This window comes from Scyliorhinus torazame, chromosome 14, assembly GCF_047496885.1.
Source record: "Scyliorhinus torazame isolate Kashiwa2021f chromosome 14, sScyTor2.1, whole genome shotgun sequence".
Classification (NCBI taxonomy): domain Eukaryota; kingdom Metazoa; phylum Chordata; class Chondrichthyes; order Carcharhiniformes; family Scyliorhinidae; genus Scyliorhinus; species Scyliorhinus torazame.
In genome coordinates this window covers 101,826-173,351 of record NC_092720.1, presented here as the reverse complement: position 1 = coordinate 173,351, position 71,526 = coordinate 101,826, and the positions used below count along the sequence as shown (strand labels likewise).

General features: G+C 49.3%; 1 protein-coding gene across 1 annotated transcript; it reads right to left on the bottom strand.

Annotated features, from left to right (window-relative positions):
- Positions 1-22,316: 22,316 nt before the first annotated feature.
- LOC140389481 (uncharacterized) lies at positions 22,317-67,686 on the bottom strand. Its single transcript, XM_072473612.1, has 5 exons — positions 66,447-67,686; positions 52,193-52,366; positions 34,896-35,034; positions 24,047-24,243; positions 22,317-22,766 (listed from the first exon to the last, which is right to left on the bottom strand). The coding sequence occupies exons 1-5, from the start codon at positions 67,608-67,610 to the stop codon at positions 22,626-22,628; spliced, it is 1,815 nt and encodes a 604-aa protein (XP_072329713.1). The 5' UTR covers positions 67,611-67,686; the 3' UTR covers positions 22,317-22,625.
- Between the last annotated feature and the right edge of the window lie 3,840 nt (positions 67,687-71,526).

Here is a 71,526-nt window from a genome sequence, read left to right as displayed (position 1 = left end):
TCTGGGGTAGATCCCATCAGGCCCTGGGGACTTATCTACCTTAATATTTTTCAAGACGCCCAACACCTAGTCTTTTTGGATCTCAATGTGAACCAGGCTATCTACACCCCCTTCTCCAGACTCAACATCTACCAATTCCTTCTCTTTGGTGAACACTGATACAAACTATTCATTTAGTACCTCGCCCATTTCCTCTGGCTCCGCACATAGATTCCCTTGCCTATCCTTCAGTGGGCCAACCCTTTCCCTGGCTACCCTCTTGCTTTTTATGAACGTGTAAACAGACTTGGGATTTTCCTCAACCCTATTTGCCAATTACTTTTCGTGACCCCTTCTAGCCCTCCTTCGAGGCCTACAATATCTCTCGTTATCCAAGGTTCCCGAAAATTGCCGTATTTATCCTTCTTCCTCACAGGAACATGCCGGTCCTGAATTCCTTTCAACTGACACTTGAAAGCCTCCCACATGTCAGATGTTGATTTACCCTCAAATATCCGCCCCCAATCTAGGTACTTCAGTTCCGCCTAGTACTGTTATAATTAGCCTTCCCCCAATTTAGCACATTCACCCTAGGACCACTCTTATACTTGTCCACCAGCACTTTAAAACTTCTACCACCTGGCCGGGCTCATTCCCCAATACCAGGTCCAGTACCGCCCCTTCCCTAGTTGGACTGTCTACATATTGTTTTAAGAAGCCCTCCTGGATGCTCCTTACAAACTCTGCCCTGTCTAAGCCCCTGGCACTAAGTGAGTCCCAGTCAATATTGGGGAAGTTGAAGTCTCCCATCACCACAACCCTGTTGTTTTTACTCTTTTGCAAAATCTGTCTCCCTATCTGCTCCTCTATCTCCCACTGGCTGTTGGGAGGCCTGAAGTAAACCCCCAACATTGTGACTGCACCCTTCTTATTCCTGATCTCTACCCATATAGCCTCACTGCCCTCTGAGGTGTCCTCCCGCAGTACAGCTGTGATATCCTCCCTAACCAGTAGCGCAACTCCACCTCCCCTTTTACATCCCCCTCTATCCCGCCTGAAACATCTAAATCCTGGAACGTTTAGCTGCCAATCCTGCCCTTCCCTCAACCAGGTCTCTGTAATGGCAACAACATCATAGTTCCAAGTACTAATCCAAGCTCTAAGTTCATCTGCCTTACCCGTAATACTTCTTGCATTAAAACATATGCACTTCAGGCCACCAGACCCGCTGTGTTCAACAACTTCTCCCTGTCTGCTCTGCCTCAGAGCCACACTGTCCCTATTCCCTAGTTCTCCCTCAATGCTCTCACCTTCTGACCTATTGCTCCCGTGCCCACCCCCCTGCCATACTAGTTTAAACCCTCCCATGTGACACTAGCAAACCTCGCGGCCAGGATATTTATGCCTCTCCAGTTTAGATGCAACCCGTCCTTATACAGGTCACAACTGCCCCGGAAGAGCTCCCAGTTGTCCAGATAACAGAAACCCTCCCTCCTACACCAACTGTTTAGCCACGTGTTTAGCTGCTCTATCTTCCTATTTCTAGCCTCACTGGCACGTGACACAGGGAGTAATACAGTTACACAATAACCCTTAATTGCTATCTTAGTCGCAATCAACTTTTAAACACAGTTTCCTCTCAAGAGATGTCTTGAACACTCCATCTTCAAACAAAGAACAAAGAAAAGTACAGCACAGGAACAGGCCCTTCAGCCCTCCAAGCCCGTGCCGACCATGCTGCCCGTCTAAACTAAAATCTTCTACACTTCCTGGGTCCGTATCCCTCTATTCCTATCCTATTCATGTATTTGTCAAGATGCCCTTAAATGTCACTATTGTCCCTGCTTCCACCACCTCCTCCGGCAGCGGGTTCCAGGCACCCACTACCCTCTGTGTAAAAAAACTTGCCTCGTACATCTCCTCTAAACCTTGCCCCTCGCACTTTAAACGTATGCCCCCTAGTAATTGACCCCTCTACCCTGGGAAAAGGTCCCTGACTGTCCACTCTGTCTATGCCCCTCATAATTTTGTAGACCTCTATCAGGTCGCCCCTCAACCTCCTTCGTTCCAGTGAGAAGAAACCGAGTTTATTCAACCGCTCCTCATAGCTAATGCCCTCCATACCAGGCAACATTCTGGTAAATCTCTTCTGCACCCTCTCTAAAGCCTCCACATCCTTCTGGTAGTGTGGCGACCAGAATTGAACACTATACTCCAGATGTGGCCTAACTAAGGTTCTATACAGCTATAACATCGCTTGCCAATTTCTATCCTCAATGCCCCGGCCAATGAAGGCAAGCATGCCGTATCCCTTCTTGACTACCTTCTCCACCTATCTTGCCCCTTTCAGTGACCTGTGGACCTGTACACCTAGATCTCTCTCACTGTCAATACTCTTGAGGGTTCTACCATTCACTGTATTTTCCCTACCTGGATTAGACCTTCCAAAATGCATTACCTCACATTTGTCCGGATTAAACTCCATCTGCCATCTCTCCGCCCAAGTCTCCAAACAATCTAAATCCTGCTGTATCCTCTGACAGTCCTCATCGCTATCCGTAATTCCACCAACCTTTGTGTCGTCTGCAAACTTACTAATCAGTACGAAGTCTTACAACACCAGGTTAAAGTCCAACAGGTTTGTTTCGATGTCACTAGCTTTCGGAGCGCTGCTCCTTCCTCAGGTGAATGAAGAGGTCTTCATTCACCTGAGGAAGGAGCAGTGCTCCGAAAGCTAGTGACATCGAAACAAACCTGTTGGACTTTAACCTGGTGTTGTAAGACTTCGTACTGTGCTCACCCCAGTCCAACGCCAGCATCTCCACATCATTACTAATCAGACCAGTTACATTTTCCTCCAAATCATTTATATATACTATGAACAGCAAAGGTCCCAGCACTGATCCCTGCGGAACACCACTAGTCACAGCCCTCCAATCAGAAAAGCATCCTTCCATTGCTACTCTCTGCCTTCTATGACCTTCAGAAAGAGAGACCTTTGAGACTTCTTAAAGAAAGAGACCTGACCCCGTCAGAACAATGCAGAAATCCAGCTCACCTTCTGGAGCCAAAAAACTAACTGTGAAAACCTCCACCTGACTGCCTCAGCTCTGGTTCCTGCCATTAACTACATCAACTCACTGAGTTCAACACAATGGGGTGGATTCTCTGTGACATCGCACCGAAATCACGAAACTCGATTGACCGAAGAATCGGCTCCGACGGCCAAATTAGGTTTGACGCTGGCTTTGGATTCTCCGGACAACCCAACACAACAAAATCGCGGCACCCCTGCGCGGCCCGGAGAATCGCATTATCTGCCCCGACGACGGATTCTCCGGGGGCTCAGTGATTCTGCGGCCCGGATAGGCCAATTACCGAAGGCGTGGTTCTAACCACCGATCTAAAATCGTGATACCGGCATGTTGGCTGAGGCGGCTGCGAGAGGAGGTAGGAGTTGGCGTGGGGGGGACTGCGGAACAGACACCAGCCGTGCTTTCTGCGGGGGGGGGGGGGTGGCTGCCCTGTCAGGGCTGGGGTGGGAACAGGCCGAGTAGTCGGGGAGCCCCGGCCCACGCACCAATCGCCATTACGGCGGCCATTTTGTTGGGCACCCACACCGGCCCCTGGGTGGACGCAGAGAAAACGGCCTTATGGTGGGGTGCTCGCCCCCCCCCTCCGGCCACCCCACTCAAACGGCGACACCCACCTGGCGCAACATCTAGGGCCACATCGAAGGCACCCCCCAGTGAGGGCAGTGCCATGTCACAGTGACCCTGGCAGCAGGGACCAGAGCGGGGGTGGGGGGCATGCGTGGCTGGGGCGTGCGGTGCCAACAGGGGTGACCATGTATCCCATGGTACCTGGGGTGTATGCGCCATGGTCACGTATCCCCCTCACCCCCTGCAGAGTGTCATGTTTGGTCACCCACCAGCAGTAATAACAGCAAATTACTGCGGATGCTGGAATCTGAAACAAAAGAGAAAATGCTGGAAAATCTCAGCAGGTCTGGCAGCATCTGTAGGGAGAGAAAAGAGCGAACGTTTCGAGTCCGGTGACAAAGCTTTGACAAAGAGTCATCGGACTCGAAACGTTCGCTCTTTTCTCTCCCTACAGATGATGCCAGACCTGCTGAGATTTTCCAGCAATTTCTCTTTTGTTTCACCCACCAGCGATGCTGGGCACCATGACGGGAGCCGCTGCCCTGCGTGAGCGTGGGCCGCTCAGAGAGGAGGCGGAGGCTGCAGCAGAGGAGCGGGCTGCAGAGGGGCAGGTGGCAGCCGCTCAGGCTGGAGGGCCGCCCGCCCGACAGGCCGAGAAGGAGGAGGAGGTGGTGCCAAGGAGGTTCCGGATAAGGCCCCGTGTGTACCGGCGCCGCATATCCTTTGAGGAGCTCCGGACCGGGCCTGCAGGAGGAGACTGCGGATGAGGTGCGAGACTGTCGGACACATCTGCCACATGATGGCACCGCAGGGGAATGGGGGGTGGGGGTGGGGGGGGTACCGGTGGCCGTCAAGGTGACGGTCGGCTTGAACTTCTATGCAATGGGGCCATTCCAGTCACCGAGTGGGGACCTGTCCGGCATCTCACAGGGATCGGTGCACAGGTGCATCCGTGCAGTCACACGCCCTGTATGACATCGCGGAGCTGTACATACAGTTCCCTGTGGACCACGCCCCGGGCAGTGTGCTTCGCTGCTGTCTCCAGGATGCCTCGGGTCCAGGGGGTAATTGATGGGGTGCACTTTGTCCTGCAGCCACCGGTTGATAACATGCCGGTGTGCACCAACCGTTACAGGCACCATTCCATGAACGTTCAGGTGGTCTGTGACCAGCAGATGAGGATCCGCCGATTCCCGGGCAGTGTGCATGATTCATTCATACTGGCGCAATCTCTGATCCCTGGTATGTTCGAGGGACCACCCCCCATCTGCGGGGCTGGTTGCTGGGTGACAGGGGTTACCCGTTGCAGTCGTGGCTGATGACGCCTAAATGGAGGCCATGGACTGACGCGGGGAACCACTACAATGATGCCCATTGTGCGACCAGGCGTGTGCTGAAGATGCGTTTCAGGTGCCTGGACCGCTCTGGAGGGGCCGTCCAGTACGAGGCAAGGAAGGTCGGCCGCATCATGGTGGGCTGCTGCGTCCTCCATAATACAGCCCAGCAGAGGGGCGATGTGCTGGAGGAGGATGAGGAGCAAGGGCAGGCCTCGGCAGACGAGGAGGATAAGGGGGGCGGGACATGGGGACTTGCCAGGCACGGGGGGCTGTGTTCAACTTTCAAGCTATTAAAATAATAAATTACAACCAGCAGGAACAAACTAATACTGTACAATACACAATTGGAGCAATTAATGCTTTTCATTTTCTATCACAGAGGACTAATATAAAACAACCACTGATTGAACTCTGCCTATCAAGACCTACGCCATCAGCAGGGCCAGCGAGCACGGGGCGCTTTAGTCGCCGCATATATCACCAACTAGAGGGGGGGGTTGCTGGGCAGGGGCACGGACACCACAATACCGCACCCCCTCACCACCAAACACCCTCACCTGCCACAACACCAAGGAAACTCACCTTCCTCACCACCTGACACCCTCGCCTCTCCCACCACCAAACCGCCCGCATGCACACTTGTCCATTATAAATCGGATGGGCAGGACTGGAACCAATATCCTAGGGGGTGCTTTTGCTAACACTGTTGGGGAGGCTTTAAACTATTGTGGCAGGGGGGTGGGAACCAGATTAGGAAGTTAGAGGTCAGTAAAGAGGCAGCAACTAAAGCCAGTAAGGTACTAGATAATAAACTCAATGTGACTAAGGGGAAGAGTAGACAGGGAAGAGATGATGAACGCAAAGGGACGGGTGGTCTGAGGTGCATTTGTTTCAATGCGAGAAGTGTAGCAGGTAAGGCAGATGGATTTAGGGCTTGGATTAGTACCTGGGAATATGATGTTATTGGTATTACTGAGGGAAGGGCAAGATTGGCAACTAAATATCCCAGGGTATAGATGCTTCAGGAGGGATAGAGAGGGAGGTAAAAGGGGTGGAGGAGTTGCATTACTGGTCAGAGATGATATCTCAGCTGTGATTAAGGAGGGCACTATGGAGGATTCGAGCACTGAGGCAATATGGGTAGAGCTAAGAAATAGGAAGGGTGCAGTAACATTGTTGGGACTTTACTACAGGCCACCTAAAAGCGGGCGTGAAGTAGAGGTACAAATATGTAGACAGATTATAGAAAAATGTAGGAGCAATCAGGTGGTTGTGACGGGAGATTTTAACTTCCCCAACATTGAATGGGACTCATGGAGTGTTGGAGGCGTAGATGGAGCAGAATTTGTAAGGAGCATCCAGGAGAATTTTTAAGAGCAGTATGTAAATAGTCCAACTCGGGAAGGGGCCATACTGGACCTGGTATTGGGAATGATCCCGGCCAGGTGGTTGAAGTTTCAGTCGTTGATTACTTTGGGAATAGCGATCACAATTCCGTAAGTTTTAGAATATTCATGGACAAAGACGAGAGTGGTCCTGAAGGAAGAATGCTAAATTGGGGAAAGGCCAAGTATAACAAAATTCGGCAGGAGCTAGGGGATGTGGATTGGGAGCAGCTATTTATGGGTAAATCCACATTTGAAATGTGGGAGTCTTTTAAGGAAAGGTTGATTAGAGTGCAGGACAGACATGTCCCTGTGAAAATGAGGGATAGAAATGGCAAGATTAGGGAACCATGGATGACGGGTGGAATTGTGAGACTAGTTAAGATGAAAAAGGAAGCATACATAAGATCTAGGCGACTTAAAATGGATGAAGCTTTGGAGGAATATCGGGAAAGTAGGACAAATCTCAAACGCGCAATAAAGAGGGCTAAAAGGGGTTATGAAATATCTTTGGCTAACAGGGTTAAGGAAAATCCCAAAGCCTTTTATTCTTATATAAGGAGCAAGAGGGTAACTAGAGAAAGGATTGGCCCACTCAAAGACAAAAGAGGGAATTTATGCGTGGAGTCAGAGGAAATGGGTGAGATTCCTAATGAGCACTTTGCATCGGTATTCATCAAGGAGAGGGACATGACGGATGTTGAGGCTCGGGATGGATGTTTAAATACTCTAGGTCAAGTCGGCATAAGGAAGGGGAAGTTTTGGGTATTCTAAAAGGCATTGAGGTGGACAAGTCCCCAGGTCCGGATGGGATCTATCCCAGGTTACTGAGGGAAGTGAGGGACGAAATAGCTGGGGCCTTAATAGATATCTTTGCAGCATCCTTGAGCACGGGTGAGGTCCCGGAGGACTGGATAATTGCTAATGTTGTCCCTTTGTTTAAGAAGGGTAGCAGGGCTAATCCAGGGAATTATAGACCTGTGAGCTTGACGTCAGTGGTAGGCAAACTGTTGGAGAAGATACTGAGGGATAGGATCTATTCACATTTGGAAGAAAATAAACTGATCAGTGATAGGCAGCATGGTTTTGTGCAGAGAAGGTCATGTCTTACCAACTTAATAGAATTCTTTGAGGAAGTGACAAAGTTAATTGATGAGGGAAGGGCTGTAGATGTCATATACATGGACTTCAGTAAGGCGTTTGATAAAGTTTCCCATGGCAGGTTGATGGAAAAAGTGAAGTCGTATGGGCTTCAGGGTGTACTAGCTAGATGGATAAAGAACTGGCTGGGCAACAGGAGACAGAGAGTAGTGGAGGAAGGGAGTGTCTCAAAATGGGGAAAGATGACCAGTGGTGTTCCACAGGGATCCGTGCTCGGACCACTGTTGTTTGTGATATACATAAATGATCTGGACGAAGGTATAGGTGGTCTGATTAGCAAGTTTGCAGATGATACTAAGATTGGTGGAGTTGCAGATAGCGAGGAGGACTGTCAGAGAATACAGCAAAATATAGATTGGAGAGTTGGGCAGAGAAATGGCAGATGGAGTTCAATCCAGGCAAATGCGAGGTGATGCATTTTGGAAGATCTAATTCAAGAGCGGACTATACGGTCAATGGAAGAGTCCTGGGGAAAATTGATGTACAGAGAGATCTGTGAGTTCAGCTCCATTGTACCCTGAAGGTGGCAACGCAGGTCGATAGAGTGGTCAAGAAGGCATACAGCATGCTTGCCTTCATCGGACGGGGTATTGAGTACAAGAGTCGGCAGGTCATGTTACAGTTGTATAGGACTTTGGTTAGGCCACATTTGGAATACTGCGTGCAGTTCTGGTCACCACATTACCAGAAGGATGTGGATGCTTTAGAGAGGGTGCAGAGGAGGTTCTCCAGGATGTTGCCTGGTATGGAGGGTGCTAGCTATGAAGAAAGGTTGAGTAGATTAGGATTGTTTTTGTTGGAAAGACGGAGGTTGAGGGGGGACCTGATTGAGGTCTACAAAATTTATGAGTGGTATGGACAGGGTGGATAGCAACAAGCTTTTTCCAAGGGTGGGGGTGTCAATTATAAGGGGTCACGATTTCAAGGTGAGAGGGGGAAAGTTTAAGGGAGATGTGCGTGGAAAGTTTTTTACGCAGAGGGTGGTGGGTGCCTGGAACGCTTTGCCAGAGGAGGTGGTAGAGGCGGGCACGATAGTGTCATTTAAGATGCATCTAGACAGGTATATGAACGGGCGGGGAACAGAGGGAAGTAGATCCTTGGAAAATAGAAGACAGGTTTAGATAAAGGATCTGGATCGGCGCAGGCTGGGAGAGCCTGTTGCTCTTATTAGCCTTAGTTTTATTAGCTCTAATTCTGTCACCTTTGCTCACGAGTCTCCAGGTATCTTTCTGATACCGCCACGTGGTTCAAGCTCAATTAGTGATTGATAATGCAGCACACCGCTTAGTAAAAGTTAAATCAACGATCATTTATTATATACAGCAATAAATACTTAGACAATAATCCTACTTCTAGACTATTACCTACCACTAAAGGCCAATGCTTAACTTTGGAAATGGCCCACCAGGTCAGGGAAATGAATGGTCTATCAAATTGGTTCTGGCCTGCAGGATTCAAAAGTCTGGTATGAGTCGATAGTCAGGAGCGCCTATCAGGTAGCGATCGCTGGAGTAACACTTACAGTTGTCTTTGTCGAAGGGTCTCGAAGGTTGCGAGCAGGAGAAGAAGGGTCGATCTGAACTTGGCCCCTATTTTTATAGTCCCCAGGGGCTTCCCGCCTCTCGGGGCGGACCTTGTACCTGGTTCCAAGTGATTGGACTTGGTCCCAATCACTTGGTTCGCTATGCTCCAATGCTGGGGTGATTCCTTGACCGGTGGGTGGTCATCTACCTTCCTTTGTCACAGCCACTGCTGGCGCCGAAAGGTCTAGATCGGCTTTATGTTGCTAATGTGTAGCAATTGTTCCCGGGGATGGCTGCTTAATATGCAGATGGCTGGATTGTTGTGATGTTGATGGCTGCAGGTATCGGTCTGGACTGACTTCCCCAGGGCCGAATACACTGTTTCACCTGCAGCTGTCCGTTTGAGTCCTGTTGGCTGATTTTCCCATCAGCCTCTTTCGTTCGCCATTTTAGATCGGGGTTTGACCATTCTAATCGGGAACTAGCCATTTTAGGTGACTACAAGCCGAAGGGCCTGTTACTGTGCTGTAATTTTCTTTGTTCTTTGTTCTAGTCTTCAGAGAAGGTCTCGGGATCCATGGCCGAGTATCCAGCGAGCAGTCTCGGGGATTCGCAGCCTAGTCTCCATTGAGCAGTCTTGGGGATTCGCAGACTGGTCTCCAGGGAGCAGTCTCGAGGATTCGCGGCCTAGTCTCCAGGGAGCAGTCTCGGGGATTCGCAGCCTAGTCTCCATTGAGCAGTCTCGGGGATTCGCAGACTGGTCTCCAGGGAGCAGTCTCGGGGATTCGCAGCCTAGTCTCCATTGAGCAGTCTTGGGGATTCGCAGACTGGTCTCCAGGGAGCAGTCTCGGGGATTCACGGCCTCGTCTCCAGCGGGCAGTCTCGGGGATCGATGGCCTAGTCTCCAGCGAGCAGTCTTGGGGATTCGCAGCCTAGTCTCCATTGAGCAGTCTCGGGGATTCGCGGCCTAGTCTCCAGGGGGCAGTCTCGGGGATCGATGGCCTAGTCTCCAGCGGGCAGTCTCGGGGATCGATGGCCTAGTCTCTAGGGAGCAGTCTCGGGGATCCACGGCCTAGTCTCAATGAAGCAGTCAAGGAGATTCGCGGCCGAGTCACCAGGGGGCAGTCACGGGGATTTGCGGAACGGTTTCCAGGGAGCAGAGACGGGGTTTTGAGGCCTAGTCTTCAGGGAGAAGTCACGGGGATTTGCAGCCTAGTTTCCAGGGAGCAGACTCGGTGTTTTGCGGCCCAGTAACCAGAAAGCAGTTTCGGGATCTACGGTCAAATCTCCAGGGAGCAGTCTCGGGGTTTCACGGCCTAGTCCCAATGGAGCATCTCGGGGATTCGTGGCCTAGTCCCAATGGAGCAGTCTAGGGGATTCGTACCCTAGACTCCATGGAGCAGTCTTGGGGATTGACGGCCTAGTCTCCAGGGAGCAACCTTGGGGATTCAGGGCCTGGTTTCCAGGAAGCAATCTCGGGGAATCGGGTCCTAGTTTCTCGGGAGCAGACTCGGGGATTTGCGGCCAAGTCTCCGGGGAGCCGTTTCGAGGACGGCTCCCTGTTGACTAGGCCATGACTTTCCAAGACTGCTCCCTGGACACTAGACCGTGAATCCTTGAGACTGCTCCATGGAGTCTAAGCTGTGAATCCTCAAGACTGCTGGCTGGAGACCAGGCCGCAAATCCCTGAGGCTGCTACATGGGTACTAGGCCGCAGATTCAGGGAGCAGTTTAGGATCTGCGGCCTAGTCCCCAGCGAACAGTCTCAGGGATTCAAGGCCTAGTCTCCAGGGAGCAGTCTTAGAGAGTGACGGCTTAGTCTCCAGGGAGCAATCTCGGGGAATCGTTGCCTAGTTTCTAGAGCACAGTCTCGGGGATCCGCGGCATAGTCACCAGGGAGCTGTCTTGGTGAATCGTGGCATTGTCTCCAGGGAGTAGTCTTGGGGAATCGTGGCCTAGATTCTGGGGAGCAGTCTCGGGGATCCACTGGTGAACTCCCTGGTCTCCAGGGAGCAGTCTCATGGATCCACAGCCTAGTCTCCAGGGATCAGTCTCGGGAATTCGTGGCCTAGTCTCGAGGGAGCAGCCTCGGGGATCTGCGGCCCAGTCACCAGGGAGCAGTCTCAGGGAATCGTGGCCTAGTCTCCAGGGAACAGTCTCGGGGATTCGTGGCCTAGTCGCTATGGAGCAGTTTCAGGGATTCACGGACTAGTCTTCAGGGACCAGTCTCGGGATCTGCGGCGTAGCCTCCAGGGAGCAGTCTTTGGATTCACGGCCTAGTTTTCAGGGAGCAGTGTCGGGATCTGTGGCATCATATTTGTAATCAGTTAAGGTAAAGTGAAAAAATGGCAGGAGATCCCAGACCCGTGTTATGCTCCTCGTGCTCAATGTGGGAGTTCAGCGATGCGGCTGATGCCCGACTCCTTCATGTGCGGGAAGTGTGTCCAGCTGCAGCTCCTGTTAGACCGCATGATGGCTCTGGAGCTGCGGATGGACTCACTTTGGAGCATCCGCGATGCTGAGGAGGCCGTGGATAGCACGTTCAGTGAGTTGGTCACACCGCAGATTAGGATTGGTGCGGGAGACAGGGAATGGGTGACCAAAAGGCAGAGAAAGAGCAGGAAGGCAGTGCAGGAGTCCCTGTGGTCATCTCCCTCCAAAACAGGTATATCATTTTGGATACTGTTGGGGGAGATGACTCACCAGGGGAAGGCAGTAGTAGCCAGGCTCATGGCACCGTGGCTGGCTCTGCTGCACAGAAGGGCAGGAAAAAGACTGGCAGTGCTATAGTCATAGGGGATTCAATCGTAAAGGGAGTAGACAGGCATTTCTGTGGTCGGAAATGAGACTCCCGAATGGTATGTTGCCTCCAGGGTGCACGGGTCAGGAATGTCTCAGATCGGCTGCAGGACATACTGAAGGGGGAGGGTGAACACCAGTTGTCGTGGTGCATATAGGCACCAATGATATAGGTAAAAAACTGGATGAGGTCCTACAATGAGAATTTTGGGAGTTAGGAGATAAGTTAAAAAGTAGGACCTCAAAGGTAGTAATCTCAGGATTGCTACCAGTGCCACGAGACAGTCAGAGTAGAAATTCAAGAATAGTCAGAATGAATACGTGGCTTGAGAGATGGTGCAGGAGGGAGGGGTTCAGATTTTTTGGACATTGGAACCGGTTCTGGGGGCGGTGGGACCATTATAAATTGGATGGTCTACACCTGGGCAGGACTGGAACCAATGTCCTAGGGAGTGCTTTTGCTAACACAGTTGGGGAGGTTTTAAACTAATGTGGCAGGGGGATGGGAACCAGATTAGTAAGTTAGGGGTCAGTAAAGAGGCAGCAACTAAAGCCAGTAAGGTAATAGATAATAAACTCAATGTGACTAAGGGGAAGAGTAGACAGGGAAGAGATGATGAACGCAAAGGGACAGGTGGTCTGAGGTGCATTTGCTTTAATGCGAGAAGTGTAGCAGGTAAGGCAGATGAACTTGGGGCTTGGATTAGTACCTGGGAATATGATGTTATTGGTATTACTGAGACTTGGTAGAGGGAAGGGCAAGACTGGCAACTAAATATCCCTGGGTATAGATGCTTCAGGAGGGATAGAGAGGGAGGTAAAAGGGGTGGAGGAGTTGCATTACTGGTCAGAGATGATATCACAGCTGTGATTAAGGAGGGCACGATGGAGGGTTCGAGCACTGAGGCAATATGGGTAGAGCTAAGAAATAGGAAGGGTGTAGTAACATTGTTGGGACTTTACTACAGGCCTCCCAAAAGCGAGCGTGAAGTAGAGGTACAAATATGTAGACAGATTACAGAAAAATGTAGGGTGGTCGTGATGGGAGATTTTAACTTCCCCAACATTGAATGGGACTCATGTAGTGTTGGAGGCGTAGATGGAGCAGAATTTGTAAGGCGCATCCAGGAGAGTTTTTTAGAGCAGTATGTAAATAGTCCAACTCGGGAAGGGGCCATACTGGACCTGGTATTGGGGAATGATCCCGGCCAGGTGGTTGAAGTTTCAGTCGGTGATTACTTTGGGAATAGCGATCACAATTCCGCAAGTTTTAGAATACTCATGGACAAAGATGAGTGGTCCTAAAGGAAGAGTGCTAAATTGGGGAAAGGCCAAGTATAACAAAATTCGGCAGGAGCTAGGGAATGTGGATTGGGAGCAGCTGTTTAAGGGTAAATCCACATTTGAAATGTGGGAGTCCTTAAAGGAAAGGTTGATTAGAGTGCAGGACAGACATGTTCCTCTGAAAATGAATAGAAATGGTAAGATTAGGGAACCATGGATGACGGGTGGAAATGTGAGACTAGCTAAGATGAAAAAGGAAGTCTACATAAGATCTAGGCGACTTAAAATGGATGAAGCTTTGGAGGAATATCGGGAAAGTAGGGCAAATCTCAAACACGCAATAAAGAGGGCTAAAAGGGGTTATGAAATATCTTTGGCTAACAGGGTTAAGGAAAATCCCAAAGCCTTTTATTCTTATATAAGGAGCAAGAGGGTAACTAGAGAAAGGAGGGAAAAAAGAGGGAATTTATGCGTGGAGTCAGAGGAAATGGGTGAGATTCTTAATGAGCACTTGGCATCGGTATTCATCAAGGAGAGGGACATGACGGATGAAGAGGCTAGGGATGGATGTTTAAATACTCTAGGTCAAGTCGGCTTTAGGAAGGGGGAAGTTTTGGGTATTCTAAAAGGCATTAAGGTGGACAAGTCCCCAGGTCCGGTTGGGATCTATCCCAAGTAACTGAGGGAAGTGAGGGACGAAATAGCTGGGGCCTTAACAGATATCTTTGCAGCATCCTTGAGCACGGGTGAGGTCCCGGAGGACTGGATAATTGCTAATGTTGTCCCTTTGTTTAAGAAGGGTAGCAGGGATAATCCAGGGAATTATAGACCTGTGAGCTTGACGTCAGTGGTAGGCAAACTGTTGGAGAAGATACTGAGGGATAGGATCTATTCACATTTGGAAGAAAATAGACTTATCAGTGATAGGCAGCATGATTTTGTGCAGAGAAGGTAATGTCTTACAAACCTAATAGAATTCTTTGAGGAAGTGACAAAGTTAATTGATGAGGGAAGGGCTGTAGATGTCATAAACATGGACTTCAGTAAGACGTTTGATAAAGTTTCCCATGGCAGGTTGATGGAAAAAGTGAAGTCGTATGGGCTTCAGGGTGTACTAGCTAGATGGATAAAGAACTGGCTGGGCAACAGGAGACGGAGAGTAGTGGAGGAAGGGAGTGTCTCAAAATGGAGAAGGGTGACTAGTGGTGTTCCACAGGGATCCATGCGCGGACCACTGTTGTTTGTGATATACATAAATGATCTGGAGGAAGGTATAGGTGGTCTGATTAGCAAGTTTGCAGATGATACTAAGATTGGTGGAGTTGCAGATAGCGAGGAGGACTGTCAGAGAATACAGCAAAATATAGATAGATTGGAGAATTGGGCAGAGAAATGGCAGATGGAGTTCAATCCAGGCAAATGCGAGGTGATGCATTTTGGAAGGTCTAATTCAAGAGCGGACTATACGGTCAATGGAAGAGTCCTGGGGAAAATTGATGTACAGAGAGATCTGGGAGTTCAGGTCCATTGTACCCTAAAGGTGGCAACGCAGGTCGATAGAGTGGTCAAGAAGGCATACAGCATGCTTGCCTTCATCGGACGTGGTATTGAGTACAAGAGTCGGCAGGTCATGTTACAGTTGTATGGGACTTTGGTTAGGCCACATTAGGAATACTGCGTGCAGTTCTGGTCGCCACGTTACCAGAAGGATGTGGATGCTTTAGAGAGGGTGCAGAGGAGGTTAACCAGGATGTTGCCTGGTATGGAGGGTGCTAGCTATGAAGAAAGGTTGAGTAGATTAGGATAGTTTTTGTTGGAAAGACGGAGGTTGAGGGGGGACCTGATTGAGGTCTACAAAATTATGAGCGGTATGGACAGGGTGGATAGCAACAAGCTTTTTCCAAGAGTGGGGGTGTCAATTACAAGGGGTCACTATTTCATGGTGAGGGGGAAAGTTTAAGGGAGATGTGCGTGGAAAGTTTTTTACGCAGAGGGTGGTGGGTGCCTAGAACGCTTTGCCAGAGGAGGTGGTAGAGGCGGGCATGATAGTGTCATTTAAGATGCATCTCGACAGGGCAGGGAACAGAGGGAAGTAGATCCTTGGAAAATAGAAGACAGGTTTAGATAACAGATCTGGATCGGTGGAGGATGGGAGGGCCGAAGGGCCTGTTCCTGTGTTGTAATTTTCTTTGTTCTTTGTTATCATTTCCAGGGAGCAGTCTCAGGGGCGGCCTAGTCTTCAGGGAGCAGTCTCGGGGATTTGTGGCCTAGTCTCCAGGGGTCAGTCTCGGGGATTCACGGCCAAGTCTCCCGGAGGCAATCCCGGGGATTTGCGGCCTAGTCTACAGGGAGCAGTCTCAGGGACGGCCTGGTCTTCAGGGAGCTGTCTAGGGATCTGTGGCCTAGTTTCCAGGGAGCAATCCCGGGGAATCGTGGCCTCGTTTCTAGGGACAGAGGGACCTTGGTGTGCATGTACACCGGTCCCTTTAGGTAGCAGAGGAGGTGGATACAGTGGTTAAGACATATTGTATATTTGCCTTTATTAGCCGAGGCATAGAGTTTCAGAGCAGGGAGGTTATGCTGGAACTGTATAAAACGTTGGTTAGGCCACAGCGAGAGTATTGTGTTCGGTTCTGGAATCCACATTACAGGAGGGATGTGATAGCCACTGGAAAGGGAGCAGAGGAGATTTACCAGGATGTTGCCTGGGCTGGAGAGTGTTAGTTATGAAGAGAGACTGGATAAACTGGGGTTGTTTTCCTTGGAGCAGAGAGACTGAGGGGGACAGGATTGAGATGTATAAAATTATGAGGTGCATAGATAGAGGAGACAGGAAGAAATTTTTCCCCTTGGTGGAGGTATCAATGACCAGGGGGCAGAGATTTAAGGTGAGGGGCAGGAGGTTTAGAGGGGATGTGAGGAAAAACCTTTCACCCAGAGGGGGGTGGGAGTCTGATGGAGGTGGGAACCCTCACAAAATTTAGGAAGTATTCAGATGTGCACGTGATCCCGGAGCAGACACGGCGATGGGCCAAGTGCTGGCAAATGGGAATAGATTTCGGCGGCGTGAGAGCAGCTGGTTAGTCAGTTTCAGCGGGAGCATTGCGGAAGGAGGGTGCTGGGAGGTAAGTCAACCTTTAAAAGCACTTCTCTTTGCAGGGGCAGGCCAGTCGATTTCGGCGGCGTGAGAGCAGCTGGTTAGTCAGTTTCAGCGGGAGTATTGCGGAAGGAGGTTGCTGGGAGGTAAGTCAACCTTTAAAAGCACTTCTCTTTGCAGGGGCAGGCCAGTCGATTTCGGCGGCGTGAGAGCAGCTGGTTAGTCAGTTTCAGCGGGAGCATTGCGGAAAGAGGTTTCTGGGAGGTAAGTCAACCTTTAAAAGCACTTCTCTTTGCAGGGGCAGGCCAGTCGATTTCGGCGGCGTGAGAGCAGCTGGTTAGTCAGTTTCAGCGGGAGCATTGCGGAAGGAGGTTGCTGGGAGGTAAGTCAACCTTTAAAAGCACTTCTCTTTGCAGGGGCAGGCCAGTCGATTTCGGCGGCGTGAGAGCAGCTGGTTAGTCAGTTTCAGCGGGAGCATTGCGGAAGGAGGTTGCTGGGAGGTAAGTCAACCTTTAAAAGCACTTCTCTTTGCAGGGGCAGGCCAGTCGATTTCGGCGGGAGTGGAGCTCGCTGGTTAGTCAATTTCAGCAGGAGCTGAGAATTTTTCTTTTTTTTAAAATTAGTTTTTTAGGCGGGAACAGGAAGTCGACCCGCGGACGTCTGGGAAGACCCTCACCAATAAATTCTGGTGGAGAGGAAACCCGAGACACTACACGTGTAGTGTCTCCCACCCACCCTCCTCCTCTAACCTAATAATAAAACCCGAGACACTACACGTGTAGTGTCTCCCACCCACCCTCCTCCTCTAACCTAATAATAAAACCCATTGGTCTGAGGTAAGTACCATATTTTTATTATATTATTATTATTTTTTATAAAAATTTAATTTAGTTGTTAGCCAGATCTTGGTAGAAAGTTAGAGGAATGGCAGGGAAGGGAGTGCAATGTTCCTCCTGCAGGATGTTTGAGGTGAGGGATGCAGTTAGTGTCCCTGCTGATTTTACCTGCAGGAAGTGCTGCCATCTCCAGCTCCTCCAAGACCGAGTTAGGGAACTGGAGCTGGAGTTGGAAGAACTTCGGATCATTCGGGAGGCAGAAGGGGTCATAGATAGCAGCTTCAGGGAATTAGTTACACCAAAGATTGGAGATAGGTGGGTAACTGTAAGAGGGACTGGGAAAAAACAGTCAGTGCAGGGATCCCCTGCGGTCGTTCCCCTGAGAAACAAGTATACCGCTTTGGATACTTGTGGGGGGGACGACTTACCAGGGGTAAGCCATGGGGTACGGGCCTCTGGCACGGAGTCTGTCCCTGTTGCTCAGAAGGGAAGGGGGGAGAGGAGCAGAGCATTAGTAATTGGGGACTCTATAGTCAGGGGCACAGATAGAAGATTTTGTGGGAGCGTGAGAGACTCACGTTTGGTATGTTGCCTCCCAGGTGCAAGGGTACGTGATGTCTCGGATCGTGTTTTCCGGGTCCTTAGGGGGGAGGGGGAGCAGCCCCAAGTCGTGGTCCACATTGGCACCAACGACATAGGTAGGAAAGGGGACAAGGATGTCAGGCAGGCTTTCAGGGAGCTAGGATGGAAGCTCAGAACTAGAACAAACAGAGTTGTTATCTCTGGGTTGTTGCCCGTGCCACGTGATAGTGAGATGAGGAATAGGGAGAGAGAGCATTTAAACACGTGGCTACAGGGATGGTGCAGGCGGGAGGGTTTCAGATTTTTGGATAACTGGGGCTCTTTCTGGGGAAGGTGGGACCTCTACAGACAGGATGGTCTACATCTGAACCTGAGGGGCACAAATATCCTGGGGGGGAGATTTGTTAGTGCTCTTTGGGGGGGTTTAAACTAATGCAGCAGGGGCATGGGAACCTGGATTGTAGTTTTAGGGTAAGGGAGAATGAGAGTATAGAGGTCAGGAGCACAGATTTGACGTTGCAGGAGGGGGCCAGCGTTCAGGTAGGTGGTTTGAAGTGTGTCTACTTCAATGCCAGGAGTATACGAAACAAGGTAGGGGAACTGGCAGCGTGGGTTGGTACCTGGGACTTCGATGTTGTGGCCATTTCGGAGACATGGATAGAGCAGGGACAGGAATGGATGTTGCAGGTTCCGGGGTTTAGGTGTTTTAGTAAGCTCAGAGAAGGAGGCAAAAGAGGGGGAGGTGTGGCGCTGCTAGTCAAGAGCAGTATTACGGTGGCGGAGAGGATGCTAGATGGGGACTCTTCTTCCGAGGTAGTGTTGGCTGAAGTTAGAAACAGGAAAGGAGAGGTCACCCTGTTGGGAGTTTTTTATAGGCCTCCTAATAGTTCTAGGGATGTAGAGGAAAGGATGGCGAAGATGATTCTGGATATGAGCGAAAGTAACAGGGTAGTTATTATGGGAGACTTTAACTTTCCAAATATTGACTGGAAAATATATAGTTCGAGTACAATAGATGGGTCGTTTTTTGTACAATGTGTGCAGGAGGGTTTCCTGAAACAATATGTTGACAGGCCAACAAGAGGCGAGGCCACGTTGGATTTGGTTTTGGGTAATGAACCAGGCCAGGTGTTGGATTTGGAGGTAGGAGAGTACTTTGGGGACAGTGACCACAATTCGGTGACGTTTACGTTAATGATGGAAAGGGATAAGTATACACCGCAGGGCAAGAGTTATAGCTGGGGGAAGGGCAATTATGATGCCATTAGACGTGACTTGGGGGGGATAAGGTGGAGAAGTAGGCTGCAAGTGTTGGGCACACTGGATAAGTGGGGCTTGTTCAAGGATCAGCTACTGCGTGTTCTTGATAAGTATGTACCGGTCAGACAGGGAGGAAGGCGTCGAGCGAGGGAACCGTGGTTTACCAAGGAAGTGGAATCTCTTGTTAAGAGGAAGAAGAAGGCCTATGTGAAGATGAAGTGTGAAGTTTCGGTTGGGGCGATGGATAGTTACAAGGTAGCGAGGAAGGATCTAAAGAGAGAGCTAAGACGAGCAAGGAGGGGACATGAGAAGTATTTGGCAGGAAGGATCAAGGAAAACCCAAAAGCTTTCTATAGGTATGTCAGGAATAAGCGAATGACTAGGGAAAGAGTAGGACCAGTCAAGGACAGGGATGGGAAATTGTGTGTGGAGTCTGAAGAGATAGGCGAGATACTAAATGAATATTTTTCGTCAGTATTCACTCAGGAAAAAGATAATGTTGTGGAGGAGAATGCTGAGCCCCAGGCTAATAGAATAGATGGCATTGAGGTACGGAGGGAAGAGGTGTTGGCAATTCTGGACAGGCTGAAAATAGATAAGTCCCCGGGACCTGATGGGATTTATCCTAGGATTCTATGGGAGGCCAGGGAAGAGATTGCTGGACCTTTGGCTTTGATTTTTATGTCATCATTGGCTACAGGAATAGTGCCAGAGGACTGGAGGACAGCAAATGTGGTCCCTTTGTTCAAAAAGGGGAGCAGAGACAACCCCGGCAACTATAGACCGGTGAGCCTCACGTCTGTAGTGGGTAAAGTCTTGGAGGGGATTATAAGGGACAAGATTTATAATCATCTAGATAGGAATAATATGATCAGGGATAGTCAGCATGGCTTTGTGAACGGTAGGTCATGCCTCACAAACCTTATTGAGTTCTTTGAGAAGGTGACTGAACAGGTAGACAAGGGTAGAGCAGTTGATGTGGTGTATATGGATTTCAGCAAAGCGTTTGATAAGGTTCCCCACGGTAGGCTATTGCAAAAAATACGGAGGCTGGGGATTGAGGGTGATTTAGAGATGTGGATCAGAAATTGGCTAGCTGAAAGAAGACAGAGGGTGGTGGTTGATGGGAAATGTTCAGAATGGAGTACAGTCACAAGTGGAGTACCACAAGGATCTGTTCTGGGGCCGTTGCTGTTTGTCATTTTTATCAATGACCTAGAGGAAGGCGCAGAAGGGTGGGTGAGTAAATTTGCAGACGATACTAAAGTCGGTGGTGTTGTCGATAGTGTGGAAGGATGTAGCAGGTTACAGAGGGATATAGATCAGCTGCAGAGCTGGGCTGAGAGGTGGCAAATGGAGTTTAATGTAGAGAAGTGTGAGGTGATTCACTTTGGAAGGAATAACAGGAATGCGGAATATTTGGCTAATGGTAAAGTTCTTGAAAGTGTGGATGAGCAGAGGGATCTAGGTGTCCATGTACATAGATCCCTGAAAGTTGCCACCCAGGTTGATAGGGTTGTGAAGAAGGCCTATGGAGTGTTGGCCTTTATTGGTAGAGGGATTGAGTTCCGGAGTCGGGAGGTCATGTTGCAGCTGTACAGAACTCTGGTCCGGCCGCATTTGGAGTATTGCGTACAGTTCTGGTCACCGCATTATAGGAAGGACGTGGAGGCTTTGGAGCGGGTGCAGAGGAGATTTACCAGGATGTTGCCTGGTATGGAGGGAAAATCTTATGAGGAAAGGCTGACGGACTTGAGGTTGTTTTCGTTGGAGAGAAGAAGGTTAAGAGGAGACTTAATAGAGGCATACAAAATGATCAGGGGGTTGGATAGGGTGGACAGTGAGAGCCTTCTCCCGCGGATGGATATGGCTGGCACGAGGGGACATAACTTTAAACTGAGGGGTAATAGATATAGGACAGAGGTCAGAGGTAGGTTCTTTACGCAGAGTAGTGAGGCCGTGGAATGCCCTACCTGCTACAGTAGTGAACTCGCCAACATTGAGGGCATTTAAAAGTTTATTGGATAAACATATGGATGATAATGGCATAGTGTAGGTTAGATGGCTTTTGTTTCGGTGCAACATCGTGGGCCGAAGGGCCTGTACTGCGCTGTATTGTTCTATGTTCTATGTTCTAATAGTTAGATGGTTATTTTTGACCAGTGCAGACTTGATGGGCCGAAGGGTCCTTTCTGTGCAGTAGACTCTCTGGGCTTTGATTCTCCAATTCCAAGGCAATATTGCAGGATCCGGCTGGTCTTACGACCAAAAAGTCGGCGCCGTCCCTGCACCGATCCTCCGCCCGGTGGTGGAGTCTAGCAGCTGCACCGCGTAAAGCATCCGACTTCACCTGCCGATACGGACGCAGAATGGGCAGGTCTGTGGCTGCGCATACGCACGCCGGCGACCTGCAGTGGCCGTGCCGTGCAACATGGCGCCGGCCGGGCGCGTACCCAGCCAGCCAAAAACTGCCTCCCTGTAACTCCCCTCGCCACTTCCGGACCAGTCCCCCCAGCTCCCGCCAAAACGCCCCCTGCCAGCAGAACGGCTCCTCCCTGACTGTGGTGGCGCTGGACACAGTCCGCAGCCGCCACGCGAGGTCCGCGAAAAGTGAGGGGACACGCGAGCAACGCGGCTTGGGATTCGGCCTATTGGGGGGCGGAGCATCGGGGAGGGCCTTCAGGCGACATCCTGAGGCTGTCACAACGGTGTGCATATACTCCCGGAGCACGCCATTTTTGAGGGGTGGAGCATCGGAAAAACAGCGCCACCCCCCGATTTCGGCATAAAAATGGATTCTCCGGCCGATCGCCGAATGCGATTTCAGCATCGGCAATTGGAGAATCTCACCCATTGACTCTGTGACATTATTCAGCAGCATTGGCCTTTTGGAAGTCTTTTATACAACATGCACTTGCTACCTGTGTGTATTCTTTGCTACTTTGAAGAATTTAAGAAGTTTGGTTGAATATACAATTGCTGTTGTGTTTGCTTGTGCTGGAGCTGAAAATAATATCTAAAACAACAACTTACTAATGCTTTCCTTTTAGAAATGTTTTGTGTGAGCTCTGGTTTTAATTATTTTGATTCTATTTCTGACAATACAAGTTAAACATTCACAGTACATTTTTGTCATAATTTTTTGCTGTCTCGCTGATGTCAGTTACCATGAGTTCAATGTTAAGTGTCTGTTGGGCAGCCTTGTTGTAATTCACAAGGCAATGAGCATGTGACAAGGAAATTTGTCTGATATTAGGATCTCTAAACATCCAGAATGTTCCTTGAGTGATTCTATCTGTGATCATAACCTTTAAAACATCAGCATTAACTATTCAACAACCAAGCAAATAGGAGACTAGCCCTGGGAGGATGAAATTGGTGTTCAGTGAAAGCATGAAATGGGATGATGAATAATCAGAAACTTGTTTAATCAGGGTGATGGTAATTGGCTATTGCCTGTTTGCATTATTCCTGTGGTATCCAGAATTTTAATCAGTTTTCAAGATTGTAGAATTCCATTGTGAACAGCCTCCAGGTGAATGTCCAAGAACAGGAAGAGCTTCTGTGGAAATCAGTCTCCGTTTTCTCCACTGTGTCATTTGTTTCCTTTGAGGTCAAGAGATTAGATGCCTGTTTTCTGAAGTTTGAATATAATCAGTTCCTTTGACTTTTGTGCACTTTTCACTTGTACCATCTGATTTCACAACTTTAAGAGTTTTATTACTTCTTCTGCCCTTTCTGCTGCCCCCCTTTTTCATTCTTTCCTTTGTCTTTCTTCCCCTTCTTGTCTTTCTTTGGGAATAGGTTTTTGAATTGTCCAAGTTCTTTTCGAACCATTATTCCACGCCACCAAGCCTGGATCTGTCAGATAGAGGAATGAAGTGAGTTAATGAGAGAACTTCCTGCTTATAACTGACCAAATACAAACTGGTTTGGTGGGGCAATAAAGGGGGAACAGGAATAGAAAGAGGGAGATGAAGTGGAGGGAGATTGGTGATGGGTTAGAAGTGGATGAACAGAGACCAGAACGAAGTGGACTGGGTCAACGGGCGACTCGGGCCCAGAAATACCTTCAGAGTCAGGCACAGCACTGAGAGAGAAGCAGGGAGGCAAGGAGAGTTTACTGTGGTTAACAGTGAAATGTTGTTTTCACTGGTGGGCCCATAGGGAACTCAGGAAGGGAAACCAAGGGAAAGAGCTATTCGAGAATCCAGGTTTCATTGCAAATGGGATAGACTTAAATATCATTTGAAAAGGACTGGCCTGAATATTGTAAAGGAAAATATAAACGGGATCTTGGGGTTATAGGAGAGCGCAGCATTGAGAGATGCATGGCCTCCTTTCTATAAATCCAATTCTGTGGAAACTCCACTATTGAGTTAAACTCAGGACTCTGATGCTGAGCTGAGGTTAGGGCGATGTACCCTGTGGGAAGTGCTCCAGATCAGAGACTGCTACCCTGTGGGAGATGCCGCATGTCCGGTGTCAACATGTGAAGTTCAAGCATAGACCCCACTGACTGAAACTCCAGGTTCAGATTTAACACCTTCCAAAACCAGAGTCTGGGAAACTGGCTGGATTGCAGAGAGCTAGGAAAGGATTTGGGCTATAGTTTCAGGGGGGAAATCAGTGAGTTAGCGCCTTACTATTAGACAGGGGATATCAAGTTGTTACACCCACTGCTAACTGTTACTACGGTTGAGATGTTGTTAGTTACTTTTGATTATGAGGGAAAGATTAGTATTGCCAGTATAAGTATGATTGCTGTAACTGCTGATGGACTCAACCCTCCCCCCACACATTTCCTTTCACAAATCTAAATTTTCCCTCCTTCCCACTTTCTGCTTTTCATCTTCCTTTGCCTCTACTATCGGCGAGGAGTTTCCCCTCTACTCACTGCCCTGTCTATTAGCCAACTGCTCATTATCAGCGTGTGAGAGTTAATGGCAATTCACTTTGTCAGATATAGCAGCCAGAGTGATTCTGCTGCTCCCTAACACACAGCAGCAATTAACAGGAGCCAGGAACCCTGGCTGATTTAATTAGGGCGAGGGGACTATTCTGCCAAAGTAATTGTAATTTCAGAAACCTAAGGTTCTTTTTACATATCTTTAAAATTGTAACAGTGGAAATGTTAGTACCTTGGTTGCCTTGAAGTGCTGGATCTTCTTTGTCTGTAAGTATTGGAAAACAGCAGATATGCCCTGACCACAAATTTCATCTAAAGGCTTTTCCAATGGATTCCTCTCCAGAGACAGGATTTCCAGTGTCTTCAGTTGGTCAAACTTTTCTGGGAGATGAGTTATTCGATTACAACTTGCTAGAAGCTTCTTCAAGCCTGTAGGATCACACCATGTTTCATAAAAGTTCAGGGTGCAGAGCTGACCATGGGCAGAGCAGTAAGATTTGGAAGAACAGCGGGGCAGAAAACAAAGATTCTCAGAGTTTGCAATGTGAGTTAAAGCTGTTACAACTTTATTTAACTTTGCTGTTAATTTAAGGGAAGTTGCGAGAGCATTCCGATACTGTTAAAAATGGCCGAACATTTTGGCATGTTGGGCTCATTTGATGTAGACTTCAGAACTAGAAATCATATTCAGAAAAATTCCATTATTATATCCTAGCCAATAAGATTTCAGAAGTGCATTTCTAAGTACAATTGGAAACAAAACTTTCAATTTCTTAAGAAGCTTGTTTCAGCTGGAAAAATACGGGGATAAGATGCATCAAGAATTGGTTAAAATATTAAAGTACCCTTCATTATCCAGTACTTCCCAGGAGTGGAGAAACTATAACATCTTCTTCGGAGCATTCAACATGTGATCGATGAAGACGAACATCTTGCCAAGGTCATCTCCACTACTTGCCTTCAAACAGTCGCACACCCTCAAACAGACCATTGTTTGCTGCAAACCACCCAGCCTTCAGAACAGCGACCACGACATCACAACCCTGCAATGGCAATCTCTGCAAGATGTGCCAGATCATCGAAATGGGTACCACCATTACACCACCCACCAGGTACGCGGTACATACTCGTGCGACTCGGCCAATGTTGTCTACCTCATACACTGCAGGGAATGATGTCCCGAGAGGTGGTACATTAGCGAGACCATGCAGACACTGCGACAACGGATGAACGGACATCGTGCGACAATCACCAGGAAGGAATGTTGCCTTCCAGTCGGGGAACACTTCAGCAGTCAAGGGCATTCATCCTCTGATCTTCGGGTAAGCGTTCTCCAAGGCAGCCTTCAGGAACATTAGAACAGTACAGCACAGTACAGGCCCTTCGGGCCCTCGATGTTGCGCCGACCTGTAAAACCACTCTAAAGCCCATCTACACTATTCCCTTATCATCCATCTGTGTATCCAATGATCATTTGAATGCCCTTAGTGTCCACTACTGTTGCAGGCAGGGCATTTCACGCCCTTACTACTCTCTGAGTAAAGAACCTACCTCTGACATCTGTTCAATATCTATCTCCCCTCAATTTAAACTATGTCCCTTCGTGCTAGCCATCACCATCCGAGGTAAAAGGCTCTCACTGTCCACCCTATCTAATCCTCTGATCATCTTGTATGCGTCAATTAAGGCACCTCTTAATCTTCTCTCGAACGAAAACAGCCACAAGTCCTTCAGCCTTTCCTCATAAGATCTTCCCTCCATACCAGGCAACATCCTGCTAAATCTCCTCTGCACCCTTTCCAATGCTTCCACATCCTTCCTATAATGCGGCGACCAGAACTGCACGCAATACTCCAAATGCGGCCGCACCAGAGTTTTGTACAGCTGCAACATGGCCTCATGGCTCCGAAACTCAATCCCTCTACCAATAAAAGCTAACACACCGTACGCCTTCTTAACAACCCTTTCAACCTGGGTGGCAACTTTCAGGGATCTATGTACATGGACACCGAGATCTCTCTGCTCATCCACACTACCAAGAATCTTACCATTAGCCCAGTATTCTGTATTCCTGTTACTCCTTCAAAAATGAATCACCTCACACTTTTCTTCATTAAACTCCATTTGCCACTTCTCAGCCCAGCGCTGCAGCTTATCTATGTCCCTCTCTAACCTGCAACATCCTTCCACACTGTCCACAACTCCATCGACTTTAGTGGCATCCACAAATTTACTCACCCATCCTTCTACGCCCTCCTCCAGGTCATTTATAAAAATAACAAACAGCAGTGGCCCCTAAACAGATCCTTGTGGTACACCACTAGTAACTGAACTCCAGGCTGAACATTTCCCATAAACCACCACCCTCTGCCAATTTCTGATCCAAACTGCTAAATCACCCTCAATCCCATGCCTCTGTATTTTCTGCAATAGCCTACCATGGGGAACCTTATCAAATGCTTTACTGAAATCCATATACACCACATCAACTGCTTTACCCTCGTCCACCTGTTTGGTCACCTTCTCAAAGAACTCAATAAGGTTTGTGAGGCATGACCTACCCTTCACAAAACCGTGTTGACTATCCCTAATCAAGTTATTCCTTTCAAGAAGATTATAAATCCTATCTCTTATAATCCTTTCCAAAACTTTGCCCACAACAGAAGTAAGGCTCACTGATCTATAGTTACTGGGGTTGTCTCTACTCCAAGGGGACAACATTTGCTATCCTCCAGTCTTCTGGCACTATTCCTGTAGACAATGACGACATAAAGTTCAAAGCCAAAGGCTCTGCAATCTCCTCCTTGCTTCCCAGAGAATCCTAGGACAAATCCCATCCAGCCCAGGGGACTTATCTATTTTCACTTTCCAGAATTGCTAACACCTCCTCCTTATGAATCTCAAGCCCTTCTAGTCTATTAACCTGAATCTCAGTATTCTCCTCGACAGCATTGTCTTTTTCCTGTGTGAATACTGACAAAAAATACTCATTTAGCCCCTCTCCTATCTCCTCAGACTCCAAGCACAACTTCCCACTACTGTCCTTGACTGGCCCTACTCTTACCCAGTCATTCTTTTATTCCTGACATATCTATAGAAAGCTTTAGGGTTATCCTTGAGCCTACCTGCCATGTCCACTCCTAGCTCTTCTTAGCTCTCTCTTTAGGTCCTTCCTAGCTAACTTGTAACTCTCGAGCGCCCTAACTGAACCTTCATGTCTCATCTTTACATAAGCCTCCTTCTTCCTCTTGACAAGTGTTTCGACTGTTTAGTAAACCACGGTTCCCTTGCTCGACCACTTCCTCCCTGCCTGACAGGTACATACTTATCAAGGACACGCAGTCGCTGTTCCTTGAACAAGCTCCACATTTCCATTGTGCCCATCCCCTGCAGTTTTCCTCTCCACCCGATGCATCCTAAGTCTTGCCTCATCGCATCATAATTGCCTTTCCCCCAGATATAACTCTTGCCCTGCGGTATATACCTATCCCTTTCCATCACTAAAGTAAACATAATCGAATTGTGGTCACTATCACCAAAGTGCTCACCTATCTCCAAATCCAACACCTGTCCTGGTTCATTACTCAGTACCAAATCCAATACAGCCTCGCCTCTCGTTGGCCTATCTACATACTGTGTCAGGAAACCCTCCTGCACACATTGGACAAAAACGGACCCATCTAAAGTACTCGAACTATAGCGTTTCCAGTCAATATTTGTTAAGTTAAAGTCCCCCATAACAACTACCCTGTTGCTTTCGCTCCTATCCGGAATCATCTTTGCAATCCGTTCCTCTACATCTCTGGAACTTTTCGGAGGCCTATAGAAAACCCCTAACAGGGTGACCTCTCCGTTCCTGTTTCGAACCTCAGCCCATACTACCTCAGTAGACGAGTCCTCATCAAACGTCCTTTCTGCCACCGTAATACTGTCCTTGACTAACAATGCCACCCCTCCCCCTCTTTTACCACCTTGCCTGAGCTTACTGAAATATCTAAACACCGGCACCTGCCACAACCATTCCTGTCCCTGCTCTATCCATGTCTCCGAAATGGCCACAACATCGAAGTCCCAGGTACCAACCCATGCCGCAAGTTCACCCACCTTATTCCGGATGCTCCTGGCATTGAAGAAGACACACTTTAAACCACCTTCCTGCCTGCCGGTACACTCCTGCAACTTTAAAACCTTACTCATGACCTCACTACTCTCAACCTCCTGTATACTGGAGCTACAATTCAGGTTCTCAAGCCCCTGCTGAACTTGTTTAAACCTTCCCGAAGAGCATTAGCAAATTTCCCCCCCCCCCAGGATATTGGTACCCCTCTGGTCCAGGTGTAGACCATCCCATTTGTAGAGGTCCCACCGACCCCAGAATGAGCCCCAATTATCCAGAAATCTGAAACCCTCCCTCCTGCACCATCCCTGCAGCCACGTGTTCAACTCCTCTCTCTCCCTATTCCTCGTCTCGCTATCACGTGGCACGGGTAACAACACAGAGATAATAACTCTGTTTGTCCTAGATCTAAGTTTCCACCCTAGCTCCCTGAATTCCTGCCTTACATCCCTATCCCTTTTCCTACCTACGTCGTTGGTACCTATGTGGACCACAACTTGGGGCTGCTCCCCCTCCCCCTTAAGGATCCCGAAAACACGATCCGAGACATCACGCACCCTGGCACCTGGAAGGCAACACACCAACCGCGAGTTTCTCTCGTTCCCACAGAATCTCCTATCTATCCCCCTAACTATGGATTCCCCAATGACTAATGCTCTACTCCTCTCCCCCCTTCCCTTCTAAGCAACAGAGACAGACTCTGTGCCAGAGACCTGTACCCCATGGCTTACCCCTGGTAAATCCCCCCCCCCCAACAGTATCCAAAGCGGGTATACTTGTTACTAAGGGGAACGACCACAGGGGATCCCTGCACTGACTGCTTCCTCCTAGCCCCTCTCACCGTCACCCATCTATCTTTATTCTTCAGAGTCACTACATCCCTGAAGCTTCTATCTATGACCACCTCTGCCTCGCGAATGATCCGAAGTTCATCCAGCTCCAGCTCTAGTTCCGTAATGCGGTTTCTGAGGAGCTGGAGATGGGTGCAATTCCCACAGATTAAAACGGCAGGGACACTGATGGCGTCCCTCACCTCAAACATTCTGCAGGAGGAACATTGCACTACCTTCCCTGCCATCCCCTCTAGATGAAAAAAGAAAAAGAAAGAAAGAGCTCACCTGTTATTCACTCTCCTTCTCAGCAAAGGGGTGGCTGGTTTAGCACAGTGGGCTAAACAGCTGATTTGTAATGCAGAGCAATGCCAGCAGCACGGGTTCAATTCCCGTATCAGCCTCCCTGAACAGGCGCCGGAATGTGGCGACTAGGGGCTTTTCACAGTAACATCATTGAAGCCTACTTGTGACAATAATCGATTATTATTATAGGGGCTGTTTCGCACAGGGCTAAATCGCTGGCTTTGAAAGCAGACCAAGGCAGGCCAACAGCACGGTTCAATTCCCGTAACAGCCTCCCCGAACAGGCGCCGGAATGTGGAGACTAGGGGCTTTTCACAGTAACTTCATTTGAGGCCTACTTGTGACAATAAGCGATTTTCATTTTTCAAGCACTCACTCAGCAACTTCTGCGCCCCGCACGATAACACCTGAGGGAAAAGAAAAGAAAAACTACTTACCAGTCACCAGCCAATCCCTTACCTGCAGGCTGTGATGTCACGGTTCAACTCCTTTCTACTTCTACCTGCCCTCGAATCTTCCTCTTGATCTTTACAGCGGTTGGTTTTTTTTTGGTTAGAGGAGGGGTTAGGGAGGGAAACACTGAAGAAGTGTTTCGGGTTTAAGTGTCACTTGACAACAGCTCCTCCACAAACCACCTTCAAGTTAGGGTGAGCACATGGACATATGCAAATTTTCCCCGCAACAGCCAATCAGCAGCTCTGCTCCACTGCCCTCTGCTGGATGCTTGTCTTCATTTGAACAGCTAGGGTCTCTTGCTCAGGTACACCTTCAAGTTAGGGTGAGCACACGATGTATGCAAATTTCCCCCGCAACAACCAGCACTCCAGTGCCCACAAGTCAGCACTCCAGTGCCCACAAGTCTGCACTGCAGTGCCCACAAGTCAGCACTCCAGTGCCCACAAGTCTGCACTCCAGTGCCCACAAGTCTGCACTGCAGTGCCCACAAGTCAGCACTCCAGTGCCCACAAGTCTGCACTCCAGTGACCACAAGTCAGCACTCCAGTGCCCACAAGTCTGCACTCCAGTGCCCACAAGTCAGCACTCCAGTGTCCACAAGTCAGCACTCCAGTGCCCACAAGTCTGCACTGCAGTGCCCACAAGTCAGCACTCCAGTGCCCACAAGTCTGCACTGCAGTGCCCACAAGTCAGCACTGCAGTGCCCACAAGTCAGCACTCCAGTGCCCACAAGTCTGCACTCCAGTGCCCACAAGTCAGCACTCCAGTGCCCACAAGTCTGCACTGCAGTGCCCACAAGTCAGCACTCCAGTGCCCACAAGTCAGCACTCCAGTGCCCACAAGTCTGCACTGCAGTGCCCACAAGTCAGCACTGCAGTGCCCACAAGTCAGCACTCCAGTGCCCACAAGTCTGCACTCCAGTGCCCACAAGTCAGCACTCCAGTGCCCACAAGTCTGCACTGCAGTGCCCACAAGTCAGCACTCCAGTGCCCACAAGTCTGCACTCCAGTGCCCACAAGTCTGCACTCCAGTGCCCACAAGTCAGCACTCCAGTGCCCACAAGTCTGCACTCCAGTGCCCACAAGTCAGCACTCCAGTGCCCACAAGTCAGCACTCCAGTGCCCACAAGTCTGCACTGCAGTGCCCACAAGTCTGCACTCCAGTGCCCACAAGTCTGCACTCCAGTGCCCACAAGTCTGCACTCCAGTGCCCACAAGTCTGCACTCCAGTGCCCACAAGTCTGCACTGCAGTGCCCACAAGTCTGCACTCCAGTGCCCACAAGTCTGCACTCCAGTGCCCACAAGTCTGCACTCCAGTGCCCACAAGTCTGCACTCCAGTGCCCACAAGTCTGCACTCCAGTGCCCACAAGTCTGCACTCCAGTGCCCACAAGTCTGCACTGCAGTGCCCACAAGTCTGCACTCCAGTGCCCACAAGTCAGCACTCCAGTGCCCACAAGTCAGCACTGCAGTGCCCACAAGTCTGCACTCCAGTGCCCACAAGTCTGCACTGCAGTGCCCACAAGTCAGCACTGCAGTGCCCACAAGTCAGCACTCCAGTGCCCACAAGTCTGCACTCCAGTGCCCACAAGTCTGCACTCCAGTGCCCACAAGTCTGCACTGCAGTGCCCACAAGTCTGCACTCCAGTGCCCACAAGTCTGCACTCCAGTGCCCACAAGTCTGCACTCCAGTGCCCACAAGTCTGCACTCCAGTGCCCACAAGTCAGCACTCCAGTGCCCACAAGTCTGCACTGCAGTGCCCACAAGTCTGCACTCCAGTGCCCACAAGTCTGCACTCCAGTGCCCACAAGTCTGCACTCCAGTGCCCACAAGTCAGCACTCCAGTGCCCACAAGTCTGCACTGCAGTGCCCACAAGTCAGCACTCCAGTGCCCACAAGTCAGCACTCCAGTGCCCACAAGTCAGCACTCCAGTGCCCACAAGTCTGCACTCCAGTGCCCACAAGTCTGCACTGCAGTGCCCACAAGTCTGCACTCCAGTGCCCACAAGTCTGCACTGCAGTGCCCACAAGTCTGCACTCCAGTGCCCACAAGTCAGCACTCCAGTGCCCACAAGTCTGCACTCCAGTGCCCACAAGTCTGCACTCCAGTGCCCACAAGTCTGCACTCCAGTGCCCACAAGTCAGCACTGCAGTGCCCACAAGTCTGCACTCCAGTGCCCACAAGTCTGCACTCCAGTGCCCACAAGTCAGCACTCCAGTGCCCACAAGTCTGCACTCCACTGCCCACAAGTCAGCACTGCAGTGCCCACAAGTCAGCACTCCAGTGCCCACAAGTCTGCACTCCAGTGCGCACAAGTCTGCACTCCAGTGCCCACAAGTCAGCACTCCAGTGCCCACAAGTCTGCACTCCAGTGCCCACAAGTCAGCACTCCAGTGCCCACAAGTCAGCACTCCAGTGCCCACAAGTCTGCACTCCAGTGCCCACAAGTCAGCACTCCAGTGCCCACAAGTCTGCACTGCAGTGCCCACAAGTCTGCACTGCAGTGCCCACAAGTCTGCACTCCAGTGCCCACAAGTCTGCACTCCAGTGCCCACAAGTCTGCACTCCAGTGCCCACAAGTCAGCACTCCAGTGCCCACAAGTCTGCACTCCAGTGCCCACAAGTCTGCACTCCAGTGCCCACAAGTCTGCACTCCAGTGCCCACAAGTCTGCACTCCAGTGCCCACAAGTCAGCACTCCAGTGCCCACAAGTCAGCACTCCAGTGCCCACAAGTCAGCACTCCAGTGCCCACAAGTCTGCACTCCAGTGCCCACAAGTCTGCACTGCAGTGCCCACAAGTCTGCACTCCAGTGCGCACAAGTCTGCACTGCAGTGCCCACAAGTCTGCACTCCAGTGCCCACAAGTCTGCACTGCAGTGCCCACAAGTCTGCACTCCAGTGCCCACAAGTCTGCACTGCAGTGCCCACAAGTCAGCACTCCAGTGCGCACAAGTCTGCACTCCAGTGCCCACAAGTCTGCACTGCAGTGCCCACAAGTCAGCACTCCAGTGCCCACAAGTCTGCACTCCAGTGCCCACAAGTCAGCACTCCAGTGCCCACAAGTCTGCACTCCAGTGCCCACAAGTCAGCACTCCAGTGCCCACAAGTCAGCACTCCAGTGCGCACAAGTCAGCACTCCAGTGCCCACAAGTCTGCACTCCAGTGCCCACAAGTCTGCACTCCAGTGCCCACAAGTCAGCACTCCAGTGCCCACAAGTCAGCACTCCAGTGCCCACAAGTCTGCACTCCAGTGCCCACAAGTCAGCACTCCAGTGCCCACAAGTCAGCACTCCAGTGCGCACAAGTCAGCACTCCAGTGCCCACAAGTCTGCACTCCAGTGCCCACAAGTCTGCACTCCAGTGCCCACAAGTCTGCACTGCAGTGCCCACAAGTCTGCACTCCAGTGCCCACAAGTCTGCACTCCAGTGCCCACAAGTCTGCACTCCAGTGCCCACAAGTCAGCACTCCAGTGCCCACAAGTCAGCACTCCAGTGCCCACAAGTCTGCACTGCAGTGCCCACAAGTCAGCACTCCAGTGCCCACAAGTCAGCACTCCAGTGCCCACAAGTCTGCACTCCAGTGCCCACAAGTCTGCACTGCAGTGCCCACAAGTCTGCACTCCAGTGCCCACAAGTCTGCACTGCAGTGCCCACAAGTCAGCACTCCAGTGCCCACAAGTCTGCACTGCAGTGCCCACAAGTCTGCACTGCAGTGCCCACAAGTCTGCACTCCAGTGCCCACAAGTCTGCACTGCAGTGCCCACAAGTCTGCACTGCAGTGCCCACAAGTCAGCACTCCAGTGCCCACAAGTCTGCACTGCAGTGCCCACAAGTCTGCACTCCAGTGCCCACAAGTCTGCACTGCAGTGCCCACAAGTCTGCACTGCAGTGCCCACAAGTCTGCACTGCAGTGCCCACAAGTCAGCACTCCAGTGCCCACAAGTCTGCACTGCAGTGCCCACAAGTCTGCACTGCAGTGCCCACAAGTCTGCACTCCAGTGCCCACAAGTCTGCACTGCAGTGCCCACAAGTCTGCACTGCAGTGCCCACAAGTCTGCACTCCAGTGCCCACAAGTCTGCACTGCAGTGCCCACAAGTCAGCACTGCAGTGCCCACAAGTCTGCACTCCAGTGCCCACAAGTCTGCACTCCAGTGCCCACAAGTCTGCACTCCAGTGCCCACAAGTCAGCACTCCAGTGCCCACAAGTCTGCACTCCAGTGCCCACAAGTCTGCACTCCAGTGCCCACAAGTCAGCACTCCAGTGCCCACAAGTCAGCACTCCAGTGCCCACAAGTCAGCACTCCAGTGCCCACAAGTCTGCACTCCAGTGCCCACAAGTCTGCACTCCAGTGCCCACAAGTCAGCACTGCAGTGCCCACAAGTCTGCACTCCAGTGCCCACAAGTCTGCACTGCAGTGCCCACAAGTCTGCACTGTAAAATGCCGTCTTTTATGCTGTCTGAATCTCACCTCTGAAAACTGGTTTAAGCCAATTATCTAATTAAATAGTTGCAGCTACAGAGAACCCTGTTTTAAATCTGGTCTAAAACTCACCTCCTTCCAACCCAAACAGCAACTTTTTGTTAATTACTAAATTAAATAAACACTAGACTTTAGATGGAAATTAATCCTTAATTTCTCTCTGTCACAAAACCCCAACATAAGCAGTCTACTGCAGCCCAAAGTCAGCACTCCAGTAGAATGGTCTACTGCTCGCTGTTTGTATGTACATAACCTTTCCAATCTATCCTCAGAACTACAGTTCTTTATCCCTAGAATAATTCCTGTGAATCTTTCTCTGTACTCTCTCCAATGCCTTCTTATCCTTCCTCAGGTATGGCAGCCAGAACTGGACACAGTCTCCAGTTGAAGCCTAACTATTATCATATACAAGTTCAACATGACCTCCTTACTCATGACATGGAAGAACATGAGAGATATCTCTGAGCAAATATCTCTGCTGACTCTACTCTTCATTCTTCCCACTTGAGGTTTTGGGGTTTGCTGAACTCAGAGACTGAAGACTAGAGACTGAAGGTGGTACCTGTTATAACCTGCCTGAATACTACTGGCTGGGGACTATTGCCTATCCCACAATCCTTAGTGAGTATGAGCTGCCCCAATGAGGGCGGATAAATAATTAGCAGAGTCACCTGCATAAATAGCGCTGGCCAGTGTGGAACCAGCTAGAGGAGAGCACAGTGGTGGAGTACTGCTGCTGTTGTATATATATGTAATTGTAAATAAAGTTATTTCTTTTGATTCTACAAACTCGTGCTGGATTCTTCGTGGCCCCCACAAAAGCACCATTTTTAGTTTGTAAGTTTTGGGACCACAGGTTGATTCAGACTGACAGATTGCTCTCCATACCGTGGATGTCTGTGATTGATTCGGGAAACTCCAGCAAACGATTTTCATGGCAATCGAGCACAGTCAAGTTTTGGAGCAAGCCGATTGTTGACGGTAAAAACTGAATTTCGTTGTTTTCAAGGTACAGTTCTTTCAGGCTCTGAAAATAAAGATTGAAGTTAGACTAATTGCCGCATTGAAACATTGAAGCATTGACCATTGAAAGAAAATAGTTTTTCCCATCAATCCAATAAGTTCCCTTTAAATCTTAAAAACTTCAATCAAATCACCCATTAACCCTCTAAATTCAAGTAAATATGACCCTAGCTTGTGTAATGCCTCCTTGTAATTTAAACCTTGGGTCTGGGTATCATAGATACAAAGAAGATAGGAGCAGGAGGAGGCCTTAACATAACTGAAGCATGACATCTACTTCCTTCTGACCATCTATGGGACTTTACACCACTGAATTATTTGGGGTGAAGACAGAGAAGTGAAGCGGCAGGATCCTACCTGCCATGTTCTCGTCTAATTAAACAACCCCCGCCCCGTCACTAAACACTGTGGGCACCTCGGGCGTCCGTCTAACATCTGTTCTGAAAGTCACTACATCTGAGGATATGACAGGGGAATGCACGCAATTGGATTGCTGACATAGACTTTATGGGCCAAATGGCCCTTTTCTGTGTCGTAATAATTCTGAAAGTACAGAACCCCCTCAGGACGACACTAGCTCAGGACGACACAGCCTCTAGCTCAGAGGTGAGAGTCACACCCACTGAGACATGGGTTACTTTAAAGAAAATTGGTGGGACAAAGCCACCATTTATTGTCTAATTGCCCCTTGAACTGAATGGCTCGCTCAGCCATTTCAGTGTCAGCTGTATAGAATCCAAGAATCCCTACAGTGCAGAAGGAAGCCATTCAGCCCATTGAGACTGCACCAATCCTCTGAAAAAACACCCTACACAGGCCCCCTCTGCACCCTATCTCCATAACTCCACCTAAGCTGCACATCCCTGGACACTAAGGGCAATTTAGCATGGCCAATCACCTGATCTGTACATCTTTGGACTTTGGGAGAAAACGTGAGCACCCGGAGGAAACCCACGCAGACACGAGGAGAACGTGCAGACTCCGCACAGACAGTGACCCAGCAGGGAATCGAACCCGGGTACCTGATGCTGCGAGGCAGCAACGCTAACAACTGGAACCACATGTAGGTCAGACCATGTAAGGACAGCAGATTTCCCTCCCGAAAGGACATTACTGAACCAGATGGATTTTTACAGCGCATTAACTTTCAATTCCATTTTTTTGTATTGAATTTAAATTCTACCAGTTGCCATGGTGGGATTTAAACCCATGTTCCCAGGGTATTGATCAGAGACTGGTCTGCTTATATTACCACTGCACCACCATCTCTTGTTGAAAATATGTGTGGAAAATGTCTACATTATCACTTCCTCTGAATGGTCTACATCCAACGTTTTGGGACGGCACGGTAGCACAGTGGTTAGCACTGCTGTCTCACAGCACCAGGGACCCGGATTCAATTCCGACCTCGGGTGGCTGTACAGAGTTTGCACTTTCTCCCCGTGTCTGCGTTGGTTTTCTCCGGATGCTCCGGTTTCCTCCCACAAGTCAAAGATGTGCAGGTTAGGTTGATTGACCGTGATAAATTGCCCCTAGTGTCCAAGAAAAAGATTAGGTTGGGTTTCTGGGTTACGGGGATGAGGTGGAGGTATGGGCTTGGGTGGGGTGCTCTTTCCAATGGCCGGTGCAGACTTGATGGGCCGAATGGTCTCCTTCTGCACTGTTGATTCTATGATTCTAAAGGTGGAGGGCTGTTGTACATGTGGGTTATTGTAGATGTGTGCAATGTCTCTTTAAGAAATGGGTCACGTGACATTTGTGATGTCACGGCGACTTCTCGGGCTTTAGCCCTAGTCTAGTTCTACCCTTTGAACAATGGAGATCTATTTAATAAACCTATTCAATATGCAGGTGTCCTGGGAAAATCATGTTGGTAGCGGATCGAAGAAAAGGAATTTGTGGAATATCTAGACATCTGGATGGATACATGAATAGGGAGGAAATAGAGGAAAGGACTGATAAAGGCAGAAGGTTTTTTTCTAGTTAGAGCATCATGATCAGCAGAGGCTTGGAGGGCCGAAGGGTCTGTTCCTGTGCTGTACTTTTCTTTGTACTTTGTCTACGAGCTGGATTTTGGGAGCAACTTGTGACAGGGCTTATGAGGGAACAGGCAATTCGTGATGTGTAATGAGGCAGACTTAATTAGGAAACTTAAGGTGAAGGAACCCTTAGGGAGCAGTGACCACAATATGATAGAATTTACCCTGCAGTTTGAGAGGGAGAAGCTGGAATCAGATGTAAAGGTTTTACAATTGAATCAAGGTAACTACAAAGACATGAGGGAGGAGCTGGCCAGAGTTGATTGGAAAAGGAACCGAGCAGGGAAGACAGTGGAACAGCAATGGCAGGAGTTTTTGGGAGTTTTTCAGGAGGCACAACAGAAATTCATCCCAAGGAGGAGGAAACATGCTAAGGGGAGGACAAGGCATCCATAGCTGACGAGGGAAGTCAAAGACAGCATAAAAGAAAAAGAAAAAGCATACAAAGTGGTGAGAATTAGTGGGAAGCCGGAGGATTGGGAAGCCTTTAAAAGCAAGCAGAGAATCATAGAATTCATAGAATATACAGTGCAGCAGGAGGCCATTCAGCCCATCGAGTCTGCACTAGTCCTTGTAAAAAGCACCCTACTTAAGGCCACACCTCCACTCTAATCCCGTAACCCAGTAACCCCACCTAACCTTTTAATACATGAAGGGTAATTTAGCATGGCCAATCTACCTAACCTGCACATCTTTGGACTGTGGGAAGAAATCGGAGCACCCGGAGGAAACCCACGCAGACACGGGGAGAACATGCAGATTCCGCACAGAGAGTGACCCAAGCCGGGAATCAAACCTTGGACCCTGGAGCTGTGAAGCCACAGTGCTAACCACTGTGCTACCGTGCTGCCCCACAACTAAAACAGCAATACATGTATTTGCAATCTATTTCTTTTGAACATTTAGTCAAAAGATACAACAAGATGCCGCTCAAAAGGCTACTTAATTTTAAGCTCCCATGGTGTTGGAGGTAGTATACTAGAATGGATAGAGGATCGGCTAACTAATAGAAGACAGAGTTGGGATGAGTGACATTTTCAGGTTTCTATCCTGTAACTAGTGGAGTGCCACAGGGATCTGTGCTGGACAAATATAAAAATTTGTAAAAATGACTTGAACGAGGAAGTAAATGTACTTTTGCCGAGTTTGTGGATGATGCAAAAATAAGTGGGAAGGCAAGTGTCGAGGATGATACAAAGAGTCTTCAGAGGGATACAGACAGGTTAGGTGAGTGGGCAAAAACTTGGCAGCTGTAATATAATGTAGGAAAATGTGAAGTTCTGCAGTTTAGTAGGAAGAATAAAGGAGCTGAATATTATTTGAATGGAGAGAGATTGCAGAAAGCTGCGGGACAGAGGGATCCGGGGGTCCTCTTGCATAAATCACAAAAAGATAAGGTGCAATTTCAGCGGGTAATTGCGAAGGCAAATGGAATGTTGGTCTCCTTTTCAAAGGGAATGAATGGAGTATAAAAATAGAAAAGTCTTGCAAGGGCTATACTAGTTAGGGACTAGTTAGACCATATCTGGAATAATGTGATCAGGTTTGGTCCCCTTAGCGGCACGGTAGCACAGTGTTAACATTGTCGCTTCACAGCTCCAGGGTCCCAGGTTCAATTCCCGGCTTGGGTCACTGTCTGTGCGGAGTCTGCACGTTCTCCCCGTGTCTGCGTGGGTTTCCTCCGGGTGCTCCGGTTTCCTCCCACAGTCCAAAGACGTGCAGGTTAGGTGGATTGGCCATGCTAAATTGCCCTTAGTGTCCAAAGGGGTTGGGTGGGGTTGCTGAGTTACAGGTATGGGGCGAAGTTCTGGTCTTAAATGGGGTGCTCTTTCCAAGGGCCGGTGCAGGCTCGATGGGACGAAGGGCCTCCTTCTGCACTGTAAATTCTATGTTCTAACTAAAGAAAGGTCACAGAATTTCTTATAGTGCAGAGAGAGCCATTCGGCCCATCGAGACTGCACCTCCCCTCAGAAAGAGAGTGAATCTCCTCTGCGCACCCTCCAGTGCCAGTACGTCCTTTCTCAGGTATGGAGACCAAAACTGAACACAATACTCCAGATGGGCCTCACTAACACCTTATACAATTGCAGCATAACCTTCCTAGTCTTAAACTCCATCCCTCTAGCAATGAAGGACAAAACTCCATTCGCCTTCTCAATCACCTGTTGCACCTGTAAACCAACTTTTTGCGACTCATGCACTAGCACACCCAGGTCTCTCTGCACAGCAGCATGTTTTAATATTTTATCATTTAAATAGTAATCCCTTTTGCTGTTATTCCTACGAAAATGGATAACCTCACATTTGTCAACATTGTATTCCATCTGCCAGACCCTAGCCCATTCACTTAGCCTATCCAAATCCCTCTGCAGACTTCCAGTATCCTCTGCACTTTTTGCTTTACCACTCATCTTAGTGTCGGGGATAGGGTGGAGGTGTAGGCTTCAGTGGGGTGCTATTTCCAAGGGACGGTGCAGACTCGATGGGCCGAATGGCCTCCTTCTGCATTGTAAATTCTATGATTGTTCTGCCCAGACAGTCATGACATCATTTTCACAGATATTTATTGTTCACCAGTCAGTAGCTCCGAGTCCCCAGTTACCCACAAGAGAGCAGATTGGAAACGCCAGCCCGCACCCTCCTTCGTCTCGGCACCCCATCTTCTCACCCGCCCTCTTCTCACCCTCTTCTCACCCTCCCTCTTCTCACCCTCCTTCTTTTCACCCTCCCTCTTCTCACCCTCCCTCTTCCCACCCTCCCTCTTCTCGCCCTCCTCACCCACCCTCTTCTCACCCGCACTCTTCTCACCCTCCCTCTTCTCACCCTCCCTCTTCTCACCCTCCTTCTCACCCTCCCTCTTTTCACCCTCCCTCTTCTCACCCTCCTTCTCACACTCCCTCTTCTCACCCTCCTTCTCACACTCCCTCTTCTCACCTGCCCTCTTCTCACCCGCCCTCTTCGCACCCGCCCTCTTCTCACCCGCCCTCTTCTCACCCGCCCTCTTCTCGCCCACCCTCTTCACGCCCGCCCTCTTCTCACCCGCCCTCTTCCCACCCTCCCTCTTTTCATCCTCCCTCTTCTCACCCTCCCTCTTCTCACCCTCCTTCTTCTCACCCGCCCTCTTCTCACCCGCCCTCTTCCCACCCTCCCTCTTCTCACCCGCCCTCTTCTCACCCTCCCTCTTCTCACCTGCCCTCTCCTCACCCGCCCTCTTCCCACCCTCCCTCTTCTCACCCGCCCTCTTCTCACCCACCCTCTTCCCGCCCTTTTCCCACCCGCCCTCTTCTCACCCTCCCTCTTCTCACCCTCCCTCTTCTCACCCGCCCTCTTCTCACCCACCCTCTTCTCACCCTCCCTCTTCTCACCCTCCCTCTTCCCACCTATTTTCAAAGCCCTTATCCACCTATCAAAATTACTCTGTTTAAGCCTTTCAAACTCCATGTATGTTTGACCAAATTCTTTCCTTAAATTTCTAAACCTTTGTCTGTAAGCTTCAGGCACTAGCTCATATGCACTTAAGATGGATTTCTTCACCTCCTCATATGTTCCACATACCTCCTCCGGTAGTGATGCAAACACTTCACTAGCTCTAACTACCAGCTTTGTTTGAATCAATAACACCCACATGTCCTGTGGCCATTTCATTTGTTTAGCTACCTTCTCAAATGAAATGAAAAAGGCTTCTACTTCCTTCTCGTCAAACCTTGGCAATGCTTGGACATATTTAAATAGATCCCCATCACATCTTCGACTATGACACTGTCTCATTATCCTCATCCATCTCCTCCAACATACGTGTCCCTTTCCGTCTGCCAATTTTAACTGATTATCATGTTTCAGAGCCATTTTCCGAAGTTCAAACTCTCTCTTTTTTTCCTTTTCTTCTCTATCTCTTTCTTTGTTTCTTTCTTCTCTCTCCTTTTCTTTTTCCTCTCTACCTCTATCTCTTTCTTTTTCTTTCTTTGCATATTCAAGCCGCTTTAATTCTTTTTCATGTTCAAATTGCTTAATCTGCAAATGGAGCTTTGCCATATCTAATGAGTCAGAATGTATCACAGGCAACCATAAATGCGCAAATACCGTGTTAAGTACCTCATCTTTTCGTATTTTGCTAGGCAGTGTTAATTGCAATGATTTCGCCAAACCCGACAGTCTGTTTTTACTCTCTGTTCGTAAGGTATCACGTGTTACCACATCCAACCCCAAAACCTTCTGAGCCTCCGAAAGAGCCATTGTTCACAACACTCTCCCCACTTAAACTAAAATACCACACCGGAAAAGCAACAGACCTTCACTGCCTTTAAGTTCACAAAAGCCAATCCAATAGATAGACTTTTATCCCCCTCAAGCTTCCAATTGTTATGGGTGAGGTGTTTTCAGAACCCCAAAATGTATCATGGAGTTCAACCAACCTCTCCCTTTAATGGATTGTTGCTTTTGAAGCACACGGCTTGTTCCCCAGGTGTGATATTACAATTATGGACACGTGGTTTTTAACACAAAACAATGTTTATCCCATGAACTCAACTTAACCTGTTAAATAAACATTGGATCCCTAACACCACTTACTTCAAAGATAACCCCTAAAATAATACAACACTAAATAATCCCTCAAAATGTTCCTTCAAACATCCAAAAGGCTTCAAACCTTCAAAACAGCAACACACCAGGTCACAGAATATATATATTTTCTGTTTTATGGCAGAGATATACCAGCTTGGTTGACTTCAGCTCCAGCGCCTTACTTTTCTTCCTGCAGCTCTCTGGAAACACACAGACACACACATGCTGCTTTTTCAAACTGAAACCAAAAGCAGAAGTGAGCTCAGCTCCCCCCCGTGACATCACTTCAGTAACATGATCATCTCCATTCCTTAAAGGTACATTGCTTAAACATCCATTTCTTAAAGGTACTCTCACATGACACAATCAAACAACATCCATATAGACTTTACCCTTTAAAATTGACACAGGTTAACAAAAAGATTGAGAGTATGCTTAAAAATGGCATAATTGAAGTGGGTTGCAGCCAATGGAGCTCACCCATAGTGATGGTACCTAAACCAGACAGTACCCAACGATTGTGTGTGGACTATAGAAAGGTTAATGCAGTTACAAGAACGGACTCTTATCCTATCCCACATTTGGAGGATTGCATTGAGAAAGTGGGACAATCAGCTTTTATTTCCAAACTGGATTTACTTCAAGGTTACTGGCAGGTACCTTTATCCGAAAGGGCGAAGGAGATTTCAACTGTTGTGACTCCAGGTGGTATATACCAATTCAAAGTTATGCCATTTGGCATGGAAAACGCCCCAACCACATTTCAATGGTTAATTAACAAAGTTGTTTCAGGATTACCCAATTGTGCGATATACATCGATGATCTGATAATTTTCAGCCAGAAATGGAAAGAACATTTGAAACATCTGATGGAGTTATTCGATCGACTTCAGGAGGCGGGTTTGGTGATAAACCTAGCCAAAAGTGAATTTGGAAAAGCCCAAGTCACTTTCCTTGGCCATACAATCGGACAGGGTCGAATGGTCACACGGGATGTGAAACCAACAGTTATTGAGAAGTTTTCAATACTCTCGAGACAAAGAGAAATAATGCGATTTCTTGGCATGAGTCGATTTGATCGAACATTTGTGCAAAAGTTTTGTAGCGTGATTGCTCCACTGATGGACTTGCTGAAGAAACGTTGAAAATTTCAATGGACAACGGACTTTCACCAGGCATTTGACTGCCTGAAAGCTGTGATAACCAATGCCCCTGTGTTGGAGAATTACAAGGGACCCTGTGATCAGATTGAACTGAAGTATCTGACGTTAAAGAGAAATGCCGAAGTGTAGAGAAATGGACGGACCGTGCAGAGACCTTCTTGTTCAAAGAGACTATCAATCGGGAAGGATTTCAGTTGGAGGAAGAACGAAAAAAAATGGACTATATTATTATACCTGTTTGCGTGTGTTGTTTTTTTGAAACGATAAAGTATATTTACTGTGTGCATTTCTTAAAGGATGGTGAAAAGGTGAAAAATGAAACCATCTTGAAGTTGATGCTTTATTTTTTTTTCTTGGGGGGAGGTGTCATGTGAGGGTACCTTTAAGAAACTGGTGTTTATAAATGGGTGTGTATATAAATATCTGTAGTGAGAATAACTTTAAGAAATGGGTGTTTATTACTACAGTGATGTCAGAGAGTGGGTGGAGCTGGGCTGTCTGTCAGCTTTTTACTTTTGTTTTAGGCTGTTTACTGCAGGGTGTGTGTTAGTTTTGTTTTCAGAGCTGGATAGCTGCAGTCACAGCCAGAAGATGTATTAGAGTCTCTCTCCGTAATCTAAAGATTGTAAATCGATCCTGGTGATTTAAAACTAATAACAGTAGTGACTTTAACCTAATGTGCTTCTGGTAAAAGGTGTTTTAAGTCTTATGGATGTTAAAAGGAAAGCTTAAAGGATTACTTAGTGTTGTATTCTTTGGGGGTTGCATTTGAATTAATGGTTGCTAAGATGTTCACTGTATGTTTTAAAAAGGTTAACTTGAGTTCATAGAATAAACATTGTTTTGCTTTAAAAAATACTTTTCTATTTCTGCTGTACCACACCTGTAGAGTGGGCCGTGTGCTCCCCACGCCACAATCTATTAAAAGTTGTGGGTCAGGTGAACTCGATGATACACTTTGGGGTTCTCTAAACCCTCGCCTGTAACAATTGTTTGGAAATAGTGCTTAAATGGTGATAATTAGTTTCTCACTTCGCTGCGGCGAGGTCCCGATTTTGCAGATGGGAGTGGGCTGGTTGCATCGCAAATGGCGAGGTTCTCCTTTTCCACCTCTCATGCTATTCTCCTAGCTCAACACATGACTAAACAACTGGTGTAGGAGGGAGGGTTTCCGTTATCTGGACCACTGGGATCTCTTCTGGGGCAGGTGTGGCGTGTATAAGAAGGACGGGTTGCATCTAAACTGGAGAGGCATAAATATCCTGGTCACGAGGTTTGCTAGTGTCACACGAGAGGGTTTAAACTAGTATGGCTGGGGGGCGGGGGGGTGGGGGGGGGGGGGGGGGGGGGTACCGGAGCAATAGGTCAGAAGGTGAAAAAATTGAGGGAGAACTAGGGAATAGAGCCAGTATGGCTCTGAGGCAGAGCAGACAGGAAGATGTTGCTGAAAACAGCAGGATTGGTGGCCTGAAGTGCATATGTTTTAATGCAATAAGTATAACAGGTAAGGCAGATGAACTTAGAGCTTGGATTAGTACTTGGAACTATGATGTTGTTGCCATTACAGAGACCTGGTTGAGGGAAGGACAGGATTGGCAGCTAAACATTCCAGGATTTAGATGTTTCAGGCGGGATAGAGGGGGATATAAAAGGGGCGGAGGAGTTGCACAACTGGTTAGGGAGAATATCACAGCTGTACTGCGGGAGGACACCTCAGAGGGGAGCGAGGCTATATGGGTAGAGATCAGGAATAAGAAGGGTGCAGTCACAATGTTGGGGGTTTATTACAGGCCTCCCAACAGGCAGCGGGAGAGAGAGGAGCAGATAGGTAGACAGAATTTGGAAAGGAGTAAAAGCAACAGGGTTCATAGATTATCATAGAATTTACAGCGCAGAAGGAGGCCATTCAGCCCATCGAGTCTGCACCGGCTCTTGGAAAGAGCACCCTACCCAAGGTCAACACCGCCACCCTATCCCCATAACCCAGTAACCCCGTCCAACACTAAGGGCAATTTTGGACACTAAGGGCAATTTATCATGGCCAATCCACCTAACCTGCACATCTTTGGACTGTGGGAGGAAACCGGAGCACCCGGAGGAAACCCACGCACACACGGGGAGGATGTACAGACTCCGCACAGACAGTGACCCAAGCTGAAATCGAACCTGGGACCCTGGAGCTGTGAAGCAATTGTGCTATCCACAAGGCTACCGTGCTGCCCTAACACGGGCAGCTGTTGTGATGGGAGACTTTAACTTCACCAAAATTGACTGGGGGGGCCAAAGTGCTAGGGGCTTGGACGGGGCAGAGTTTGTAAGGAGCATCCAGGAGGGCTTCTTAAAACAATATGTAGATAGTCCAACTAGGGAAGGGGCTGTACTGGACCTGGTATTGGGGAATGAGCCCAGCCAGGTGATAGAGGTTTCAGTCGGGGAGCATTTCGGGAAGAGTGACCACAATTCAGTAAGTTTTAAAGTGCGGGTGGACAAAGATAAGAGTGGTCCTAGGGTGAATGTGCTAAATTGGGGTAGGCTAATTATAACAATATTAGGCGGGAACTGAAGAACCTAGATTGGGGGCAGATGTTTGAGGGTAAATCAACATCTGACGTGTGGGAGGCTTTCAAATGTCAGTTGAAAGGAATTCAGGACCGGCATGTTCCTGTGAGGAAGAAGAATAAATACGGCAAATTTCAGGAACCTTGGAGAACGAGAGATATTGTAGGCCTCGTCAAAAAGAAAAAGGAGGCATTTATCAGGGCTAGAAGGCTGGGAACAGACGAAGCCTGTGTGGAATATAAGGAAAGTAGGAAGGAATTTAAGCAAGGAGTCAGGAGGGCTAAACAGGGTCACGAAAAGTCATTGGCAAATAGGGTTAAGGAAAATCCCAAGGCTTTTTACAGGTACATAAAAAGCAAGAGGATTGTCAGGGAAAGAGTTGGCCCACTGAAGAATAGGCAAGGGAATCTATGTGTGGAGCCAGAAGAAATGGGCGAGTAGTAAATTAATACTTTGCATCAGTATTCACCAAAGAGAAGGAATTGGTAGATGTTGAGTCTGAAGAAGGGTGTGTAGATAGCCTGGGTCACATTGAGATCCAAAAAGACGGGGTGTTGGGCGTCTTGAAAAATATTAAGATAGATAAGTCCCCAGGGCCTTATCAGATCTAACCCAGAATACTGAAGGAGGCTAGAGAGGAAATTGCTGAGGCCTTGACAGAAATCTTTGGATCCTCACTGTCTTCAAGTGATATCCCGAAGGACTGGAGAATAGTCAATGTTGTTCCTTTGTTTAAGAAGGGGAGCAAGGATAATCCCGGGAACTACAGGCCGGTGAGCCTTACTTCAGTGGTAGGGAAACTACTGGAGAGAATTCTTGCGCAGGTCAAGGAGACACAGCCTGAGTGAGAGAGACACAGACAGTGAGAATTTGGTAATTTGGTGCAGTGAGGTAATTCGGTGAAGAGTGGGAGAGTGCTTTTCCCCGACTGTTTTGTTCTCTCTCTTTCTTCGGGCCTAATTTCGGGAGCCGTTCGGAGGAGGAGGAGCAGTCTCTGTGAGTATAAAAACCTAACGGAAACTTCCTGTTTTCCAGTTTTTTTTCCAAAAGTGACGTCAGAGGGAAGCTGTGATCTGATTGGTTGACAGCAAATCTGCCCCAAATTTTAAAAAAAACACAGCTAAACTCGTAAACTTAAATTAAACTAATTAATTAATTAGTGATGGCTGGTCAGGTGATGTGCTTGAGCTGCTTGATGTGGGAGCTGGCAGATCGCATTGCGAGCTGCAACGACCACGTCTGCAGTAAGTGTTGGCTGCTCGAAGAGCTCCGGCTCAGAGTTGATGAGCTGGAGTCTGAGCTTCAAACACTGAGGCACATCCGGGAGGGGGAGACTTACCTGGACACTGTGTTTCAGGAGGCAGTCACACCTGTCAGAGTAAGTAGTTTAAATCCTGCCAGTGGCCAGGGACAGCAGGTGTGACTGCAAGTCAGGCAGGTAAAGGGAACCAGCAGTCAGGAACTCAGGAGCCTCAGCCCTTGACTCTGTCCAACAGGTATGAGGCACTTGCTCCCTGTGTGGATGGCGAACAGGGCTGCAGGAAGGATAAGTCAGCTGACCAAGGCACCATGGTTCAGCAGGCCATTCAAGGGGAGGGAGTAAATAGGCAAGTTGTAGTTGTAGGGGATTCTATTATCAGGGGGATAGATAGTATTCTTTGTGAGCAGGATAAAGAGTCCCGCATGGTATGTTGCCTGCCCGGTGCTAGGGTGCGGGACATCTCTGACCGGCTTGAAAGGATACTGGAGAGGGAGGGGGAGGATCCAGTTGTTGTGGTCCATGTCGGTACCAACAACATAGGCAAGTCTAGGAAAGAGAACCTGTTTAGAGATTATAAAGAGCTAGGATTCAAATTAAAAAACAGGTCCTCAAGGGTCATAATCTCCGGATTACTGCCCGAGCCACGTGCAAATTGGCATAGGGAGGCAAGAATAAGGGAAGTTAACACGTGGCTGAAAGAGTGGTGTGGGAAAGAGGGGTTCCTTTTCATGGGACACTGGCATCAGTTTTGGGACAGGGGGGACCTATACCGTTGGGATGGTCTCCACCTGAACCGAGCTGGGACCAGTGTTCTGGCGAAAAGAGTAAATAGGGTGGTCAATAGGACTTTAAACTAAAGATTGGGGGGGAAGGGAAAGTCAGGGAACCAAGAGGTGAAGTAATCAATGGGAAGCGTAGCTGCTTAGGAATACAAAAAAGCACGAAAAGACAAAACTCAGGAGAGGTTACGATAGTCCCCATCCCACAAAATATGACACAGTGTATGGAAAGGCTCAGTAAACCAAAGTCCACCACACTAAGAAAACAAAAAGGGACGGTCAATAGAGAATTAAAGGTGCTATATTTAAATGCGCGCAGTGTACGGAACAAGGTAGATGAGCTTGTGGCCCAGATTGTGACTGGCAGGTATGATGTGGTAGGCATCACAGAGACATGGTTGCAGGGGGTTCAGGACTGGCATTTAAACATCCAGGGATTCACAACCTATCGAAAAGACAGAGAGGTGGGCAGAGGGGGCGGGGTTGCCTTGTTAATTAGGAATGAAATTAAATCAATAGCACTAAACGACATAGGGTCAGATGATGTGGAGTCTGTGTGGGTAGAGTTGAGGAACCACAAAGGCAAAAAAACCATAATGGGAGTTATGTACAGGCCTCCTAACAGTGGTCAGGACCAGGGGCACAAAATGCACCACGAAATAGAAAGTGCATGTCAGAAAGGCAAGGTCACAGTGATCATGGGGGACTTCAATATGCAGGTGGACTGGGTAAATAATGCTGCCAGTGGACCCAAGGAAAGGGAATTCATTGAATGTTTACAGGAGGGCTTTTTGGAACAGCTTGTGATGGAGCCCACGAGGGAACAGGCCATTCTGGACTTAGTGTTATGTAATGAGCCAGATTTGCTTAAAGATCTTAAAGTAAAGGAGCACTTAGGAGGCAGTGATCATAATATGGTAGAATTCAATCTCCAATTTGAAAGAAAGAAGGTAGAATCAGATGTAAAGGTGTTACAGTTAAATAAAGGTAACTACAGGGGCATGAGGGAGGAACTGACGAAAATCGACTGGGAGCAGAGACTAGTGGGAAAGACAGTAGAACAACAATGGCAGGAGTTTCTGGGAGTAATTGAGGACACAGTACAGAGGTTCATCCCAAAGAAAAGAAAGGTTATCAGAGGGGGGATTAGGCAGCCATGGCTGACAAAGGAAGTTAGGGAATGCATCAAAGCAAAAGAGAAAGCCTATAATGTGGCAAAGAGTAGTGGGAAGTCAGAAGATTGGGAAGGCTACAAAAACAAACAAAGGATAACAAAGAGAGAAATAAGGAAAGAGAGGATCAAATATGAAGGTAGGCTAGCCAGTAACATTAGGAATGATAGTAAAAGTTTCTTTAAATACATTAAAAACAAACGGGAGGCAAAAGTTGACATTGGGCCGCTCCAAAATGACGCTGGTAATTTTGTGATGGGAGACAAGGAAATAGCAGAGGAACTAAATAAGTACTTTGCGTCAGTCTTCACAGTAGAAGACATGAGTAATATCCCAACAATTCCGGAGAGTCAGGGGGCAGAGTTGAATATGGTAACCATCACAAAGGAGAAAGTGGTAGAGAAACTAAGAGGTCTAAAAATTGATAAATCTCCGGGCCCAGATGGTCTACATCCTAGAGTTCTTAAGGAGATAGCTGAAGAAATAGTGGAGGCGTTAGTTATGATTTTTCAAAAGTCACTGGAGTCAGGGAAAGTCCCAGAGGATTGGAAAATCGCTGTTGTAACCCCCCTGTTCAAGAAGGGAACAAGGAAAAAGATGGAAAATAATAGGCCAATTAGCCTAACCTCGGTTGTTGGCACGATTCTAGAATCCATTGTTAAGGGTGAGATTTCTAAATTCTTGGAAGTGCAGGGTCAGATTAGGACCAGTCAGCATGGATTTAGTAAGGGGAGGTCGTGCCTGACAAACCTGTTAGAGTTCTTTGAAGAGATAACAAATAGGTTAGACCAAGGAGAGCCAATGGATGTTATCTATGTTGACTTCCAAAAGGCCTTTGATAAGGTGCCTCACGGGAGACTGCTGAGTAAAATAAGGGCCCATGGTATTCGAGGCAAGGTACTAACATGGATTGACGATTGGCTGTCAGTCAGAAGGCAGAGAGTTGGGATAAAAGGTTATTTTTCAGAATGGCAACCGGTGACGAGTGGTGTCCCGCAGGGTTCAGTGTTGGGGCCACAGCTGTTCTCTTTATATATTAACGATCTAGATGACGGGACTGGGGGCATTCTGGCTAAGTTCGCCGATGATACAAAGATAGGTGGAGGGGCAGGTAGTATGGAGGAGGTGGGGAGGCTGCAGAAAGATTTAGACAGTTTAGGAGAGTGGTCCAAGAAATGGCTGATGAAATTCAACGTGGGCAAGTGCGAGGTCTTGCATTTTGGAAAAAAGAATAGAGGCATGGACTATTTTCTAAACGGTGACAAAATTCATAATGCTGAAGTGCAAAGGGACTTGGGAGTCCTAGTCCAGGATTCTCTAAAGGTAAACTTGCAGGTTGAGTCCGTAATTAAGAAAGCAAATGCAATGTTGTCATTCATCTCAAGAGGCTTGGAATATAAAAGCAGGGATGTGCTTCTGAAGCTTTATAAAGCATTAGTTAGGCCCCATTTAGAATACTGTGAGCAATTTTGGGCCCCACACCTCAGGAAGGACATACTGGCACTGGAGCGGGTCCAGCGGAGATTCACACGGATGATCCCAGGAATGGTAGGCCTAACATACGATGAACGTCTGAGGATCCTGGGATTATATTCATTGGAGTTTCAGAGGTTGAGGGGATATCTAATAGAAACTTACAAGATAATGAATGGCTTGGATAGGGTGGATGTAGGGAAGTTGTTTCCATTAGCAGGGGAGACTAGGACCCGGGGGAAGAGCCTTAGAATAAAAGGGAGTCACTTTAGTACAGAGATGAGGAGAACTTTCTTCAGCCAGAGAGTGGTGGGTCTGTGGAATTCATTGCCACAGAGCGCGGTGGAGGCCGGGACGTTGAGTGTCTTTAAGACAGAAGTTGATAAATTCTTGATTTCTCGAGGAATTAAGGGCTATGGAGAGAGAGCGGGTAAATGGAGTTGAAATCAGCCATGATTGAATGGTGGAGTGGACTCGATGGGCCGAATGGCCTTACTTCCGCTCCTATGTCTTATGGTCTTATGGTCTTACGGAGACAGGATCTACTCCCATTTGGAAGCAAATGGACGTATTAGCGAGAGACATCACGGTTTTGTGAAGGGGAGGTCGTGTCTCACTAACTTGATAGAGTTTTTCGAAGAGGTCACAAAGATGATTGATGCAGGTAGGGCAGTGGATGTTGTCTATATGGACTTCAGTAAGGTCTTTGACAAGGACCCTCATGGCAAAATGGTACAAAAGGTGAAGTCACAAGGGATCATGGGTGAGCTGGCAAGATGGATACAGAATTGGCTCGGTCATAGAAGGTAGAGAGTAGCAATGGAAGGGTGCATTTCTGATTGGAGGGCTGTGACTCGTGGTGTTCTGCAAGGATCAATGCTGGGACCTTTGCTGTTCGTAGTATATAAATGATTTGGAGGAAAATGTAACTGGTCTGATTAGTAAGTTTGCAGACGACACAAAGGTTGGTGGAATTGCGGATAGCGATGAGGACTGTCAGAGGATACAACAGGATTTAGATCGTTTGGAGATTTGGGCGGAGAGATGGCAGATGGAGTATAATCCGGACAAATGTGAGTTAATGCATTTTGGAAGGTCTGATGCAGGTAGGGAATATACAGTGAATGGTAGAACCCTCAAGAGTATTGACAGTCAGCGAGATCTAGGTGTACAGCTCCACAGGTCACTGAAAGGGGCAACACAGCTGGAGAAGGAAGTCAAGAAGGCATACGGCATGCTTGCCTTTATTGGCCGGGGCATTGAGTATAAGAATTGGCAAGTCATGTTGCAGGTGTATAGAACCTTAGTTAGGCCACACTTGGAGTATAGTGTTCAATTCTGGTCACCACACTACCAGAAGGATGTGGAGGCTTTAAGGAGGGTGCAGAAGAGATTTACCAGGAAGTTGCCTGGTATGGCTGGCATTAACTATGAGGAGAGGTTGAATAAAGTTGGGTTGTTCTCACTGGAACGACGGAGGTTGAGGGGCGGCCTGTTAGAGGTCTATAAAATATGAGGGGCACAGACAGAGTGGATAGTCAGAGGCTTTTTCCTAGGGTAGCGGGGTCAATTACTAGGGGGCATAGGTTTAAAGTGCGAGGGGCAAGGTTTAGAGGAGATGTACGAGGCAAGTTTTTTATACAGAGGGTAGTGGGTGCCTGGAACTTGCTGCCGGAGGAGGTGGTGGAAGCAGGGATGATAGTGACGTTTAAGGGGCAATTGACATGTACATGAATAGGATGGGAATAGAGGGATACGGACCCCGGAAGTGCAGAAAATTTTAGTTTGGGCAGGCAGCATGGTCAGCACAGGTTTGGAGGGCCGAAGGGCCTGTTCCTGTGCTGTACTTTCCTTTGTTCTATTCACCAACCTCGTTCCGCTTGAGCGAGAGCAACGAGGTCAGAGAATCGCACCCATTGTTCTGAGAAACTGTCCCAAATATATTTTATGAACTCTTCCTCCAGTCTACCTTTGCCAATTTGAATTGTCCAATCAACTTGCAGATTAAAGTCACCCTTGATTATTGAATTTTAACACCCCCCCCCCCCCCACACCCCCCCCCAATCAGTATAGCTGTGCCTCCTCCTGCAGACTAACCATAACTCGTCCTGTCAAAGTTCATTGAGCATTTCATCTCGTTTTCTATCTCTTACCACAAGTCGGGAAATATCCTCCGGTACGTGGGTGAATTTCATCCCATTATCCTGTCCCAGGTACAATTTTTCCAGGGATTCCACAGAGCAAATTTCTTGAGGGAAATCCCGAAACCTGTTCCCAGTCAAACCAAGGATCTTCAGTTTGGTCAAATTCTTCACTCCTGGAGAAACCTGGGAATTAAACAAGGTTTTTATTGTTTTTTTCACAGTATTGGGTGCATGTAAAATATGGGGGTGTCATTGGGTGTTTTCATTGAACAAAAACTTATTAAACATCAGTAGCCATTAGAGTCAGAGTTATTCTATTAGTTTGGTCACTCTCTCTCCAGACAGGGAATTTTCTTATTTCCCAGGAAAGCAACTTTCTGCAGTGGATCCGGACATCTGCCACCACAAAAATGCATCCTCGATTCCATAAACCCAAGAGATCTAGGAGCAGGAACAGGCCATTCGGCCCATTGAATCTGCTCCACCATTCAAGATCATGACTGATCTGATGTAATCCTCAACTTCATTTTCCTGCCTTAGCCCAGGTAGGTAGGGCATAGATAGGGTGCTCTGTCAGAGAAGGGGTCGGTGCAGGCGTGATGGACCGAATGGCCTTCTGCACTGTAGGGATTCTATGATTCCATGAAGGTCACTTTCCGTTCTTCTAAACTCCAATCAGCATTTGTATTAGCAAGAGGCAGCACGGTTCTGTGAAGGGGAGGTTGTGTCTCACTAACTTGATAGAGTTTTTTGAAGAGGTCACAAAGATGATTGATGCAGGTAGGGCAGTGGATGTTGTCTATATGGACTTCAGTAAGGCCTTTGACAAGGTCCCTCATGGCAGACTGGTACAAAAGGTGAAGTCACACGGGATCAGGGGTGAGCTGGCAAGATGGACACAGAATTGGCTAGGTCATAGAAGGCAGAGAGTAGCAATGGAAGGATGCTTTTCTAATTGGAAGGCTGTGACTAGTGGTGTTCCGCAGGGATCAGTGCTGGGGCCTTTGCTGTTCGTAGTATATATAAATGATTTGGAGGAAAATGTAACTGGTCTGATTAGTAAGTTTGCAGGCGATACAAAGGTTGGTGGAATTGCGGAGAGCGATGAGGACTGTCAGAGGATACAACAGGATTTAGATCGTTTGGAGACTTGGGCGGAGAGTTGGCAGATGGAGTTTAATCTGGACAAATGTGAGGTCATGCATTTTGGAAGGTCTAATGCAGGTAGGGAATATACAGTGAATGGTAGAACCCTAAAGAGTATTGACAGTCAGAGAGATCTAGGTGTACAGGTCCACAGGTCACTGAAAGGGGCAACACAGGTGGAGAAGGTAGTCAAAAAGGCATACGGCATACTTGCCTTCATTGGTCGGGGCATTGAGTATAAGAATTGGCAAGTCATGTTGCAGCTGTATAGAACCTTAGTTAGGCCACACTTGGAGTATAGTGTTCAATTCTGGTCGTCACACTACCAGAAAGATGTGGAGGCTTTAGAGAGGGTGCAGAAGAGATTTACCAGAATGTTGCCTGGTATGGAGGGCATTAGCTATGAGGAGAGGTTGAATAAACTCGGTTTATTCTCACTGGAACGACGGAGGTTGAGGGGCGACCTGATAGAGGTCTACAAAATTGAAGGGCACAGACTGAGTGGATAGTCAGAGGCTTTTCCCCAGGGTAGAGGGGTCAATTACTAGGGGGCATAGGTTTAAGGTGCGAGGGGCAAGGTTTAGAGATGTACGAGGCAAGCTTTTTACACAGAGGGTAGTGGGTGCCTGGAACTCGCTGCCGGAGGAGGTGGTGGAAGCAGGGACGATAGTAACATTTAAGAGGCATCTTGACAAATACATGAATAGGATAGGAATAGACTGATACGGACCCAGGAAGTGTAGAAGATTTTAGTTTAGACGGGCAGCATGGTCGGCATGGGCTTGGAGGGCCGAAGGGCCTGTTCCTGTGCTTTACATTTCTTTTTCTTTGAGTACAGACTCAACCCACTCAAACTCTCCTCATAAGAAAATCCCTCCCTCCCCAGGATCAACCTTCTCTGATAGAAGCAAATTACTGCAGGTGCTGGAATCTGAAACATCAGAAAATACTGGAGAATCTCAGCAGGGCTGACAGCGTCTGTGGAGAGAGAGAAGGGAGTGAAATTTTCCAGTCTGGGCGACTCTTTATCGAAGCTGGAGAGAACTGGAAAGAGGGTCAGATTTATACTATAGTGGGGTGGGGAGGGGAGGGGGGTGGAGCGATGGGGCTGATGGCGGGGTGGAGCGGTGGGTCTGGATGGGGGGGGGCAGAGGGGCTGGATGGGAGGTGTTGAGCGGTGGGGCTGGATGGGGGGGTGGAGCGGTGGGTCTGGGTGGGGGGGGCAGAGGGGCTGGATGGGGGGGTTGAGCGGTGGGGTTGGATGGGGGGTGGAGCGGTGGGTCTGGATGGGGGGGGGCAGAGGGGCTGGATGGGAGGTGTTGAGCGGTGGGGCTGGATGGGGGGGTGGAGCGGTGGGTCTGGGTGGGGGGGGCAGAGGGGCTGGATGGGGGGGTTGAGCGGTGGGGCTGGATGGGGGGGTGGAGCGGTGGGGCTGAATGGGGGGGGTGGAGCGGTGGGGCTGGATGGGGGGGTGGGTGGAGCGGAGGGGCTGGATGGGGGGGTGGAGCGGTGGGTCTGGGTGGGGGGGGCAGAGGGGCTGGATGGGGGGGTGGGTGGAGCGGAGGGGCTGGATGGGGGGGGGGCGGAGGGGCTGGATGGGGGGGTGGGTGGAGCGGAGGGGCTGGATGGGGGGGGCGGAGGGGCTGGTTGGGGGGGCGGAGGGGCTGGATGGGGGGGAGGGGCTGGATGGGGGGGGCGGAGGGACTGGATGGGGGTGCGGAGGGGCTGGATGGGGGGAGCGGTGGGGCTGGATGGGGGGGTGGGTGGAGCGGAGGGGCTGGATGGGGGGGAGGGGCTGGATGGGGTAGAGCGGTGGGGCTGGATGGGGGGGGTGGAGTGGTGGGTCTGGATGGGGGGGAGCGGTGGGGCTGGATGGGGGGGAGCGGTGGAGTTGGATGGGGGGGCGGAGGGGCTGGTTGGGGGGGGAGCGGCGGGGCTGGAATGGGGGGGGTGGAGCGGTGGGGCTGGATGGGGGGGTGGAGTGGTGGGGCTGGATGGGGGGATGGAGCGGTGGGGCTGGATGGGGGGGGTGGGTGGAGCGGAGGGGCTGGATAGGGGGGCGGAGGGGCTGGTTGGGGGGGGTGGATGGAGCGGAGGGGCTGGATGGGGGGGTGCGGAGGGGCTGGATGGGGGGCGGAGGGGCTGGATAGGGGGGTGGAGGGGCTGGATAGGGGGGGCGGAGGGGCTGGATGGGGTGGGCGGAGGTGCTGGATGGGGGGGAGCGGGGGGGCTGGATGGGGGGGCGGAGGTGCTGGATGGGGGATGGGTGGAGCGGAGGGGCTGGATGAGGGGGAGATGCTGGATGGGGGGGTGGAGCAGTGGGGCTGGATGGGGGGGGGAGCGGTGGGCTGGATGGGGGGTGGTGGAGCGGAGGGGCTGGGTGGGGGGGGGGGAAGGGGCTGGATGGGGGGTGGTGGAGCGGAGGGGCTGGGTGGGGGGGGGGAAGGGGCTGGATGGGGGGTGGTGGAGCGGAGGGGCTGGATGGGGGGGGGGAGCGGTGGGCCTGTATAGGGGACCAGCGGTTGAATTGGATTTGTTTATTGTGACGTGTACCGCGGTGCAGTGAAAATTATTTTTCTGTGGGCAGCTCAAACAGATAATTTGTACATGAAAAGTGAAGGGTGGAGATTGACAAATATACTGTGTACAGAAAGACAAAGGGAATGTGAATGGGGTGATTGAGGCTAAGAAGAGAGCTGATGGTGACACGTAACGAGATTAAAATGTGTGAATGGCAAAACAAAGGTGAGCAGTGGGTCAAAGGGCAACTGGCAACAGATGGTCCAAGTGGAGTGGGGGAGAGGGGACAATGGTGAGGGAAAAACGGATGAATGGAAATAAAAATGTTGTGAAGTTGGAGGAGAGAGTTCACAATCTGAAGTTGTTGGACGCAATGTTAAGTCCGGAAGACTATAACTCGCTGGGCTTCACTGGAACATTGCAGCAAAGCCAACGATGGACAGGTGGACGTGAGAGCAGGACGGGGAGTAGAAATGGCAAACAGGAAATAGGGGGGGGATGTAAAAGGGGTGGGGATTAGCATAACTGGTTAAGGAGACTATTATAGCTGTACTGCGGGAGGACACCTCTGAGGACTCATACAATGAGGCAATCTGGGTAGAGCTCAGGAACAGGAAGGGGGCAATCACAATGTTGGGGGTTTATTACAGGCCCCCCAACTGCCAGCGAGAGATAGAGGAGCTGATAGGTTAGAGAGATTTTGGAAAGGTGCAAAAGTAACAGGGTTGTTGTGGTCAGGGATTTTAATTTCCCGTATATTGACTGGGACTCACTTTGTGCTCGGGGTTTGGATGGGGCAGAGTTTGTAAGGTGTATCCAGGAAGGCTTCTTGATACAATATGTAGATAGTCCAGGGGACATGAGAAGTATTTGGCAGGAAGGATCAAGGAAAACCCAAAAGCTTTCTATAGGTATGTCAGGAATAAGCGAATGACTAGGGAAAGAGTAGGACCAGTCAAGGACAGGGATGGGAAATTGTGTGTGGAGTCTGAAGAGATAGGCGAGCTACTAAATGAATATTTTTCGTCAGTATTCACTCAGGAAAAAGATAATGTTGTGGAGGAGAATGCTGAGCTCCAGGTAAATAGATTAGATGGCATTGAGGTACGTAGGGAAGAGGTGTTGGCAATTCTGGACAGGCTGAAAATAGATAAGTCCCCGGGACCTGATGGGATTTATCCTAGGATTCTCTAGGAGGCCAGGGAAGAGATTGCTGGACCTTTGGCTTTGATTTTTATGTCATCATTGGCTACAGGAATAGTGCCAGAGGACTGGAGGACAGCAAATGCGGTCCCTTTGTTCAAAAAGGGGAGCAGAGACAACCCCGGCAACTATAGACCGGTGAGCCTCACGTCTGTAGTGGGTAAAGTCTTGGAGGGGATTATAAGAGACAAGATTTATAATCATCTAGATAGGAATAATATGATCAGGGATAGTTAGCATGGCTTTGTGAAGGGTAGGTCATGCCTCACAAACCTTATTGAGTTCTTTGAGAAGGTGACTGAACAGGTAGACGAGGGTAGAGCAGTTGATGTGGTGTATATGGATTTCAGCAAAGCGTTTGATAAGGTTCCCCACGGTAGGCTATTGCAAAAAATACGGAGGCTGGGGATTGAGGGTGATTTAGAGATGTGGATCAGAAATTGGCTAGCTGAAAGACAGAGGGTGGTGGTTGATGGGAAATGTTCAGAATGGAGTACAGTCACAAGTGGAGTACCACAAGGATCTGTTCTGGGGCCGTTGCTGTTTGTCATTTTTATCAATGACCTAGAGGAAGGCGCAGAAGGGTGGGTGAGTAAATTTGCAGACGATACTAAAGTCGGTGGTGTTGTCGATAGTGTGGAAGGATGTAGCAGGTTACAGAGGGATATAGATAAGCTGCAGAGCTGGGCTGAGAGGTGGCAAATGGAGTTTAATGTAGAGAAGTGTGAGGTGATCCACTTTGGAAGGAATAACAGGAATGTGGAATATTTGGCTAATGGTAAAGTTGTTGTAAGTGTGGATGAGCAGAGGGATCTAGGTGTCCATGTACATAGATCCCTGAAAGTTGCCACCCAGGTTGATAGGGTTGTGAAGAAGGCCTATGGGGTGTTGGCCTTTATTGGTAGAGGGATTGAGTTCCGGAGTCGGGAGGTCATGTTGCAGCTGTACAGAACTCTGGTACGGCCGCATTTGGAGTATTGCGTACAGTTCTGGTCACCGCATTATAGGAAGGACGTGGAGGCTTTGGAGCAGGTGCAGAGGAGATTTACCAGGATGTTGCCTGGTATGGAGGGAAAATCTTATGAGGAAAGGCTGATGGACTTGAGGTTGTTTTCGTTGGAGAGAAGAAGGTTAAGAGGAGACTTAATAGAGGCATACAAAATGATCAGGGGGTTGGATAGGGTGGACAGTGAGAGCCTTCTCCCGCGGATGGATATGGCTGGCACGAGGGGACATAACTTTAAACTGAGGGGTAATAGATATAGGACAGAGGTCAGAGGTAGGTTCTTTATGCAAAGAGTAGTGAGGCCGTGGAATGCCCTACCTGCTACAGTCGTGAACTCGCCAACATTGAGGGCATTTAAAAGTTTATTGGATAAACATATGGATGATAATGGCATAGTGTAGGTTAGATGGCTTTTGTTTCGGTGCAACATCGTGGGCCGAAGGGCCTGTACTGCGCTGTATTGTTCTATGTTCTATGTTCTATGTTCTAACTAGGGAAGGGGCAGTACTGGACCTGGTATTGGGGAATGAGCCTGGGCAGGTGGTTGAGGTTTCAGTAGGAGAACATTTTGGGAGTAGTGACCACAATTCTGTAAGTTTTGGGGTACTTTTGGACAGGGATGAGGGTAACCCTCGCGTTAAGGTGCTAAACTGGGGAAAGGTAAATTACGATAACATTAGACAGGATTTGAAGAATTTGGATTGGGTGCGGCTGTTAGAGGGTAAATCAACATCGGACGTGAGGGAGTCTTTCAAGCGACAGTTGATTAGGATTCAGGATAGTCATGTACCTGAGACGATGAAGGATAAGTATGGGAAGTTTAGGGAGCCTTGGATAACGAGGGATATTATGAACCTTGTCAAAAAGAAAAAGGAGACTTTTGTACGGCATGGAAGGGTGGGGACAGTCAAAAACCTTGAGGAGTATAAAGAAAGTGGGAAGGTATTGAAGCAGGAAATTAGGAGGGCTAAGAGGAGTCATGAAAAGTCCTTGGCAAGTAGGATTATGGTGAATCTCAAAGCTTTTTATTCATATGTAAAAAGCAAGAGGGTGGCTGATCTTTTTTTGACTCAGCTTCACTTTCCGGCCCGAACACCATAACCTTTAATCTCTTTATTCTTCAAAAAACTATCTTTCTTCATCTTAAGAACATTGAATGAATGAGCCTCAACTGCTTCACTGGGCAAGGAATTCCATAGATTCACAACCCTTTGGGTGAAGAAGTTCCTCCTAAACTCAGTGCTAAATCTACTTCCCCTTATTTTGAGGCTATGCCCCCTAGTTCTGCTTTCACCCGCCAGTGGAAACAACCTGCCCGCATCTATCCTATCTATTCCCTTCATAATTTTATACGTTTCTATAAGATCCCTCCGCACCCTTCTAAATTCCGAGTACAGTCCCAGTCTACTCAACCTCTCCTCGTAATCCAACCCCTTCAGCTCTGGGATTAACCTAGTGAATCTCCTCTGCACACCCTCCAGTGCCAGTACGTCCTTTCTCAGGTAAGGAGACCAAAACTGAACACAATACTCCAGGTGTGGCCTCAGTAACACCTTATACAATTGCAGCATAACCTCCCTAGTCTTAAACTCCATCCCTCTAGCAATGAAGGACAAAATTCCATTTGCCTTCTTAATCACCTGTTGCATCTGTAAACCAACTTTTTGCGACTCATGCACTAGCACACCCATGTCTCTCTGCACAGCGGCATGTTTTAATATTATTTCATTTAAATAATAATCCCGTTTGCTATTATTCCTACCAAAATGGATAACCTCATATTTGTCAACATTGTATTCCATCTGCCAGACCCTAGCCCATTCACTTAACCTATCCAAATCCCTCTGCAGACTTCCAGTATCCTCTGCACTTTTTGCTTTACCACACATCTTAGTGTCGTCTGCAAACTTGGACACATTGCACTTGGTCCCCAACTCCAAATCATCTATGGAAATTGTGATCAATTGTGGGCCCAGCATGATCCCTGAGGGACACCACTAGCTACTGATTGCCAACCAGAGAAACACCCATTAATCCCCACTCTTTGCTTTCTATTAATTAACAAATCCTCTATCCATGCTACTACTTTCCCCTTAATGCCATGCATCTTTACCTTATGCAGCAACCTTTTGTGTGGCACCTTGTCAAATGCTTTCTGGTAATCCAGATATACCACATCCATTGGCTCCCCATTATCTACCGCACTGGTAGTGTCCTCAAAAAATTCCACTAAATTAGTTAGTCACAACCTGCCCTTTATGAACCCATGCTGCGTCTGCCCAATGGGACAGTTTCCATCCAGATGCCTCGCTATCTTTTCCTTGATCATAGATTCCAGCATCTTCCCTACTACCGAAGTTAAGCTCACTGGCCTATAATTACCCGCTTTCTGCCTCCCTCCTTTAAACAGTGGTGTCACGTTTGCTAATTTCCAATCCGCCGGGACCACCCCGAGTCTAGTGAATTTGGGTAAATTATCACTAGTGCATTTGCAATTTCCCTAGCCATCTTTTAGCACTCTGGGATGCATTCCATTAGGGCCAGGAGACTTGTCTACCTTTAGCCCCATTAGCTTACCCATCACTATTTCCTTAGTGATAACAATAATCTCAAGGTCCTCAGCTGTCATAGCCTCATTTCCATCAGTCACTGGCATGTTATTTGTGTCATCCACTGAGACCGACCCAAAAAACCTGTTCAGTTCCTCAGCCATTTTCTCATCTCCCATTATTAAATCTCCCTTCTCATCCTCTAAAGGACCAATATTTACTTTAGCCACTCTTTTCTGTTTTATATATTTGTAGAAACTTTTACTGTCTGTTTTTATATTCCGAGCAAGTTTACTCTCATAATCTATTTTACTCTTCTTTATAGCTTTTTTAGTAGCTTTCTGTTGCCCCCTAAAGATTTCCCAGTCCTCTAGTCTCCCACTGGTCTTTGCCACTTTGCATGCTTTTTCCTTCAATTTGATACTCTCCCTTATTTCCTTAGATATCCACGGTCGATTTTCCCTCTTTCTACCGTCCTTCCTTTTTGTTGGTATAAACCTTTGCTGAGCACTGTGAAAAATCGCTTGGAAGGTTCTCCACTGTTCCTCAACTGTTTCACCATAAAGTCTTTGCTCCCAGTCTACCTTAGCTAGCTCTTCTCTCATCCCATTGTAATCTCCTTTGTTTAAGCACAAAACACTAATGTTTGATTTTACCTTCTCACCCTCCATCTGTATTTTAAATTCCACCATATTATGATTGCTCCTTCCGAGAGGATCCCTAACTGTGAGATCATTAATCAATCCTGTCTCAGGTCTCCTGGCCCTGATGGAATGCATCCCAGAGTGCTAAAAGAGATGGCTAGGGAAATTGCAAATGCACTCGTGATAATTTACCAAAATACACTAGACTGTGGGGTGGTCCCGGTGGATTGGAAATTAGCAAACGTGACACCACTGTTTAAAAAGGAGGTAGGCAGAAAAAAAAGTTGGTTTACAGGTGCAACAGGTAATTAGAAGGCAACTGGAATTTTGTCCTTCATTGCTAGAGGGATGGAGTTTAAGACTAGGGAGGTTATGCTGCAATTGTATAAGGTGCTCGTGAGGCCACACCTGGAGTATTGTGTTCAGTTTTGAGAAAGGACGTACTGGCACTGGAGGGTGTGCAGAGGAGATTCACTAGGCTAATCCCAAAGGTGAAGGGGTTGGATTACGAGGAGAGGTTGAGTGGACTGGGACTGTACTCGTTGGAATTTAGAAGGATGAGGGGGGATCTTATAGAAACATATAAGATTATGAAGGGAATAGATAGGATAGATGCGGGCAGGTTGTTTCCACTGGCGGGTGAAAGCAGAACTAGGGGGCATAGCCTCAAAATAAGGGGAAGTAGATTTAGGACTGAGCTTAGGAGGAACTTCTTCACCCAAAGGGTTGTGAATTTGTGGAATTCCTTGCCCAGTGAAGCAGTAGAGGCTCCTTCATTAAATGTTGTTAAGATAAAGATAGATAGTTTTTTGAAGAATAAAGGGATTAAGGGTTATGGTGTTCAGGCCGGAAAGTGGAGCTGAGTCCACAAAAGATCAGCCATGATCTCATTGAATGGTGGAGCAGGCTCGAGGGGCCAGATGGCCGACTCCTGCTCCTAGTTCTTATGTTCTTATGTAATCCGGACAAAAGAGAGGTAATGCATCTTGGTTGGTCTAACATAGAGGGGAAATGTACCATAAATAGCAAAACGCTTAGGAAGAAAGAGGGCTGGATTCTCTGTTTCAGGGACTATCCCCATGCCGTCGTGAAAACATTGGCCTTTTACGCCAGAAAAACTGGCATCAAAAGGCCACAGATTCACCGCCTTGCAGGGGGCTAGCAGGGAGCCGTTGTGAAGCTTGCAGCTCCAGCTGCAGATAACCCCCCCCCCCGCACTTCTGGGTCAGAGGTCGCGCATGAGCACAGCGGTAGCTTCCAGCGGCCGCACCGTGCTCCATCGCGGAGCTGGACGGCAGAAATAGTTCTTCCAATCGGCCACACGCCCGACCCGAACCACCCGCTCAAAAATATCCCGGTCCCGTATGTGGCTCCCCCTGCCCTCCGATCAGCCCGACCCCGGCGGCCGCGGACTCAGTCCGCCACCGCCACACGAGTATACAGAATGGCAGGACCATGAGTGGTCTGCGTCATTGGGACTTCGGCTGGTCGGGGGCGGAGAATAGCGGGGCGGGCCTCTGGCATACTCCCCGAGTACGCCACCTTTCAGGGGCCAGAGAATAAAGGAACCGGCGCCGGTCCCGACTCCATGCGTGGAACTAGATTCTCCGCCCCGGCGCCGGTCCCGACTCCATGCGTGGAACTAGATTCTCCGCCCCGGCGCCGGTCCCGACTCCATGCGGGATTCTCCGCCCCGGCGCCGGACGCGAATTCACCGTCGGGATGTGGGGAATCCAACCCAGAAAGTCAGAGAGATCTGGGCGGCAGGTCCACAGATCTTTCAAAGTGGCAACACAAGTGGACAATGTGGTCAAGAAAGCAGACGGAATGCTTGCCTTCATTGGATGCGGCATTGAGTATATAAACTGGCAAGTCATGCTACAGTTGTATAGAACCTTGGTAAGGCCACACTTGGAATATTGCGCACAATTCTGGTCACCACACTACCAGAAGGATGTTGAGGCTGTGGAGAGGGTGCAGAGGAAGTTTACCAGGATGTTGCCTGGTCTGGAGGGTGTTAGCTATGTGAAGAGGCTGAATAGACTCGGACTGTTTTCATTAGAAAGACGGAGGTTGAGGGGGTGACCTGATAGAGGTCTACAAGATTATGAGGGGCATGGATAGAGTGGATGGGCAGGCACTCTTTCCCAGGGTGGAGGGGTCAGTCACCAGGGGGCACAGGTTTAAGGTCCATGGGGTAAAGTTTCGAGGAGATGTGCGAGGCAGGTTTTTTACGCAGAGGGTGGTGAGTGTCTGGAACGCGTTGCCAGGGGAGGTTGTGGAAGCAGATACATTAACGGCGTTCAAAAGGCATCTTGACAAACACACGGATAGGACGGGTATAGAGGGATACGGCACAAGGAAGAGCTGAGGGTTTTGGCAAAGATTGGAATCACTGGAGGCAGGAAGGGTCCCAGAGGACTGGAAAGTGGCTAATGTAACACCGCTGTTTAAGAAGGGAGGGAGGCTGAAGACGGGAAATTATAGGCCGGTTAGCCTGACTTCGGTCATTGGTGAGATTTTAGAGCCTGTTACTAAGGATGAGATCGCAGAGTACTTGGAAGTGCATGATAAAATAGGACTCAGTCAGCACGGCTTCGTCAAGGGGAGGTTATGTCTGACAAATCTGTTAGAGTTCTTTGAGGAGGTAACAAGGAAGTTAGACAAAGGAGAACCAGTGGACGTGATTTATTTAGATTTCCAGAAGGCCTTTAACAAGGAGCCGCATAGGAGACTGGTAAATATGTTACGAGCCCATGGTGTTCAGGGTAAGATCCTGGCATGGACAGAGGATTGGCTGACTGGCAGAAGGCAGAGAGTGGGGATAAAGGGGTCTTTTTCAGGATGGCAGCCGGTGACTAGTGGTGTGCCTCAGGGGTCTGTGCTGGGACCACAACTTTTCACAATATACATTAATGATCTGGAAGAAGGAACTGAAGGCTCTGTTGCTAAGTTTGCAGATGATACAAAGATCTGTAGAGGGACAGGTGGTATTCAGGAAGCAGGCAGGTTGCAGGAGGACTTGTACAGGCTAGCAGAGTGGGCAAAGAAGTGGCAGATAGAAAGCAATGTGGAAAAGTGTGAGGTTATGCACTTTGGAAGGAGAAATGGAGGCATGGATTATTTTATAAATAAGGAAATGCTTAGGAAATCAGAAGCACAAAGGGACTTGGGAGTCCTTGTTCACGATTCTCTTAAAGATAACGTTCAGGTTCAGTCGGCAGTCAAGAATGCAAATGCAATGTCAGCATTCATTTCAAGAGGGTTAGAATACAAGACCAGGGATGTACTTCTGAGGCTGTATAAGGCTCTGGTCAGACCCCATTTGAAGTATTGTGAGCAGTTTTGGGCCCCGTATCTAAGGATGTGCTGGCCTTGGAAAGGGTCCAGAGGAGGTTCACAAGAATGATCCCTGGAATGAAGAGCTTGTCATATGAGGAACTCTGGGTCTGTACTCGTTAGAGTTCAGAAGGATGAGGTAGGATCTTATTGAAAGTTACAGGATACTGCGGTGCCTGGATAGAGTGGACGTGGAGAGGATGTTTCCACTTATAGGAGAAACTAGGAGCAGAGGATGTAGCTTCAGGCTGAAGGGACGATCCTTTAAAACAGAGATGAGGAGGAATTTCTTCAGCCAGAGGGTGGTGAATCTGTGGAACTCTTTGCCGCAGAAGGCTGTGGAGGCCAAATCACTGAGTGTCTTTAAAACAGAGATAGATAGGTTTTTGATTAATAAGGGGATCAGGGGTTATGGGGAGAAGGCAGGAGAATGGGGATGAGAAAATATCAGCCATGATTGAATGGATGAGCAGACTCGATGGGCCGAGTGGCCTAATTCTGCTCCTATGTCTTATGGTCTTATAGCGACAGACAGCATGGTTTTGTACGAGGGAGGTCATGTCTCACTAATTTGACTGAATTTTTTGAGGAGGTGACAAAAATGATTGACGAGGGAAGGGCTGTGGATGTTGTCTACATGGACTTTAGTAAAGCATTTGACAAGGTCCCTCATGGCAGGCTGGTGCAAAAGATTACATCACATGGAGTCAGGGGTGAACTAGCTGGATGGGTCCAGAACGGGCTTGGCCATAGAAGACAGAGGGCAGCAGTGGAAGGGTGTTTTTCCAAATGGAGGTCTGGAACTAGTGGTGTTCTGCAGGGATCAGTACTGGGACCTCTGCTCTTTGTGATATATATAAATGACTTGGAAGAAAACATAGTGGGTCTGATTAGCAAGTTTGCGGATGATACTAAGATTGCTGGAGTTGAGGATAATGGTGAGGATTGTCAGAAATACAGCTGGATACAGATAGACCTGAAAGAGAATATCTGGCGCTGGATTCGCCGATGCTGAAATCGCGTTCAGCCTGAGAATCACAGTTCCTGACCATATTGGGGGCAGTGCCGCTTTCACGATGCTCCACCCCTCCAGCGCAACATATTGAAGGCACCCCCGATGTTCCGCCCCCAACCGGCCGAGTTCCCGATAGTGTCAGTTGCGTATGGTCTCATCCGTGCGGGAACTCGGCGTGTCAGCTGCGGACTCAGTCCAGCACCGCCAAAGTCAAGGGAGGGCCAATCCGCAGGCAGGGGGGACTTTATCAGGGGCTGGGAGCACTGTGGGGGGTGGGGGTCCGGGGTGAGCGAGCCGGCCAAGGGGGGTACTATTTAACGGGCCTGGTCCGCGTGCGGCTGCTCCTTGTTGCAGGCTGCCGCCGTGCACATGCGCGGCCACGGACCCGGCAATTCTCCGGGCCGTATCAACAGTTGGAGCCGGGTGCTCTACGCTGCCGGCCCCCAGCCAAACGGAGGATCGGTGGCCGTTTACACCATTATTTCTGTTGTAAAACACCACCGTTCCCAGCGTGGGGACATAGCCTCAGAATCGGAAAATCCAGCCGTTGATTTGTCATGACAGTGCTGACTCTGATTCAAATAGCTCCATTCCTGGGTCTTTCCCTGTAACCTTTTATGATTTCCCACAGGTACATCGGAAGTGCCCCGCTTTGGCTCTGGTAGCATTCCATAACCCAATGCCTTCTGTGCATTTAGTATCCCTGCTCTGACCCCTCCAGAAAACCCAACATCTCCCCCTTTACGCTATTCTTATTCGATCTTAATCTCTCAAAGCTGAGTATCTTCTCTTCCCTATTAAGAATCTTACTGCTTATTGCTTTTAAGGCCCACAGTTGTACCTCTTTCAGTTTGCTGTCATCCAAAGATAGAACCTCCAGCTGCCTCAGGCTGCAGATTTGTTTGGGGAAGTACCTGAGAACATTTTGCCTGAGATCCAAGAAGCGAATCCCTGTTAAGTTCGAGAAACAGCAGCTTAGGTTTTGTAACTGTGTGTTTTTCAGATAGAGGAGCTGTAAAGCAGCACCCAGCTGGCAGACAGAAGGCGGGAGGGTGTCCAGCTGATTGTCAGATAGATCAAGTTCTGCCAGACTCGCTGGAAGTGAGTGAAGGAGTTGGAGGTCGAGGCAGTTTATGCTGATGTCTAACACACACAGATTGCTGCAGTAGCTGACAGCTTGCGGAATGAAAACCAGATGATTATGGGCGAGGTATAAATGTTTTAGGTTTTGTAAACAGTTGATATCATCGGGGAGATAAATCAATTCATTGTGCCTGAGGTCCAGAATCTCCAATCGAAACAGTTGGCAGAATCCGAATGGGAGGAGCTGCAAGTTGTTGGAGTGAAGATAAAGTTGCTGCAGTTCATTCAAGTTGTTGATCTCCCAGGGCAGGGAGGCCAGGTTATTCCCAGACAAGCCCAGCAGTTGCAGGTGGTGCAGTTTCTTACAGATCTGCCCTGGGAACTGGTTCAGGTTCATGTTGTAGAGGCGGAGTACCCGCAGGGAGCGCAGTCTGCAGAGGATGTGGATGAAGAGGTGACTTTCCAGCGGGTTTCCGCTCAGATCCAGACTCTGCAGCTGCTCCAATTCACCCAACTCCTCGCACATTCTCACCAACTGGTTACTGTTCAGATACAAAACGCGCAGTTTCCGCAGGAGGCGGATTTGCGGCGGAATTTCCTGGATCTGGTTTTTTTCCAGGTGCAATTCCTCCAAATGCAGCAGCTGGAAAACCGCCGCCGGAAACTTCCGCAACTGCGAGTCGGCAAAATCCTGAAACAAAACCCGTCCCGCCAGCAGCAGCGGGAGCGGCGGGGCGGCCTTCCCGCTGCAGCCAAAACCCGCCGGGGCGGGATTCCCGCTGCAGCCAAAACCCGCCGGGGCGGGATTCCCGCCGCCAAAACCCGCCGGGGCGGGATTCCCGCCGCCAAAACCCGCCGGGGCGGGATTCCCGCCGCCAAAACCCGCCGGGGCGGGATTCCCGCCGCCAAAACCCGCCAGCATCGGGCGGGAGCGGGAAACACCCCGAGTCGCGGCTGGATCCCGGAGCCGGATCCCTCAGACCAGATCTCCGATCCGGTTTGTGTCTCCCGGGGGCGGGGCGTCGCCATGGAGACGGCGGTGACTCAACAAACCCAAAATCCGGAGCCCCGGAGCGGGACCGGATCATCACCAAAACCCGGGACCGGATCATCACCAAAACCCGGGACCGGATCATCACCAAAACCCGGGACCGGATCATCACCAAAACCCGGGACCGGATCATCACCAAAACCCGGGACCGGATCATCACCAAAACCCGGGACCGGATCCTCACCAAAACCCGGGACCGGATGGGATTGGGGTAAATGTATTGAGGTGGATAGAAAACTGGTTGGCACTTCCAGTGGCGGCTATGCAGGAGTAAGTCGCCCATTTGGTGGCTCCCGCTCTGGTCGGACTTTTGGACCTTTCCCCCGATTTTCTACCGGACTTGAATTGTAAAACGGATGTCAGTGGCAATTGTTTACTGAATTCCCACTTTGGTGCATGGAGAGAAGAACTACAATTGTTCGTAAGGGCAGAAACAAGAAGACTTGGGCTATAGTTGCAACAGAAGACAGCATGGCGGAGGTTCGGACCTCTGGCTTGTCGACCGAGAAGTCTATGGAGCAGCTGATGCAAGACATTCAGGAAGACTTTGCTACGCAGAAACGGGACTGCTTGGACCCGATGAAAGAGTCGATTGAGCCATTGGAGCAAAGATTGGACGCCCAGGATCGGGCGATCCAGAAGGTGGAGAAGGCGCTGGCTGAGCAGGAGGAACATCAGACTGCGGTGGAGTTGGAGGTGGGGATGCTGAGGGACCAGCAGAAGAAGCTCCTGGAGAAGGTGAAGGACCTAGAAAGTAGGTCAAGCCGGCAGAACCTAAGAATCGTCGGGCTCCCGGAGGGGTCCGAAGGAAAGGACGCTGGGGCATACATTGCAGACATGTTTGTGAAGCTGCTGGGGGATGGGGCATTCTCCCGGCCCTTCGAGGTGGATAGGGCTCACAGAGCACTCGCGAGGAAGCTGCGAATGGGAGACACACCCGAGGGCAATGGTGGTGAAATTCTACAGGTTCTTGGATAACGAGCGCATTCTACAGTGGGCCAAGCAGACACGGAGCTGTAAGTGGGACAACAGTATCCTGCGGGTTTACCAAGACCTGAGTGTGGAGGTGGCCAGGGGAAGAGCAGCTTCAACCAGATCAGGTTGATCCTTTTTAAGAAAAAGGTGAAGTTTGGACTGTTATACCCAGCCCGTCTCTGGGGCACGCATAAGGATCAGCACTTTTACTTCGAGTCGCGTGAGGACACGTTGGATTTTGCGAAAAAGAAAGGGCTGGTGATGGATTGAGAACTTTTGAACTTGGCTGCAATGTTGATGTTTTTGTTTCTCTGTTTTTGTAAAAATTTTCTCATTTTGCGTTTCATAGAAGATGTTTGTGATGCCGTTTGCATTGATTTGGAACCAGCGGTAGAGCTGAGTGAGTTACGGTTTTCATTTGCACTGTTGGGGGATGGAGGTGTGCTTGTTTTGATCTTGGTGTTTTTCTGTTGGGCAATTGTGTGGGGATTGTTTGATGTTGGAGTTTGTTTGTATGAGTGGGTGGGGGAACAATAGGTGGGAGACTATCTGGCGCCGGGGATGGGGGCCACCAAGCTAGCTGGGCGAGCTAGCTCTCGGAAGCGCAGTGGGGGGTGTGCATATGTTTGGTTTAGTAAAGGGATTGGGTTAAAGGGTGTTGTTACTAGGGGGGTGAATGTTCTGCCGACGAGGGAGGGCTTGGGCTGAGGGACAAAGAGGAGGTTGGGGCAGGGGCTGCCTGGGGATGGACCGATGGCGGCGCGGAGCATGGGCTGGAGGCGGGCCTAAAAAAGGGGATGGCTGATCGGTAATGAGCCCCCGCAACTAGGCTGATCACCTGGAATGTTTGAGGGTTAAATGGGCTGGTCAAAAGGGCACGTGTGTTCGCGCATCTTAGGGATTGAAGGCGGACGTGGTAATGTTGCAGGAGATGCACCTTAGAGTAACGGACCAGGTTAGACTGAGAAAAAGCTGGGTCAGTTAGGTCTTTCACTCGGGACTAGATTCAAAGACTAGAGGAGTCGCGATCCTGATCAATAAGCGGGTGGTGTTTGAGGCGGGTAGAATAGTCTCGGATGTGGGAGGTCGGTACATTATGGTCAGCGGGAAGCTAGAGGGGGTGCAGGTGGGATTAGTAAGTGTGTATGCGCCAAATTGGGATGATGTGGAGTTTATAAAGAGGATGCTGGGGAAGATACCGGACCTGGACTCGCACAGGTTGGTCATGGCAGGGGACTTCAACACAGTTATGGACCCTGGCTTGGACCGGTCAAGCTCAAAAATGGGCAGGGTGCCCGAGGAACTAAGAGGGTTCATGGAGCTGTTGGGGGGGTGGATCAATGGAAATTTGGGCAGCCGAGGGTGAAGGAGTTCTCCTTCTACTCACAGATGCATAAAGTGTACTCCAGGATTGATTTCTTTATTTTGAGCAGACCCTTACTGGCAGGGGTGGTGGACATGGGGTACTCGGCGATTACAATCTCAGACCATGCTCCGCACTGGGTTGCTCTGCAGGTTAGTAAAGACCGTAACCAGCGCCCGCACTGGAGGTTGGATGTGGGACTTTTGGCGGATGAAGGTGTGTGCGAGCGGCTGAGGAAATGTATTCAGAACTACCTGTAGGTCAACGACACGGGGAAATTTCAGCAGCGGTGGTTTGGGAAGCACTGAAGGCGGTGGTCAAGGGGGAGCTGATCTCGATCCGGGCGCATAGGGAGAAAGTGGGCAGAGACGGTCCACCTGGTAAAGGAGATACTACAGATCGACAGGAGGTCTGCGGAGACCCCAGAGGCATGGCTTTTAAGGGGAGGGCGGAGGTTACAGGCAGAGTTCAGCTTGCTGACCACAGAGAGGGCGGTGGAGCAGCTGAGAAAGGCGAGGGGGCGATCTATGAACATGGAGAGAAGGCCAGCAGAATGCTTGAACAGCAGCTTAGGAAGAGGGAGGCAGCTAGGGAGATAAGGGGCGCAATTCTCCGACCCCCCACTGGCTCGGAGAATCGCCGGGAGCTGACGTGAATCCCGCCCCCGCCATGTCCCGAATTCTCTGCCACCAGAGATTCGGCGGGGACGGGAATTGCGTCGGTCGGTGGGCTCCCCCCCGGCGATTCTCCGGCCCGCGATGGGCCGAAGTCCCACCGCTGTCAACCCTCGCCAGCCGGCGTGGATTGAACCACCTACCTTACCGGCGGGAGCAGACGGCGCGGTCGGGCTCCGGGGTCCTGGGGGGGCGCGGGGCATTCTGGCCCCGGGGGATGCCCCCACGGTGGCCTTGCCCACGATCGGGGCCCACCGATCGGCGGGTGGGCCTGTGCCATGGGGGCACTCTTTTTCTTCTGCCTTCGCCATGGTCTTCACTATGGTGGAGGTGGAAGAGACCCCCTCCCCAGCGCATGCACGGGGATGCCGTGAGATGACGCTCCCGCGCATGTGCCGCCCGGTGAAGTCCTTTCGGCGCCGGCTGGTGTGGCGCCAAAGGCCTTTCCCGCCAGTCGGCGGGGCGGAAATCACTCCAGCGCGGGCCTAGCCCCTCAAGGTGAGGGCTTAGCCCCTAAAGGTGCGGAGAATTCCGCACCTTTGGGGCGGCCCGATGCCGGTGTGGTTCACGCCATTCCATTACGCCGGATTCCCCCGCCCTGCCGGGTAGGGGAGAATCCCGGCCAAGGAAAGTAAAGGACGGAGATGGGAACCTGGTTGGTGATTCAGCAGGGTTGAATAAGGCGTTTAGGGATTTCTACAGCAGGCTGTATAGGTCGGAACCCCCTACGGGACCGGAGGGGATGAGGCACTTCTTGGAGGGGCCGATTTTCCCA

What these genes read in the sequence shown, in the direction of transcription:
- LOC140389481 (XM_072473612.1), bottom strand. Translation starts at nt 67,610, where the DNA reads ATGCTGGCGGGTTTTGGCGGCGGGAATCCCGCCCCGGCGGGTTTTGGC. An exon ending in ATGACAGCAAACTGAAAGAG is followed by an intron (nt 52,367 to 66,446) that starts GTACAACTGTGG and finishes TTTAATTCCCAG; the next exon opens with GTTTCTCCAGGAGTGAAGAA. An exon ending in ATCAATCACAGACATCCACG is followed by an intron (nt 24,244 to 34,895) that starts GTATGGAGAGCA and finishes GTGATCCTACAG; the next exon opens with GCTTGAAGAAGCTTCTAGCA.